At 41.4% G+C, this 60948-nt stretch overlaps 2 protein-coding genes across 2 annotated transcripts; one reads left to right on the top strand and one right to left on the bottom strand.

The window, feature by feature from the left end:
• Nucleotides 1–447: 447 nt before the first annotated feature.
• On the top strand, nucleotides 448–29670 carry Ankrd22 (ankyrin repeat domain 22). Its single transcript, XM_032895483.1, is given in 7 exon segments — nucleotides 448–672; nucleotides 12333–12524; nucleotides 23780–23887; nucleotides 24803–24880; nucleotides 26309–26407; nucleotides 29592–29618; nucleotides 29620–29670. Coding segments are annotated over 7 exon segments (576 nt in total). The 5' UTR covers nucleotides 448–651.
• Nucleotides 29671–31870: 2200 nt separating this feature from the next.
• On the bottom strand, nucleotides 31871–50594 carry LOC116893779 (lipase member M). Its single transcript, XM_032895482.1, has 9 exons — nucleotides 50435–50594; nucleotides 44649–44766; nucleotides 41999–42197; nucleotides 41057–41166; nucleotides 37782–37918; nucleotides 37506–37652; nucleotides 36086–36157; nucleotides 35128–35199; nucleotides 31871–32780 (listed from the first exon to the last, which is right to left on the bottom strand). Exons 1-9 carry the CDS (start codon nucleotides 50579–50581, stop codon nucleotides 32514–32516), a joined length of 1269 nt encoding a protein of 422 aa, XP_032751373.1. The 5' UTR covers nucleotides 50582–50594; the 3' UTR covers nucleotides 31871–32513.
• Between the last annotated feature and the right edge of the window lie 10354 nt (nucleotides 50595–60948).

The raw sequence follows: 60948 nt of genomic DNA, 5'->3' as shown, positions 1-60948 counted from the left end.
ACCATTATATATAATACTTCTTGAATTATCACATAGTACTGTATAGATGCGTGTAATTACCACATGTCAATTAAAATTAAAAACTATTAAGTAAAGTTTAATTTATTAGCTTATAGGGCTCCTTAAGTGTCTGAGGTGGGGGGAAGTATTGCTAGCAAGAACTTTTGAGGACTTTGAGGATTATTTACCTAACTAGACCCTGTGACTCTCACTGAGGAGTTGGTGGACGGTAATGGGCATTGAACGCTGGATTTCAATTAAGAAATTGTGTAAATGCGGTGTCCTGTTTTGAACTCTTCCTGCTGGCCTAAGAAGTTCCCCCTCCCACCTGCGCTTCCTTCTTTACTGGCTGCCTCCATGGGCAGAGCATTTGTGACTCAGAAACCGGTTCCCCTGGCTGTAACAATGATACAGCTCTGGGATCATTACCTGTAAGCCAATGCCTTAGCTTCACAGCCCTCTCTCTACGTGAGGTGTGTTGCTGTCACAGACTGCTGGGAAAGCACTCTTAGGTGTGGGAAGAGAGGGCTCGCCACCAGCTTGGACTTCCAGGGACCTTTCTTTCCAGGAAGAAATTTAATATTAATTAGAAACGGCTCTAGAAGATTCACTACTGCCTTGTAGAGAGGGCGTAAACGCAAGAAGGACCGGATGGGAATCCTATATTCTGAGGTATGTCATATTTCTGAACTTAGGAATCCAAAGTTGCTAAAAATTTCTCGTTTTTTTTTCCATGTATAATTGTCTATCCCTGTTACCATGGCTTATTTTCAATTCTGTTTAGTGTTCCTAGTGAGTATTAAGTCATGTGCTAGGATTTTTTTTTTTGTTTTGTTTTGGTTTGTTTTACTATCTTAACAAAAGTTAGACTGAAATACTAAGTTTTAGCTAGACCTAAGTTGAGCATGATGGGATTTATATTTTCTGACGTCCTAATTGCAGGGGTGATATGAACCTTGAAAAATGGAGTTGCAACTATATTGTGTCTCAGTGAAATCCATAAGGGCAAGAGACACTCACACCTAATTGGCTTTTCTAAAAAGCCAAACAATGGGCAGGCTTCTCACGGAACCCATGAATAGAGCAACACCTTGAAGCTGGGTATGTGAAAGGAAATTCACCTCTGGCAATTATTAATACGGGTTATCACCGTGTAGAAACGATGACTGGCGGTACAGTTCTGATATTTGGACTATTTCCTTTTGATAGCCAACAGGACATTTTTCTACATTGAAAGTAACTTACTACAGTCAAATACATTTTTCAATGTTTCAAAGGGTGATATTTGAATAAGAGTATCAGAGGCACAGTAATGTTGTTGTGGTAGTTCTTCTCCTTCTCCTTCTCCTTCTCCTTCTCCTTCTCCTTCTCCTTCTCCTTCTCCTTCTCCTTCTACTTCTCCTTCTTTTCTCCTTCTCCTTCTCCTTCTTCTTCTTCTCCTTCTTCTTCCTATTATTATTATTATTATTATTATTATTTCCTTCTCCTTCTCCTTCTTCTTCTTTTTCCTATTATTATTATTATTATTATTATTCATGACTTACTCCTTATCTGACACAATTAACTTGCTAACCGGCATTCCATTCTCTAAGCTCACGGAGCCTCATTGATTTTGGTCTGCTAGCATGAAAGGTAGTTCTTTGGCACCTACCTCAAGTGCACATGTGCGAGCATGAGTTTGTGCGTGTCTGCATAAGTGTGCATGTTTCTTTACTAAATGCTTTTCCTGCTTATTTCACCACCCTGGGAATATCTTGCTCTGGGATTTTGATCTCACCAAGAAGTCACGGACATACGAGGATGGCAAAACGTATAATGTATTAACATTCTACTCTAGTAAATTTTCTAAGTGTCAGGGAGAAAAGCTCATTCATAGTGAGGTTTCTGGGACACTCACTCCAGAGTTCTCACTCAGCTCATGTAGGGTCCACAAAACTGGTTTAGACAAGAATTCCAGCTATAACCTGTTCACCACCATCCTGAAAAGTCAGAATTCCTATTCAGGATGATGGGGTTTTTTTGAGACTTTTATGTGCATGGAGATGAGCCCAATCTTGCTTCAAGTGTAGATTAAAGATTGTGCATCGTGGCCCCCTAATTCTCTGTGCATGTCAATGGTCCTTTAAACAGTACTGTGATTAGCCTAGGTTGTGGGAATGGCTGCATTTTTTTGGGACTACCAGAGAGCCGAGCAGTGCAATTGCATGCCAGTTTGGTGTCGATTTGTCAAGCAGGGCAAGTTTAGGCTAGGTCAGACATGTTTATCTACTTCCCAGTAGAGCTGAGAATCGCTGCCAACGTGACATAAATGTTTAACTTTTCAGCTATGTCGAGGACAAAATAAGTTGGAGGTTTTTTCAAAATTTTTCTGTTGCAGTTTTTTTTGTTGTTGTTCTTGTTGTTGTTTTAAAGAAAGAAGTTCACTGCAAAGGGCACAGGACTGGGACATAACATATAGTAACATGAACCTTTCTATGAAATCTTAAAAGTACACCCGTATACACACACCACTAAAGGATCTCATAGGTAATTCCTCAAAGCTCAAGCTAGTATTGATCACAAATAGTGTGTGATAGGTTATTTCTCCACTGATGAAATGAGCCAAGTCAAGCCTGTTTAGATTATATTAAAAGCAGGTTTATTGGGAACTTGCCCCAAGGACTGAGACCAGGGGAGAGAGGACGCCTGCACAGAGAGAAGAGAAGGAGAAGAGACCGAAATGTCTGGATTACATAGGCAAGAGCCTTTGGGGGAAGGGCAACCCAGTCCCCGGGCTAAAGAGTTCAGGGAGGGGGGGTGCTGGGAGAGGGAACTGCATGCCAGGTAGGGACTGAAGGATGCTGGGAGAATCTGGGGGCCAGGTCTGCTTTGATATGTAAAATCTACACTTTAGTACCAGTCCTGGATCTGAAATCAAACATTATGGAGTATGGTTGAAACAAATAATGTTCCTGTGTTGTAAGGAGAGGCAGGTTCTAGGTCCTTCTATGTCATTTTCTCCAGTACTTTGCTTCAGGATTGGTAAGCTGAAGCCTGCAGCTGAATCACTGAGGAAATTTTAGTTACTGTGGAAATAGGGTGTTTTTTGTTTTGGGCAAATGATTTCTGAGCTTTCAGAATCTCCCTTTAATGTCAGGGGTGAGTTCTCCATTTGTTACCAGGTCTGGGGATGAAACTTGATTGAATAGTCTTCAGATAGTGAGAGTTTCAAAGCTGTAACACTGTTATTGCTTACTTCCGTTATGGCAGTTCTGCTCACCTTGAAGGGTTCCTCAACCCTTCTCTGCATCAATATCGCCTAGAGAATGCTGAGAAAACCACAATGCTTTACCAGATTCCCAAGTATTCTGAACTAGTGCATCAATAATAATGGGACCCAAGTATTCTGAACTAGTGCATCAATAATGGGACCCAAGTATTCTGAACTAGTGCATCAATAATAATGGGACCCAAGTATTCTGAACTAGTGCATCAATAATAATGGGACCCAAGTATTCTGAACTAGTGCATCAATAATAATGGAACCCAAGTATTCTGAACTAGTTCATCAATAATAATGGGACCCAAGTATTCTGAGCTAGTGCGTCAATAATGGGACCCAAGCAGGGGACAAAAACTCCACTTAACTATGGTTCATAATTGCTGAGTTTAAAACACTGACATGATCGTCACACATTATATTAATTTCTAAAACTCGGCCCCTTTTCCTATCCCTCACTGTGTGTCAAGAAGGGATTTTCACCAGATATTCTTGGTGCTCACCCCTACAGAAGTCTATAGTTAGGGAAGCAGCGCTCTAGTCAAGGAAACTTAACTATCTCCATTGGAAAAGGGCTTGGGAGCCATTTATGGTTCTTGGCACTTCTTGTGCTGTAGGAAACACTAAAGAGATTTCTGGGAAAGGATCCCTGGAATAAGATGCACCATCTGAAGGGCAGGATAACGAGGAGGTAACCTGAAAGCAGAAGGGACAGGTGGCCTGATCCGAAACACCAGCTCATGAGGAAGGGCTGAGTTTTACATGGGCGGCTCACACAGAGATTCTAGGGTGGGCGGGGGAGGGAAAGTCTTGGATACCTCCTCTCCTAGAAACTGAAGGGACCACCAGCTTTCTAGCATGATAAGTGTAATTTGGAAAAGGAAAGCATGGTGCTATGACAGATAGGATGCGGGCTGGGAAATGGTCCTCTAAGGTACAGTGGCCAGGGATCCTTCTTGTGGCTAACCCATGTCGCTGAAACCACCACCAAGACCAAGAATACAGAATATTCAAGAACAGCTGGAATGTTGAAAACAAAGAGAGTAGTAGTGGATGCGTTTAAGAGAGAAGCCAGCTCAGGTTTTGTGAGTTCTGTAGGTCAGATTTTCAGCCCTGCTTAGTGGGTAGTGCCATCCACAGACCCATGGATCTGGCTACCTCCCCTCCCTGCACTGAGATCTTAAGTGTGTACTATCGTCTGTCTCTAGGCTCTGTTTGTGTTCTTGATGTAGGTTGTGAAAATGAAATCTAAGCCTTCATGCTTGCAAGGCATCTGAGCCCATCTCTCCAGCCCCATCATCCGAAACCATTTTAATAGAAACAAAACAGAACAAGAGTCATGCCTATCAGATTGAAGTGTGCATACACCTTTAAAAAGGATAAATAAAATGTTATGAGCATTTAGAGCGGCACACACAGGGCAGATTGCAGCGGTTCAGTTCATGTCAGCTAAGCATGCATGTTCAAGTCAGGAAGATCAACAGCTGTCACAGGAAGGTTTTAATTCGTTGCAAACACATGACACCCAGGAAACTTGCATGACTTTAAACTGAAGTGTCAGGCTGTCACTGGGTGAGCAATGGGACCTAAGCTTGCACAAGGTCCCAGGGGGCCACACCACTATAATTCAACAAATCCTTCAGAGATCCGTTCATCCCTCAAATGAGAATATAGAAAAGTGAGTCAGACCAGAATAGCCTAAGCCCTTTGAAACTTACACAGAAAACATTCTTCCCTTAACTCTTCTTTAAATTAAATACAAAATAATTTGTGCCACAGGGAAACCTAAATGGGTTTCCACTTTAAATGTTCCAACAGAAAAAAATAAAAAAATTAAGAATGTCATTGTCTTGGAATAGTCTAATTATTGTCAGAGGGGATTCATGCCCGTTATAAATATTTTACCCCGTTATGCAAAATGATCTAATTTAAAAATCCTTGAAGCACTCAGTGAGAATTATTCTGGGTAGAATTTTGCAGTTTGCTCCAAGAAAGGCAAGGTGCAATACAGGCACAGTCTCCGGGTCTCAGTAGGGTTCCCGTTCTGTGCCTGTTAACGAATTAAAAGGCACAGAAAAACTCCGGTCCAACAGGTAGCCCCTGAGAAGTTTCGGCTATCACAAGCAGCCGCAACCAGAGTCAGAAGTTGAAGAAAGGTTTTTAGGGCAGGGTGAGGAATACAGTCACATGCAGCAGACACAGAAAAAGACCCTAGACAAAGGAGACCCGGATAGGGAAGCCAAAAGTCCAGTCTTTTCTCAATGTCTGTTTTGTTTTTTAAGTTTCTGAAGAGTTTTCCTCTCCTAAGAAAGGATCAGTCAGTTTAAAGATAGTTAATTGGCCCACAACTGTTGTGTAACAAGTCCTGATCCCAGCCTTGAATTTGTTGAGCCAGGCCACAGCAGGGGGTAGACAAAAGCCTACAAGGCTTTGCATGAAGCCCTCGGGTTTTCTCAGATAGGAGGGAGAGGAAGAAGTCAGCCATCTTGGAAGTTTGCTCATTTTATTACTTAGCTAATGGGGTGGGGCGGGTACCTATTGACCCGCCCACCATGGACTCTGTCTAACTCCTAGTCTCTTAGTACTTACAGCAGTGTTAATTTTACTAAGCCTCAAAGAAACACACGGAGCAGATTTTTTCCCACAGTTTAAAGTCGTCTTCACGGTTTCCTGGCCTTGTGCACCTTGCTCAGGCCCCTTTCCTACTAGACCACTTTTCTCTGGTCCGCTTTGCTGGCCTCTCTTTCAAGTCCACTCTTCTCCATCCTGCTAATTTACGCGTGAGCCATGGTAAACCACCACTTCCCCAGGTGACAGACAGGTTTCCCAACTTCTGCTCTGGGCCCCTTCACCCACCCCTTCTCCAACCATAGATTTGCTGAGGAGACTCCGGCACCGCCTCAGCCAGCTGTCTGTCATGACTGCCTCCACACTTGGTGATTAAAGCCATTTGGTGTTTTCATTCAGCCCAGACACTAGTCATTAGGGATGCACCAATCCCTCCACCCATGTTTCGGAGTCTCTTCTACCCTGTCCTCCACCCTACCCCCTAGTCATTAACCCCTTCATCTAGGTAAACATCAATGTTCTGTCTCTGCCAACCCATGACTACAAACCCATGTGCTTTATGACAAACATCTATTAAAACGAAGTGTAGTGACCAAAGGTGTTTTTGTTTTTTTTGTTCTTTTTTTTTTTATGGCTAAAAATTATTTCAGCCAATCTACAGTTCTTTCTACTGAATTTACCTGTCTCTTCTCCATACAGCCCTTCTAGGTCATCAGACTAACTCATTTTTGCCCTGTCCTGCTACTTCTGCACTCTCTTTCAGCAACCGTCTCCTGCCTCATAGCCATTCCTGTGCATGCTAATTGGATCCGTATGCCTCAGTAATTAGAAAAGTGGCTAGCACTAATTGAAGGTTTGGGATGACGCAGTCCCAAACAAACTGCTTCGTCCACACGGCCAGGTTTAATTCTTTCTACAGCATTATGAGAAGGAACAGTTAGTGGACGGAGGAGGAAACTCAGCAGAAGCATTTAGAGCGTTTAGATAAATTGTCCAAATAACACCTCGGCAAGGTAGGAGAGTGAAGACTGGAACACAGGAAGTTCGCACGTGAAGCTTGTATTCCTAATCACGTGAAAGCACCATTTCCCACCCAAAGGCGCAGAATCCTGGCCGGACCCTGTGTGTTATGCACTCCCTGGCTTTTACTGGCTGTTTTCCCTGCTAAGCTTACTCTAGCTTCCTCTCCCTGAGAGTTGTTCAAAGACAGTATACGGAGTGTTATGAAATAGGACGCAGCGTGGGGGTAATCGTTAGCGGGCCTAAGCTATGGTGTACCACTGGGAAATTAATACCATGTGACAGACCCGGTGTAAAAAGAGGTTTATTGGGGGAGGGGGGAGGAGTGAGGACTTGGGAAACTCTAGAGGCAGAAAGGCAAGAAGGGAAGCAGAGCCATGAGGGCAGAGAGAGTGGGGCAAGGAGGGGTAGGGAAGTGGGGAGGGGGAGGGAAGGAGAGGGGAGAGGTGAAAGGGAGGGGAGGGGAAGAGAGAGAGACAGATAGGAAGTTGGGCAGCCTAGAAGCTGTTCAATGTACACTAACACTGAGGCCCCTGTGTGTGTGTGCATCCTCTTGCCCTGTCCTATGAAAACTGTTAACTTCATGGTGGTTACGACATCTAAATCTTCCTTTTTTCTTGAAAACGTTTCTATTTTGCTGCTAGGTTATCTCTGGTTTCTAATACTGTTTTTTTTTTTTTTTTTTTTTTTTTTTTTTTTTTGTGGGGATGGGCGTTGACTTTGTGTACTCGGGCCGACCTCAGATTGATTACATTTATTTGTTATACAATCTAGTCAAGCTTCAAACTCTTGTTTCTCCTGTTTCTGAGTCCCGAGTGCTGGGATTATAGGCAGCTGCACCTGTGTTCAGCATTTTTGTTTTGGTACTGTAGATATTTCTAATTCTAGTTTTGGGAAAACATTTGAATATATAACCAAGAACTATCACATTGGCCGTGGGAGGAGGCTAATCAGAATCCTGAGTGTGTAAACTATAGCTTACTGTTGGTGGAAAGTCTTGCAGCCAGAGAAATACTTAAGACTGAAGTAATGGGAGAGAGGGAGGGACAGAGGGAGAGAGAGGGGGAGAGAGAGAGAGAGGGAGAGAGAGAGAGAGAGAGAGAGAGAGAGAGAGAGAGAGAGAGAGAGAGAGAGAGAGAGAGGCAGAGGCAGACTTATAGAGCCTGTTTGAGGATCCTAGGAATAGCTGAGATACCCAATAAGTGTTTATTCATTTTGGAATTCACTCATTAATTCTTTTGCTCATGAAGAACACGTTGAATGCCTACTCTGTCCCAAGCTGTGCTAAATGCTGTGATACAACAAGAAAGCATAGACAACAATAATCGGTCTCGTATTTTAAGTTCAGGCTAGTTGGAGAGGGGACCTCCAAGAACATTGAGGGTCTGTTTGTAGATGCTGTCACAATCGCAGATCAGGAATTCGTAATGTATTTGCTTACCCTTTGAAAAGGAAGAGGTCTGAGATTGAGCGTCAGTATCCCCCGAGGGCTCCATTGTCCCTCGTGCAGCCTCAGTGTGGGGAGGATGAGTTGGAGGCTGGATGGGTGACACAGAGAGACACGATTCAGTCGCGGGGAGAGAGTAATGAACTGGGGTGTGATTTCTGAGGGTGACAGAGAGTTGGTGCATACAGGGGGATTTTAGAGTTTTAGAGGTCCCTTTCCAGGTGGGATGACTCTAAGGTAAAGTGCCTTGAGGCCGCAGGATCTTTAATAATACAGAATAGCTTTTCTTTCTGCAAATGGATTCAGCTGTCTTCTTGTTCCTCTCTACTTTATCAGCACGTCTTTAACATTTATCTAACATAGCAAACTGCACACTTAAGAAATATAGTGGAATAATGTGACTTCTGTGCAATGTATAGTGACCAAATCAGGTTTCTATTAAATACTTATTTATGCTAGCAACCTCAGAGTCCCCATTTTCTATTTATTTATAAAATACATAACAAATTGCTTAAAACTGTAACCATTCTTCCATGCTGGTAGATGGCGCTTCTGCTTCCAGTGTGCTTTTCTGATGCTGAGCTGCCCCCTACTGGGAAGAGTATGAAATAGCAGGGAATTTATTGGGTTCCACTTCACTGAATGCGACTACATTATTATGTGCTATTTTTGAGCTCACTGAGGAGCTAACCCTGGACGTGGAGTTGCCCCTCCCATATTTCAGACAGAAGCCTGTTTGTCTCTAAGTGTCCTCCAAGATCACTTTCCAGGGACAGTTTGGCCTCAGTAGGCTCTGTCAATGAGAGAAAGAAGAACTCCAAAAAAAAAAAAAAAAGCACAAGGATGAAACATTGTGACCAGCAGGGGCTACTGTTGTTTATCTCATGGTGTTGGTGGGAGACAAGGTGAAACCGGAAGTTCAGCCATAGAGGCTCGCTTATGGGGAGAGCTCAGTTGGGACACCCTCCACCCCAACCCCCAAACCCCAAGCTGCTTACCTCAGTTTCCCCAGTTGCTTTCTGCTGGATGTTTACCAGCCTTCAATTTGATGATGTGACTTAGGTTTATTCTTTCAATCAGTCCACTTGAGCCATCCCAGATGTGAGTTCCGGACTTGATCTTTTGCTATCTACGTGACGCTTCTATCTGCTACTTGAGTATTTGTTCTTTCGTTCAATATATGCTTAATAAACTGACTCATTTGAAGCAAAACAATGGCTATTGTAGATATTTCTCTGAAGCATACAGAAGAGTAAGTTCTTAGTCACCGTTTGTACCTTGCCCCTGATAACTCTTATTAAAGAAAGCATTACATTGGTGGTCTGCTTACAGTTTCAGAGGGTCAGGCCATTATCATCATGGAGGGAGCATGGCAGTGTGCATGGCTCTGGGACAGTAGCTGAGAGCTAGCTACATCATGCCATGTAGGCAAGAAGCAAGAGAGAAAGTCTTGCAAAGCCCACTGCCAGTGACATACCTCTTCCAACAAGGCCACACTGTTGTGTTCAAATCCACTGGAAAAGACCAAAGACAGATTCAGTTCAAACTTAGAGCAAACGAATTTATTCTTATTGCTAGCAGGGCAGCACCCTTAGAACCAAAAAGCATGCTGTGCCAAAAGAGGCTAGCTGAGGGATTTATAGAGCTTGTAAAGTAATAGAAGACTATATTCCAGTCTCACAGCAATAAGCAAGTGGTTAAATAGCAAGTTTACACAAGCCGAAAGCAAACAGCTAAATGCCTCATGGCAGGAACTGGACTGTCTCATTTTATTCTTTTTCTCCTCCTCCTTCTTTCCTTCCTCCTTCTCTTCCTCCTCCTCACCCTCTTGGTTTTTCAAGACGGTGTTTCTCTGCTTATCCTCAGCAGTTTTGGAACTCACTCTGCAGACCAGGTTAGCCTGGAACTCAGAGATCTGCCTGCCTCTGCCTCCCAAGACCTGGAAAGAGAGGGACACACCATATGTTTTTATTTCACCTGAAGCCACTGTCATCTCATAGGCACTCCCGTGCCAAGGTCAACGGCCTTTAAGGGAAGCCATATTAAGGTCCTTTAGCAGTCACAGGTGATCTCTGTCATGAGTAAATTGTTATATACGTCTTGGTACTCTGAAGGCAGTGTCACTAATAGACCGAGATGGAGCAGCGGATAAGCACAGGGCCATTGAGTTAGGGCTGCTTGTCAGATTCCCACAATACCTCCTCAGAAGGGCTACACATCCTCATCCTTTCAAACAGTTCACCAACTGGTGACTAAGCGGGCAAATGGATGAATCTATGGGGGCCATTCTCATTCAGACCATCAAAGTGAGGGACACTACTATTTGTTTATTTACTTCTTTATTTCTGTGCATCCATGTACATTCATGTACATATGTGCGTGCCTGCGGGCTTGTGGGCATATATGCGTGCATGTGTGTATGTGTATGCATGTGCACGTGTGTGTGTGTGTGCATGTGTGTGTGTGCATGTGCGTGTGCATGTGTGTGTATCATATATCTGTGGTAGGAAATGAACCCAGTGCCTTGCATGCTTTCTGCATCAGTGCTAACACTGAGCTGCCCTTAGCCTTCAGCACTTTACTTTTCTAAAACAGAAACTCTGTGTTCCGGTTAAAGGAAGCCTAGGCGAGACTAAAGGTGAGATCAGGCCATATTTAAGCAATATTCCCCATGTCTACTGAGAAAGTCCCTAGTGACTCTCAAGAGAAGTGTCTCTTGGTCTTCCTATTTTTAGTTTTATTCAGTAAATTTTTTTTTAAAGAATCCAAGAAGAGGAATTTTGATCTTGAAAGTAGGAGCCAGGCATGCGATTTGGAGGGTTGAAATGGACTGGGTGTAATGGGGAGTTGTGAGGACTGTGGAAAACTGGGAACAACTGCCACTAACTGATAGTTATCTGGTGTTATAGGGACTATGGTCCAGCATTATGAAATCTATAGTAATTTAAAGAGAGTAAGAAGGTGAATTGTAAAATGGTTTAAAAATTTAACAAAAGAATATATGAAAGGAAAAGTATTATCTCAGGAGACACCAAGACCGAGTTTTAAACACAGAGCAGATTTACTAGATTCGGAGAGAAAAAAGGTCAGGGAATAAGGGCCAGAGCCAGGAGATAGAGGATGAGAGAAAAGGGGAAGGGAACAAGGGAGGTGGAAAACAGGTATTAGTCCCTGGGGGTCAAAGGATTGCCTCTGGATAGAGAGGAGACAGATGTGGTACATGGGCACATGTCAGTTTTTACAGGTAAAGGGGGAAACCCCATGTTAGGATGGGGTGTTTAGTTTTAACTGGGCATGCTAATTAGGTGAGCCCAAGGGAGCTTTTGATTGATGGACTTCCATACTTTGATAGCTGGAGCTCAGGAGGAGGAAGTGGCCAAATAGACCCTGGCGGCCAGCTTTAGGAATGTAACCCAATGGGTTTAGCAGTGCAGAGGGTTTGGGGAGAAGGACGGGGCCTGCCAGAGCCATGTCTGAGCATGGTCAAGCTTCCCAGAGTCCCTCAATGCAGCTTTGAGATGACCCGTTCCCGGTCACAGCAGACCCAGTTCTCTAGAAGCACAGAACAGAGAGAATGCATCTGTAACGTTTAAGGTGATTTTTTTTTATTAGATTCATCTACACCATTAGAGGCTGAAAAGTCCCACAAGGCAACTTGTAGGCTACAGAGCCTGAAAGACCAACGGACAACTAAGTTCAAGGAATTTGACACCAGCAAACAAAAGCAAAGAGAGGGAGTCAAAGATACAGCCCCAGATGAAACCAAGGCCTAGAAGTCCCCTGGAGGGGCACTGTAGTAATCTGTGTTTTTTATATTTGTGTGTGCATGCATGCATGTGAAGTAAGTGTGTGTGTGTGCATGTGTGTGTGTGTGTGATTATGTGTGCATGTGAGTGTGTTTGTGAGTGTGTGTATGTGCATGTGAGTGTGTGTGCATGTGTGTGTGCATGTATGTGTGTGTGAGTATGGGTGCATGGTGGTGTATGGGTGGTGGTTCATGCCTGTGTTTCAAGAACTGTTGTGCTTTTCTTGACTCAGCCCATCTGCCAGGCAGCCTACCAGAACGACTTGGGGCAAGTGTGGCAGTGGGTGAAAGAAAGCAACCATTACGTGGATATTCAAGATGGCTTCAATGGCGATACTCCTCTCATCTGTGCCTGCAGGCGGGGGCACCTGAGAATTGTCTCCTTCCTTTTAAGGAGAAATGCTGATGTCAACCTCAAAAACTTGGTGAGTTTGCTGTGGGATGATGGTCTAATGCAAATGCCATTGTTTCAATTGGAACAATTGGTCCTGTAACAACCTCCCCTTGCTCTGTTTGGTTGGTTACTTTGCTTTGTTTGTTTGTTTGTTTATTTATTTATTTATTCATCAGTTCATTTGTTTGTTTAACTTAATTTCTTTGTTCTTCTTTGGCAAACGTAAGATTATAAGAGAAATTACATAGCTCACTAGAGTTGCACATTTAACATCATACATGTTGTAAATGTATCTATGTGGATAAAATTTTTGGCTAAAGACGTATTCTAAGTTGGGCCTATAGAAATTGTTCCAAAGTGTAACTGTGAAGTTTCTCCTCAAATTCCCGGAACTGATGCTGCTTTTCCTTCTTACAGCATCTAACATAGACAATTCTTTTTTTGCCTGTTTTACTTTATATAATGCAATGGCATTTTGCTAGACTAAAAGCATAAAATTAACATTTCAACCAGTATGGGTGTTTGGTGATGACGTCATTGTCATTGTGCTTCTGAAGAAGAGGACAGTCCATGCTGTTGGCTGTAGGCAGCTTTGCCTTTTTCTGTTCTGCTTTCTCCAACCTGTCTTTTTTCTCTCTTTAGTATTACAGAAGTAATGGGGGAAAGAAAACCCAGTGTTTGCCACCATTTACATTTTAATTCTGTTGCTTTGATATAGGGTTGCATTTTTTTAATTTTTTTTTCACTGATGTGCGTTCATGTACTTGGTGCTGGGTTACATGAGAGTATTTTCACCCAAGTCTGTTGTATACTTTGAACATATTCCCCCTTACCTTCTTACCTTCTCCTTGTATATCCCATATACCTTCTAACCTTCTCCACATATACCCATATACTCCTTACCTTCTCCTTGTTTGCCTCATATATCTCCTCACATTCTCCTTGTACACCCCAGATACCTGTTTACCTTCTCCTTGCATATTGTATACCCCATATACCTCCTTACCTTCTCCACATATACTCATATATCTCCTTATCTTCTCCTTGTATACACCATATATCTCCTTACATTCTCCTTGTATACCCCATATACCTCCTTACCTTCTCCTTATATATCCCATGTACCTCCTTACCTTCTCATTGTATACCCCACATACCTCATTACTTTCTCATTATATACCCCACATACCTCCTTACCTTCTCCTTATATACCTCATATACCTTCTTACCGTCTTCTTGTATACCTCCTTTCCTTCTCCTTGTATTCTCCATGTACCTTCTTACCTTCTCCAATTTCTCCTCTCATATTAGTCTCCTTTGTTCCTCAAGACAGTTTTAATTCTAATTCCAACTCAAATATTTATACATGACTGTATGTATCTTTATAAAAATGACCCACAAAGGAGAGAAAAAGAGGTATTTCTCTGTGACTGACAGTTTACTTCACGTGACTCTCTCCACTTGCACCCATTTTCCTATGAATGATGTGATCTCATTTTCCTTTGTGCCTAAAACAGTCCACCATGAATGTATAACACACTTGGTTCATCCATTCCTCTGGTGATGAGCATTTCATTTGGTTTTATGACCTAGGCTTGGTGCAGTGTGCTGCAGTAACACGGCTGTGTGCCAGGGCCTTCCTGGAGTCAGAGTTGGCGAGGGGAGGGAGTGAGCCAGGTGGGATGGTCAGGGGACTCTTGCAGCTGACTTGCCAGCAGTCCAACCTTATCTGCTGCTCTGCCTGACTAGCAACCAGGTGCTTCTTTATTTACACAAGTTTCACAGAACAGAGACAGAATTACCCAAGTGGTGCAGAAGGTATGCCTGACTTTTCACTACATGTCCGGGGTTACAAGTTCAGTCACAATTAAAAAATACAAACAGAGCAGGTTTCTTAGCCCTATAACTACAATTTAAAGAATCTAAACAATGTCTCCTTCAAAGTAAATCCATCTAATGTATGACAACCTGCTTTTAGGCTGGTAGTATTTGCTGTTTGAAAGCACTTCAGACAAACAGAAAGTATCTGGGCCAGTGTTTTTATAAGTAGCAAATACTAATACCTAACTTCTATTACTATGTGTTTCATCATCTATGCTATAAAGTAGGAACAGTTTATTTTAGTCAATCAATCTTGTTTATTGAGTTCTAATTCCTTCAGGAGTGTACCTAGTATGACCCCTTGTCTTTAAACTACATTTTTAGAGACCTTTAAGCCTATAATAAAAAGAAACCTTGACTCTGTAACGTATTCTCCTGGCCAGTCAGTTTGTCAATTGTCTCAGTTTGCCTTGTATCTATTATACTATTTGAGTTTGCTCAGGGGCAGAAACCCCAAGAAGATTCCTAGAGTAATGGCCTCATCTAGCTTTGTGTCTATCTGTGCTTAATATCTCCAGGGCATAAGGACGACGTACAAATAATGGCCAGATAAAGTTAATTTTAGGGTGTTCCTAAGAGATTCTGACATATTTTTTTCCTCAGAAAAGACATAAAATGAGTCATAATGTAGAAAGTCCCCAGGAATGTAATACGCAGAGACCAAAACCCAAAAGTGAGAGATAGAAGGACAGTGGTCGCAGCAATCCGCTCTGCTTTGCTTTGGCGGTGTCAAGCATCTGTGCTCACTCGCTTCACGACTCTCGCCACTTCTAGTGGATGTGGCTGTGCCAGTTGTGTAAGCATCGTACCTGTGATGTGACTTGGAGCTCTTAGGTAAATCCCCAGAAGTGGCATTGCTGAACCATGTGGCAGATCTGCTTTCAGTGTTTTGAGGTGCATCAGCACCGACCTCACACCGTAGCTGGACTGGCTACATTCCCACAAGCACTGTGCTCGGATCCCTTTTGTTCATATCCTTGCTGCCTATGTTTGCTGTTACTTCTATTATCTGATGTTCGCCAAATGAGAAGATAAGATAAATAGATAAACAAACAAACAAAAACAAACAAACCAAAGGAAGCAAACAGAATGAGGGGAGGCTATGTCAGGACTAATAGGAGAGGAGAGAGGAGAGTGTAAGGAGGTGTGAGGAATACACCCCAAATGCATTTGTGTTTAGTGACTGCTGTTCTGACAGGGATAGAGCATTAACAGAATTTTAATCTGCATTTCTCTTATGGCAGTGACAACGTACTTTTTGTCTGTTTGTGGAACATTTACCATTTCTCTTTTGAGAGCAGTCTGTCTTTGTTGATTGAGTGGTTTGATTTCTGGTTGCTTAGCTTGGTTAACTCTTTCTGAATTCTAGATTCAATCTTCTTTCAGTTGTGGAGTTAGAAAAATGCGACTCCATTTCATTTTGCAGGCTGCATCTCCACTTGATCAACTATGTCATCTGCCATGAAGAAGCCTTTCTATTTCTGGTGGTTCCACTTGTCAGTTGTCATTAGTCCCTGAACAAACTTAATCCCACCTATTCAGAAACTCCTTGCCCGTGCCTAGATCTCGAAGTGTTTCCCCTACACACTTCCCACTATAGTTTCAGAGGATCACTACATGGAGGCTGTTGCATTAAGGTTTTTGTCCTCTTTAGACTTTATTTTTTTATAATGTGAAAGATAGGGATGTGGTTTTGTTCTACGTGTGGCCAACCATTTTTGTCAGAAGCATTTGTTGAAGAGGCTGTATTTGTTCCGATGTATATTTTTGGCATGTGTGACAATAACCAGGCATCTGTAGTTGTGGGATTTGTATCTGGGTCGTATTTTCTGTTCCACTGACTTACATGTTTGTAACAGTACCACGTATGCTGCTTTTGTTGCCATGGCTCTGTAGGATAACTTGAAATCAAGTTCAGTGATGCATACAGCAGTTGTCTTTTTCTTTTGCTCAGGATTGCTCTGGCTGCCTAAGCTTTTGTGCTTCTATTCCACACTTTATGATTTGTTTTCTATTTCTGTGAATAATGACAAAATTGAAAATTTTGATTGGGATTCCATCGTATCTGTAAATCACTTTTGGTCATATAGTAATAATTACAATAATATTTCTTCTACTCCATGACCATGAGGGGTCTTTCCATCTCTTAGCGTCTTTTTCAACTTCCCTTTCTGATGTTTTAAAGATTTTATTATTCAGACCTACAGGGAGAGGGTGAACGTGTATTGCTCATCTGGGGATGGCCATGCCACAGACATAAAGCCTCAGTCCAATAGAAAAGGCAAAGCTTTCCCAAATGAGGCTTGGAAGGAGGTTAAAGCCTTCCTCAAGTACAACAGTGAATACTGACAACGTGTGCAGAAAATGTCCACTATGTTTACAGACAGAACACTGCTCCTCTACAGAGATGACTCCTACCAAGATTTACTAATCCTGCTTCCTTGTTGTTCAGCTGTGTGCAATAACCCCTCTTCCATGCTCAACTGTATATAGTAAATGCATTGCCTTTTGGGGTGCTACAGCATCTTCATTTGAGAGCCAAAATCAAACCAGTTCTTCTGTACGTGTGTCTGTCCATCCTTCATTCCCTCACCACCCCAACTGGGTGAACCCTTGGGACCATGCAAAGCACGACAGAGGTCTCTCAATTCTTTTGCTAGGATTATCCATATATATTTCTTGTTTTATCAGTTCTTTCTATTATTCTTTTATTGCATTCATTAAAAAAAATAATAATAATATAATTTGTGTGTATTGTGTAATTTGTGTGTGTAGGGACCTATGTGTCAGGGATCATGGGCGGTTGGACGACAACTTCACTGAGTCACTTCTCCCTTTGTCTGAGATTTCATCTACTTCATTCTCATAGAAACTGTTATTGTGGGATTAGAAGCTTTTGAAAGATACCTCACTTGGGTTCTCCATGTTTCTTGTGTTTTTGAATTGAGACTTTTGCAGACTAAGTGAGGTTGCTTTGTAGATTTTTAAAAGATTCATCTTTACCCTTTTTACTGAAAGTGCTTGCAATGTCCAAGAGGTACATTGTCATAGGCCGAGTTGTCATTTTTCTAGGGTAGACTATGCCTCTAGCTCAGTAGGTAGGCCCTAAGTTTCAGGCACCAGAGTCAGTCCTTAGTCCACTCTGTGAGTATGATATTGTCTACAAACAAGGGGCACTTCACTGGGCCCAGTGTTATGCTTAGCTAAAAGGCTGAAAATCCATAGTCGGCCCATTATTGAAATACAGTAATAGTTAAAAATGCTTACTCCTTGGGCTCTAATAATTTCAGGAAGTAAAGAAACATGGACAATATTATGTGCACCAAGATGCTTCTCAATGTGGGTGTAAAGAGGAAGAAAATAAAAGAAAACAGTAGGCCTAGTGATTGATATTAGGAGGATGGGGAAGAGAGGTGTTACACTAAACAGAAGGGTACAATAATAGAGACAAGGGGTGAGTGGATGAGGACGCTGTGGGTAATGATAGGAAGGAAAGAAAAAGGCAAAGGGATCCCCTTAGAAAGCTTAGACTAAGAACAGCTCTCAGAAGGCTGAGGCAGAGAGTCCCCATTGGGTCAGACTGTGCTCTTTGGTGAAACCAATCAGAAGGGAAATAAAACAGAAGAAAAGAGAGAATTGATTTTCAAAATTAAAAGCCAGAAGAAAGAAGAAGAGAAGGAGGAGGAGGGGAGGAGGAGAGGAGGAGAAGAAAGAAGATGGAGGGGAAGAGAGGGAGGAGGAGGAGGAGGGAGGAGGGGGTAGGAAAGGTCGAGAGGGAATGAAAACAGAACAGAACAGGTCTAGTTATCTGATTGGCTAAATTGACATTGGACATTAAAAAGTGTGTGTGTATGAGGTTGGGGGGGAGAGAGGAGGGGAGGAGGGGAAGGGAGAGGGAGAGGGGATGGGTTCCAAGTGAGGTCATGTGCTTGCTTGTTGTTCCATGCTGGATTCTTATGCTTTCTTATTGAGCTTTTGGATCCAGTCATGCCCCTAAGTGTGACTTTGAGGGAGCTGGGACCATAAGTGGAAGGTCCTTCCTGGGTGCCATTGTGAGTGCTTTTCCATGCCCCCCCCCATCCTTCCTAATACCTCATGTGGTCTTGGAAGGCCTGTCTCTGTTTCCCTCAGACTTTGGCTCTAATCCTACCTTGATGAATGCTGCACCATTCGATGCTCTTTCTTTATTTCGGACTAGAAGGTCCAGTTCTGCTGGCCAGGTATCAGTGAAAGTTCTGCGACACTTGTGTTTCCGAGTTTATGAAGTGTCTGTAGCTGCCAAGCTGACATGTGCACAAGAGTCTTTCTAAGATAGCCTCTTGCTCTTGCTGTGTGCTTAGCAGAGATGCTTCTCCTACACCCCACCCCTCACTTTTGCTGATGCATCCAACTTTTGTCTCTTTTCTTTTCGTCCATCTTTATTCATTTATATTATTATTTATTATTATTATTATTATTATTATTATTATTATTTTTTACAGTCCAGTCCTTGTGCCCCCCTCCTGGTCTCTCCTCTGACTGTTCCTCATCCCATTCCTTTTCCCTGACCTTTAACATGTCTGTAACTGAAAGTACAGTATAGATTTTCTGCACATCTGTGTCTTACACTATGGCTCTGGTCCAGCAGCGCTCTGTTTTATTGCTTCTTGTTTTTATGAAAGAATTATGCCAGTCTCTCTCTGTGGGGTGGACTCTGGACTCCTATTCTGCTTATGTTTTTATTTAACTTTTCTATTGAAACAGATTTTTAGCCCCCATTCACCTATTTTGATAGCTGTTATCCAGAGTTCCCTGGTGCGTTCCCAAGAGACTCTGGTGGAGCACTCTCGAGTGCCATCCAGCATCTTGCAGTGTTCAGATACTGAGACTTCCTATTGTAATCTCTTGGTCTCTATAGTTACCTATAGACACCCTATAGTGTGCTTGGTGAGCCTGAGGATGTTATTAAGAAACCCGCTGGAGACAAAGAAGTTGGTCAGCCAGAGGCAAACAGACACACAAAGGATGGTTTAAGGAGGCACTAGCATTTGTCTTGGAGGCTTCAGAACCAAGAGACACCAGCATGATTGTGTCTTTCTAAACATTTCTGTGGCACCCTTTCTGACCTTCTAACATCTGCATTGTAGTCGAAGCAACATTTAAACTGTACCCAGTAAATACCCCAAACAACTTTTGCAGTTGCTACAAATGTTGTGTATCCACTCAGGTGCTTTCAAGGAGAAAAACAGTAAGTAGGGACTCACTTGCCTTTTTAAGGTCAGTTAAAGACCAGAAAACTATGAGCAACAGTGTATTATGGAAAGTTTAATCAGGGCTGGAGAGATCTGCCAGAGGTCCAAGGTTCAGTTCTATGGTGACTCAGACATCCTTAACGCCATGGGAATCTGGCGCCCTCTTCTGGCCTCCATGGGCATTCAACATGCAAGCAGTGTATTTGTCTGCATGCAGACAAAACACTCATACACATAAAATAAAAATGAATCGTATTTTTAAAAATCACTTCTAGATTTTCTTGCTTGTTCTTAATGTCTGCTTTAGGGTCTTCCATTGACCCCAGTACTTCAGAATCAAACCTAGGGCTTTGCACGGGCTGGCTAAATGTTCTGCCACTGAGCTGTGTTGAGCATGGATGAGTTCATATGCAAGTCATACTTGAGTTGAATCTAACAGAGACACTGACAGGACCTTCGTGAGTCACAACTGAGGAGGAAGGTATGGTGAGCAGCTCTGTCAGAAATCAGAGGCCTGAGTTCTGGAGCATGTTATAGGTGGCTGAGGAAGGGAGATATTTGACCGCTCTTGGGCTTTGCTTTGCAGAGATGAACCTCAACCGTCCTAGTAGGATGCTCTAATGGGAAAATAATCATGGAAAGGACCTTATTTATGCACTGTAGACGGGCAATGGGCATAGCAGAGGGATTGTGGGGTTACATATTGGCTTTCTATATATTTTTAAAGATGGTTTGATTCTTAAGTTTACTTTTTGCTGTTATTAGTTGTACATTAATAATGGGAGACAGTTTTTTTATATTTTAAAAATATATTTAAGAATTACTTGATAACAATTGGATGACAAGCCCTACTATTAACTCAGAAATATGTATCAAAACATTGGCCCAACGGGAAGCTAGTTGAAATAAAATTAAGACACAGCATACCATAATGTTTTTGTCTTATACTTGGCTAGAATTAACAAGAAAAGTCAAATGGGAAGGAAGTTTAAATTATCACCTCACTGTAGCATAATTTGGAAGCATGTGTCAAACATGTTCATATTGTCTATGTCAGGTAGACAATTTATAGAAACGTATGCAAAGTACAACTTTAGAATTGTTGACAAGGCTTTGTGAATAAGAGTATTTAAATCATATTATTTTTAGAAGTTAAGGTTTAAGGTCTTGAAGAGTCCACCTGGTAGATGTGCCTAAAGTTAGAAGAGTTTCATTCGATGAAAACAAACAGTCATTAAGAACCCATTCATAAAGATTTTGATGCAGTGGGAGATGTAAATATTCTAAACGTGCATGTTTAAACTGATGAAAGCCACACACAGTTTTGAATATACAACATTAAAATACTGAAGTCTAAATATTCAAATTCTACTTATGGTTATTTAATACAACAAAGCCAATAGAGTATAATGTTATTGATGAAGTCTGGGCTGCTCAGTAATGTAATTTTTTCTTCTTTTTTTCCCCCCATCTTTATTAACTTGAGTATTTCTTATTTACATTTCGATTGTTATTCCCCTTCCTGGTTTCCGGGCCAACATCCCCCTAACCCCTACTCCTCCCCTTCTATATAGGTGTTCCACTCCCCATCCTCCCCCCATTTCCACCCTCCCCCCCAACAATCACGTTCACTGGGGGTTCAGTCTTTGCAGGACCAAGGGCTTCCCCTTCCACTGGTGCCCTTACTAGGCTATTCATTGCTACATATGAGGTTGGAGCCCAGGGTCACTCCATGTATAGTCTTTGGGTAGTGGCTTAGTCCTGGAAGCTCTGGTTGGTTGGCATTGTTGTTCATATGGGGTCTCAAGCCCCTTTAAGCTCTTCCAGTTCTTTCTCTGATTCCTTCAACAGGTGTCCCGTTCTCAGTTCAGTGGTTTTCTGCTGGCATTCGCCTATGTATTTGCTGTATTCTGGCTATGTCTCTCAGGAGAGATCTACATCCGGTTCCTGTCAGCCTGCACTTCTTTGCTTCATCCATCTTATCTAATTGGGTGGCTGTATATGTATGGGCCACATGTGGGGCAGGCTCTGAATGGGTGTTCCTTCTGCCTCTGTTCTAAACTTCGCCTCCCTATTCCTTCCCAAGGGTATTCTTGTTCCCCTTTTAAAGAAGGAGTGAAGCATTCGCACTTTGTCATCCTTCTTGAGTTTCATGTGTTCTGTGCATCTAGGGTAATTCAAGCATCTGGGCTAATAGCCAATTATCAATGAGTGCATACAATGTGTGTTTTTCTGTGATTGGGTTACCTCACTCAGGATGATATTTTCCAGTTCCCTCCATTTTCCTATGAATTTCATAAAGTCATTGTTTTTGATAGCTGAGTAATATTCCATTGTGTAGATGTATTACATTTTCTGTATCCATTCCTCTCTTGAAGGGCATCTGAGTTCTTTCCAGCTTCTGGCTATTATAAATAAGGCTGCTATGAACATTGTGGAGCATGTGTCTTTGTTATATGTTGGGGCATCTTTTGGGTATATGCCCAAGAGAGGTATAGCTGGATCCTCAGGTAGTTCAATGTCCAATTTTCTGAGGAACCTCCAGACTGATTTCCAGAATGGTTGTACCAGTCTGCAATCCCACCAACAGTGGAGGAGTGTTCCTCTTTCTCCACATCCTCGCCAGCATCTGCTGTCACCTGAGTTTTTGATCTTAGCCATTCTCACTGGTGTGAGGTGAAATCTCAGGGTTGTTTTGATTTGCATTTCCCTTATGACTAAAGATGTTGAACATTTCTTTAGGTGTTTCTCAGTCATTCAGTATTCCTCAGCTGTGAATTCTTTGTTTGGCTCTGAACCCCAGTAATGTAGTTTTAAAGTCTACCATTGTGCTTGTAACTGTTTCCCAACATTTTTACAGAGAGGACAGGTACCTGGAGAGCAGTGCTTCCGCTCAGGGCTCACTCTCCTCTCTTCTTTCTTTCCCTACTAACCTGACTGGTATTCCAGTTAACACAGCAGCCTGTAGGCCTCATATTTATTTGTCGTGCTTCTGGCCTCCTCCAACTTTTAGAACCTGATGGTGCACCCTCCTCACGGTGCACATTATCACCAATGAATGCTGACATATTTAAGGAATTAAGTTTGTGTGCTGGGAACTGTGGGAGAATTGCCAAGTCATTAAAACAAAACACAAGACAGCTGAATTTCCATCACCAGTCATCAAGACAGTCGATGTCTATGTGCCTTCTTGTACTAACTTTATTCCTATGTTTATATCTCGTTCTATTATGCTATTTTTAATCTCAAAAACTAAAGCATAGGCAGCCACCTGGTGACGGTTTGTATGTGCATCTACGCTGTTGTGTATATCTGGGCCTTTCCAGTGTTTCCTTCACAGTCTGAAAAGTCAACATCCTGATAAACAAAACCCTGAGTGAAGTAAACAGAGGAGCATCTTAAAAGGAGGTACCTAGGCTGACTATGGATATGCAGTGTATGGTTTTGAATATGCAGTATAGTTCTACATTTAAACATTCTATATATGTTTATGGAAGAGGCCTGAGAGAACATGGCATTAAGTCATAATCTACTCTGTATTGCTTGGTAGTGAGTTCCTTAGAAATGAAAATAAATGCATGAGTTAAACCTTTGGGCGTGATATTCTAAAAACTATGGAATTTGAACTAACAAATCCTTTTCTTTTTTTAATTGGATATTTTTAATTTACATTTCAAAAATTATCCCCTTTCATCACCATCCATTTCCCCTCCACAAATCTCCTCCCGCTTCCCCCTCCCCCTTCTTCTATGAGGGTGTTCCCCCACCCATTCACCCACCTCTTCCCTCCTCCCAGAACTGACATTCCCTTATACTGGGAGATTGGCAGGACCATTGGTGCCCAACAAGGCCATCCTCTGCTATGTATGCAGCTGGAGCCATGGGTCTGTCCATGTATACTCTTTGGATGGTGGTTTAGTCCTTGGGAGCTCTGGTTGGTTGGTACTGTTGTTCTTATGAGGTTGCAAACCCCTTCAGCTTCTTCAATTCCTTCTCTAACTCCTCCATTGGGGACCCCGTTCTCATTTCAATGGTTGACTACGAGCATCTACCTCTGTATTTGTCATGCTCTGAGAGAGCCTTTCAGGAGACAGCTATATCAGGCTCCTGTCAGCATGTATTTCTTGGCATCCGCAATATTGTCTGGGTTAACAAACCCTTTTCTTAATTGCAGAAGGAGAGAACCTGCTTACACTATGCTGTGAAGAAGAGATTTACCTTCTTTGATTATCTGCTCATTATCCTTTTAATGCCTGTCTTGCTAATTGGATATTTCCTCATGGTGAGTACTGTTGTTAGGGCAAAGGCCAGATGTGTAGCAGAGCTGGGGAATTACTCAAATACTCCCAACCATGTGATGTGAAGAAATGGAAAGAAAATAGACCTTTAGTGCAGTTGTTTCTTGACTTACAGTGGAGTCCTATTTCAACAACCCTTGCATAAAGGAAAATGTTTTAGGTAGAAATGTGTTTACTTAACCCAGCCTATCAGTTGCCATGGCTTAGGCATGGCGCATCCTAGAGTAGATACTCAGTATTCTCCTCACACTGGAAACTGAAGTTCACCTCCATTGCCTGCAGCATATGAGTCTCAGAATCACTGGCTGGGGTTTTGTCTTGTGCCACAACTCTCTTAAGTTTCTGAATTTTAAAGACGAACCCCACCAGTGAGTTGGACTGAAAACCCTAACTCCCTCCCCCTAGAGGCTGACAGACACAGATGCTATTTTGGGAGGTTCTGACCTAAGAAACTGAATCTCTATTGCACTGGACTTTGGTAGGATAATTTTCTTGAATAAATAAGTAGTTAAATAGTGCAGGAATTCTGCTAAGTTGAAGGTCGAGCTTGGTTACTTTGTATGTTTTTTTTTTTTTTGTTGTTGTTTTGGTTTTTTTTGTTTGTTTGTTTTTGTTTTCTTCAAGTAGGGTGACTGTTTTATACTGATTTTCTTTTCATTTTTTCCCCATCCGGGCCCGACTGTGGCCAGTTCTACCTTTGAGAGATGACTGAAACAGTGTGTCCCTTCCCTATGGTAACCAGCTGAGCTACCTCTTTCCTGTAGCTACCAATTGGTTGACAGTAGTTATTCCCATTTACGCAAGCTCCAGTGTGAATTCCACCATGTGACTGGATCAGTCCCGAACAAGATGCACACGATGTTTGCAAAATAATTCCTTGTACTTGCTGTCTGTAACAGGTATCAAAGACAAAGCAGAATGAGGCTCTCGTACGGCTGCTCCTCAATGCTGGCGTGGATGTTAATGCTACCGACTGCGTATGTTTGTATTCTGATATAATATTTACATGTTATACCTGGGTAGTGCACTTGGTGATGAAGATGAATGCTTTGTCTTTCTACATGTTTGTGTATAATTTCCCTCTCCTTTTTTCTTACTGCCATCAGGTAACTTTGGCATTATGGGTATTCTTTTACTAAACCTGTGGGCATAAAGTATTCGTTGATTATACAAAAAAAAGTCAGAAGAATTTGCACTTGCCTGTAGTGATAAATTAAGGACAGTGATGTCAAAATACTATCCTTAGTGGTTTGGCAGCTGGAATTAGCTAGAATGCCTGTGTGTACATTTAATCTCGTTACTTTCTAGTTAGGTGAGCTTGAAACATTATAAACCTATCTGACTCGGTGCTCTCACCCATCAAATAGGAGATTAAAACTAAAGATTGTGCTAAAGATTGAACTCAAAGCATAATATATGCTAGTAAATAGTATACTCCATTATTTAATTATTTAGTTATTCATTATTTATTTTAATTTAACGAAGCAACATTCTGTTAAGTTACTCAGCCTGGCCCTGACTTGTGACCCTTCAGCTTCAGCTCCCGGAGTATCTGGGATTACATTCCTGCCCCAAGTGCCTGGCTGTAAATTGGAAATTAGTACTGACTTTATAGGACAGGTTCCTGCAAAGTCTTCAGGAGTGATTAGAATGTACTTACTGCTCACTGGATGTTAGTAACAGTCATGATTTTACCTATGAGAAGAGAGCAGTCTCTTTTATAAATAGAATAAGTAGATAAGGTCAAAGTTCAGAGAAAATCCCCAGTAGTGGTGGGAGTCATAGTAATTGAATCATCACCACCTCCCTCCTCCCCATAAGGAAGTGGAAGGTTATGTTTTTGCTTTTACCTTACACTCCAGATTTACTTCTTCTGCTAATGCTCTCCGGGTAGTCTGCAATTTTATTATTCTGTTTTTATAATTTTCTCATATTTCTTGGCAAAGTTTAGGTTTCTAATATTTTAGCAAAAGGGGCAAGTTGAAATTGGATTTCAAAAGAATTGCACTTCTATTTTTGATGCCTAATTATTCTGCATGCATTCCCATTGCTCTGTGTGGAACGACTAACTTCTTCTTGTTTTTCTTGATTACATTATTTAATGTTATATTTGATTAGGGCTTAAATGATGATGTGTTTGATATCGTTTAAAAAGTTGCACATTTTGGTTTAGAATGGAAAACGAGAAAGGGGAAAATATGAATGAGTTACTGGGTATTTCGCATACATAGTGAGGAAGAGAAGAACTTATTCACAGTACAAGAAACACAGCGGCTCATAAGTGGCTTGCAGATCGGCTCTGGTTGGTTGTCCACAGTGGGATGTGAGTGGTTGCTACAGGCCTGGGTGCTGAGGTCTGTGCACAGCTGGCAGATGAGCTACAAGGTTGGTCCTCTGTGTTTCAGTACGGCTACACCGCCCTGCACTACGCTTGCCAGATGAAAAACCAGACTCTCATCCCTCTGCTCCTGGCAGCCCGTGCAGACCCCACGATAAAGAACAAGGTAAGAGCTGGGGATCTCTGGTCCACCCTCTAGCAAGTTTTTCTTTCCTTTTCTTTTTTAAAAAATTTAAATTATCTTTAACTTCTTAATTTTTTACTTTCTTCTATTTATTTTTTATTGGATATTTTATGTATTTACATTTCAAATGCTATCCCCTTTCCTCTCTCTCCCATTTCCCTTCCCTCCTTCCCCTGCTTTGATAGGATGCCCCCACTCCCACCTCAACACTCTGGCATTCCCTACACTGGAGAATGGAGCCTTCACAGGACCAAGGGCTTCTCCTCCTATTGATACCAGACAATGCCATCCTCTGCTACATATGTGGCTGGAGCCATGGGCCTCTCCATGTGTACTCTTTGGTTGGTGGTTTAGTCACTGGGAGCTCTGGGGGTAGTCATCAGGTTGGTTGATATTGTTGTTCTTCCTATGGGGTTGCAAACCCCTTCACCTCCTTTAGTCCTTTCTCTAACTCCTCCATTGGGGTCCCCTTGTTCAGTCCAATGGTTAGCCTCAAATATCCTCATCTGTACCAGTAAGGCTCTGGCAGAGTCTCTCAGGAGACATCTATATAAAGCTCCTATCAGCAAGCACTTCTTGGCATCAGCAATAGTGACTGGGTTTGGTGGCTGCATACAAGATGGATCCCCAGGTGGGGCAGTCTCTGGTTCACCTTTCTTTCAGTCCCTGCTCCCCTCTTTGTCCCTATATTTGTTCTCATGAGTATTTTGTTCCTCCTTCTAAGAAGGACAGATGCATTTACATTTTGGTCTTCCTTCTTCTTGAGCTTAATATGGTCTGTGAATTGTATCTTGGCTATTCTGATCTTTTGGGCTAATATCAACTTATCAGTGAGTGCATACTATGTGTGTTCTTTTGTGACTGGGTTACCACATTCAAGATGATATTTTCTAGTTCTATCCATTTACCTAAGAATTTCATGTAGTTATTGTTTTTAATACATGAGTAGTATTCTACTGTATAGATGTACCACATTTTCTGTATTCATTGCTCTGTTGTAGGATATCTGGGTTCTTTCCAGCTTCTGGCTATTATAAATAAGGCTGCTATGAACATAGTGGAGCATGTGTCCTTGTTATATGTTGGAGCATCTTTTGGGTGTATGCCAAGGAGTGGTATAACTGGGTCCTCAGGTAGTGGAATGTCCAATTTTCTGTGGACCTGCCAGACTGATTTCCATAGTAGTTGTACCAGCTTGCAATCCCACCGACAATGGAGGAGTGTTCCTGTTTCTCCACATCCTCACCAGCATCTGCTGTCACCTGAGTTTTTTATCTTAGCCATTCTGATTGATATGAGGTGGAATCTCAGGGTGGTTTTGACTTGTATTTCCCTGATGACTAAGGACGTTGAACATTTCTTTAGGTGCTTCTCAGCCATTTGGTATTCCTCAGTTGAGAATTCTTTGTTTAGCTCTGTACCCCATTTTTAAAATAGGATTATTTTGATCTCTGCTAACTTCTTGAGTTCTTTGTATATATTAGATATTAGCCCTCTATTGGATGTAGGATTGGTAAAGATCTTTTCCCAATCTGTTGGTTGATGTTTTGTTCTATTGTTTTCGTCATGAAATAGCTTGTTTTCTCCATCTGTGGTAATTGAGAGTTTTGCTGGGTTTCATAGCCTGAGCTGGCATTTGGGTTCTCTTAGGGTCTGTATGACATCTGTCCAGGATCTTCTGGCTTTCATAGTCTCTGTTGAGAAGTCTGGTATAATTCTGATAGGTCTACCTTTATATGTTACTTTCCCTTTTTCCCTTACTGCTTTTAATATTCTTTCTTTGTTTTGTGCATTTGTTGTTTTCACTATTATGTGACAATAGGAATTTCTTTTCTGGTCCAATCTGTTTGGAGATCTGTGGGCTTCTTGTATGTTCATGGGCATCTCTTTCTTTAGGTTTGGGAAGTTTTCCACTATAATTTTGCTGAAGATATTTACTGGCTCTTTAAGTTTGGAATCTTCACTCTCTTCTATACCTATTATTCTTAGGTTTGGTCTTCTCATTGTATCCGGGATTTCCTGGATGTTTTGGGTTAGGGACATTTTGCTCTTTGCATTTTTATTGACTATTGTATCAATGTTTTCTATCGTATCTTCTGCCCCTAAGAATTTCTCTTCAATCTCTTGTATTCTGTTGGTGATGCTTGTATCTATGTCTCCTGATCTCTTTCCTAGGTTTTCTGTCTCCAGGGTTGTCTCCCTTTGTGATTTCTTTATTGTTTCTATTTCTGTTTTGAGATCCTGGATGGTTTTGTTCAATTCCTTTACCTGTTTGGTTGTGTTTTCCTACAATTCTTTAAGGGATTTTTGTGTTTCCTCTTTAACGGATTCTACTTGTTTACCTGTGTTGTCCTGTATTTCTGTAAGGGAGTTATTTATGCCCTTCTTAAACTCCTTTATCATCATGATGAGGTGTGATTTTAAATCCAAATCTTGCTTTTCTGGTGTGTTGGGATATCTAGTACTTGCTGTAGTGTGAGAACTGGGTTCTGATGATGCCAAGTAGTCTTGGTTTCTGTTGCCTAGGTTCCTGTGCTTGTCTCTTGCTATCTGGTTATCACTGGTGTTCGTTGGTCTTGGTGTCTCTGACTGGAGCTTGTCAGTCCTGTGGGCCTGGGGGCCTGTGATCTTAAGGAGAGAGTACTTCTGGGAGACCAGCTCTCTCTGGGTAGGTTTTGGGTCTGGAGGGCTGTGGGACAGCCTTAGCTCTGGGCACAGGTGGAGACTGGAAGGCTAGCAAGTTTTTCTTATTTGGGACTTTTTTTTTGAAGGAAGTTTATTGTCTCTCATGCAAATCAAGATAAAATTAATTGTTCCTATTAAGGAAGGATCTCACTACTTTTATTTTTGAATTTTAAAACTATTTATATTTTTCAATTTTGGGATTAAACACAGCATGTTCAATATGCTGGGCAAGTGCTCTGGAGTTGCACTCCCCTTTTGTTTTTTACATTTTGAGGCAGGGTCTCTTTTAATTGCCCAGGTAGGCCTCATGATTGCTTTCCAGGTTCCATGTTTTTTTAAACATTTTTAGTGTTTTTTTTTAGAATAGATGGCCTTTTAAAGCTTCCACAAAATCTGAGAGTGAGCGATCTGTCTAAAGCAATGCCTACTCTTCACAGACATTGGTCTTTCTTGGAAGTAAATGATTTCTTTTCTTCTGCAGCATGGTGAGAGTTCACTGGATATCGCTACAGAGACTAAAATTTAACCAGATCGCATTAATGCTAAGGAAAGGCTCGTAGTCCTGTGATTTCTCATGTGGCGACAGAGTCACAGCTGAAGGACCAGATGTTGTCCATTTCATGGATTATTACTCTATGGGCACTCAAGCCGGACAAACACTGGACTTAGGATGGTTTTCACAGTGGACGTCACCATGGCCTTGATTCCTCCAAAGGACTCATTACGTGCACTGGAATCTCTGTTGTCAAAACTGATTTTTAAAGAATTTATTGTCCAGTGTGTTCTAAAAACAAGTCAGAGCCACCTGAGGTCACAGTCTCTCTTTGTAGTGGTGTCATCCTGCTAAAGACTTTGTCCTATATCCTGCCTTGGGACATAAATGGCTCATTTCAGGCCCATTACGTACTAAGCCCAAGAATCGAAGCATGTGCACGTGTACAACATGACTTGCATGTGTGGGGAGTTAGAGATTCCAGAGTAAATATTCTTTTGATGGAAAATCTACAATAAAAACATATGTTGGTTGTCAATGGTGAGTTTGACTAAGCCTTAGAAATTGGCACATGTCCCACAGAAGAACTGGTTTTTGCCATTGTTTCCCTGTGTGCGGGTGTGGGGGGAGGGCAAGGGAAGGGAGGGGCTAAACCTGTATATCCGAATGTGTTTCACTAGCACACATAACTGCCTTTTCAGTTTGTTAGTTATATAAACATTAAAGATGTTTGTTCAAAACCCTTATAAGCCTGGAACTGTAGTGCTTGCTATACACAAAAGTCTGGAGTCACCCCCAACACTAAAAATAAAGAATCTTTTTGTGAACACAAGCTAGTTGCTGTTTATTTATTTTTCTGTTTGTGACACTGAGAATTCAACTTGGGCCTCACTCACACAAAGTGTGGGGTCTACCTCTAAGCTACACTGTCAGCCCTGGATTTGTTTAGTTTTATTGACAAAATTTATAGGATCATAACTTACTTGGATAGAGGTCTTGCTTCTTTATAGAAACAGAGAAGAATATGGATCATGCTTTTAAATGGGGTTATGAATACAGTCTGACTTCTTTTGGAAATGACACTGAGTGGAATTAAGTCTACCTCCTCGGTGAATTTTGAAAAATTTGGATGATGCAGGCACAGATGCCCACTTGGACTAAGCTACACTACACACTGCAGCCAAGCAGTTAAGGATGAAAGATTTACTATTCTTGCACACAGAAAGGTTATAAACACAATGTTATTCTGCACTGTGCAAAATTTACCCTTGTATTATTCAAATGCTGATTTCTTTATCCCATTGTCTGGTTTTAATTCAAAACATAGCATAATGCTTATGTTAAGAATCTCTGGTCTCAAGTCTGTGTAGACAATACTCACCGTTTACTCTCTGCCTTGTGAATAAAAGTCAATAATATAGGCAACAGAGAGGAGAGGGCAGGACTTCTGCCAGTCAGGGGAGGAGTGAGAGAGAGAGGAAGAGGAATTCACCATGAGAAAAGGGGCCAGAGAGATATCAAGGAAGAACACTCCTGAAGCCCAGAGAGCCAGGCCAATACAAAATTATGAGTATCTCAGGGATTCTGGCTTGGAGGTAGCCAGATTACATAAGAGGATAATGCCTAGTTATTGTCCTTTAAATTGAAAATAAATCTTGGTCTGTCTGTGATGTTATTGGAGAAGTAGCTAGGATGAAGAAAAACAGCTGATGTACTAATTTACTGATACATTTATAATAATAATCATTTTTTTTAACAAAAGGTTTGACAAAAATCAAATCTGGACATGTTTACTAAGCTATATACAGACCCTAAGGGTACACGTAGGGTCCTGAAGTTCCTAACTATTACCAAGTAATTTACTTAAGATTTGGTAACATTGGACTAACTTTCCAGGTAACTCTGGGGAAAAAAGATGAACTTCACAGTCTAATGTATGTTTAACAAACAACCGTGTGTTCTCAACTGGGACTCCAACAGGCTCAGTAGAGCTTTGATTTGTCTTCAGAGCCCAATGCCAACTAATACTCATAACTAACAACTGTCAGCTTTGAAACTGTGTGAAAATTAAAGTTTTCCAAGGTCCCAAATCCAGATTTATGAAAGAGTTGCGAGGTTATCTGAGAGTGATTCTGCTTTGATTAAAGAATAAAATACATGGCAATTTATTTCATTCTACCCACGACATTATAAGTTTTTCATTGTAGCTTTCATTTGGAGGAGCTGGTCTAACGCCTGATGAAAATCTCAGTGCTGACACACAAACATGGTATGTGAAATACATAATTAATTTATTGGAAAACTCATAAATATACTACAAAATAATCTTCTTTGAGATCCAGCTCTAACACTTGATCCTGTTTTAAGATTGTTTAGTTAGATTCCACCTACACAGTAATTTCATTTTTCTCTTGATACCCAAACAGCCCAGCTTCCTGAAGCAGTGTCTTGTCTCTATAGCAACAAGACAGCAAGGTCCACTTCATTTTATTCAAGTCAACAATCCAAAGATTTACAATTTTGATCTCTGCCCCAATTATTTCCTTTAATGCTCTAAAAATTGACTTTCAAAAACAAAAGTTACTTTGTAAATTTTGAATGATGTAATAATGACTGCTGGTAAATAAAAACTACATTGCACCGTGCCAGAAGATACGAATCACAGAAAACCTGTGTTCACCAACTTAGTTTAACCCAGTGGAAAAAGTGTAAGTATCAGCTTTAGTGTCAAATGGAGAATTGTGAAGCTTTCATTTGGACCCGCAGGTCTTCTGACATCCGTGTATCTCCTCTGTCCTTCTAACCGATACAGCAGGTTTCCAAGTCTGGATATTCCTTTGAGCATCCATCCTCCCATGGCCCTGCCCATTCTGCATGAAGTCGTGCTAAGACTTGCTAACATCAGGAGCGTCACAATTTGACCCTGCAGGTTCCCTGGGGAAGACTGGTTTCCTGCTTCATCAGATGTATAATTTCATTGTACACACGGTGAGGGGCATCCAGCCCCCAGATGAAATCCACATGCGCCCACTCAGGAATGTTCTTGTGGTAGATGAGGTTGGTGACTTCAGAAAGCAACGTTTTCACGTCATCTGGATTTGAAAGCCAATCTTGCCCTCCAGTCCACATGGCTGTTGGGACCATCATATCTCGAACTTTGTACCTTATAGGAGTTGGCTAGGTAAAAAGAATAGTTTGAACTCCACATAATACTTTTATATTCAAATTTACAGCTTCTCTTTTAAGTAGACATAATGTGCTGAAAGCTTTGTAGGCATTAGTCATGTAGAACTCTGTTAAGAGTTTATATTGCAGGCCATACTTTAAGGAAAACTTAACATGGTTCAACATTAGTTTCTTTACTGAGAAATAGAGATAATATCTCTAAAACCTTACTACATTGTTCAAGAAGGCATATAAATTAGGGTATGCATGTTCATGTACATGTGTATGTTTGTGTGCTTGCACACATGCTTGGACAGGGACGTATTGACAGGAATTTAACTTATGCATGCTGAATAGATGTTCTATGTGCTCTACTGAGTCCCTATCTTGCATTTTAGACATTGGATAATGTCATTTTTTTGTATTAAACATTTTATACACAAATATCCTCTTACAATAATTTTCTTGATAGTTACAGTTTACGAGACACCCCACAGAAAAGACGGGAAGCTATTATGATGGTCTGTGTATCCCCCGCATACACAGTGCACGTTCAGCTTCCCTGAACTTCACAAACTGGAAAAAACTACAAATCATCCTCAGGCACTCAGCTACCCTAAACTAAGGGGAGAATAAAGTTAGATACCTGTCCCAAATCCAAACCATCCAAAGAAGTCTTTTCCTAGGAGACTTCTCTTGCCCAGGCAATGCTGCTGGATTTCCCTGGCAGTCTGATATCATTCAACACTTAGAAATTTCCATAGAACCAGGGAGGCCAGTTTCTTAGCATAAAACCAACCACAAGTCACAGCTTCAACCCTAGATATCTTGTCTTCCTGGCTCCAGAAACACTCAAGAGGCTGCCTAATTTAGATGCAGAGCCAAGACACTCTATGATGTAACACTTGCCCTTTCTCATCTTCTGGGTGAAAAGACTGAGCTAAAGGTCCCACCCAGCTCCAGCTGACAGCATTAAATGACATCATCCCACACATTTGTTTTCTCTTCTCTTCCTTGCCATTTTCTCACACCTAGTCTGCATCCATCACATTCTCTAGAACTCAACCCACAAACCCTTACCAATAAAAAACATCTTAGATCCTCATATGTTTTCGCTAAAGGCATGGTTTTGAAAACAGTCAAGGGTGATCTCAAAAGAGTTAGTTAGATAATGTGACTGAGTTTCATATCTAAGGAGAACCACGCAGTTCCAACATTTTATATCTAGATGGATTACTGTACTGACTGTTAAGTATAATGTGATACCTCAAAGAAAGATTGGGCAGTGCATATTCCCCCCCACACACTTTGCATTATATGAGTAATCTCTATATCTACTTTCATGGCAACCGGAAATCTTCAGTGGAAGTTTTATACTCAAAAAGGCATACATACTCAGTTCTGTTTCTTTACCTGTCTATCTCACACTCCCAGTGATGTAATAACATTTGCATGGGATTCTCTTTGGATTTTAGCTTGAAATTCATATTTATTAAAAGTATGACCAGAGAGAATTTGTGTGTGTGTGGTGGTTTACATGTGCACATGTGTATACAGGTCCATATGCTATGAGGCAGTCTGGGCATGGAGAGAGGCCAAAGGAGGACATGGAACAACTTGTCTCTCATTGTTTGTCCTGTTCTCCTGTGACAGGGTTCTAATTGAATCTGGAGTCCATGGTTTTTCTGGCTAAACTGGCTGGACAGTAAGCCCCAACAATCTTTCTGTCTCCCACACCCAATCCCCAGCACTGAGGTTAGAGACAAGCTTGGCCATGCCTGGCTTGTTACGTAAGTGCTAGGGCAACTCAGGTCCTCATGTTTGCACAGCAAGTTCTCTTACCTGTGGGACATCTCCCTAGTCTTAAAGGCATCTTAAGGATTATATGATACAATGATTTCTATTTTAGAAAGAGTACATCCTGAATCATGGCAGCCTACCCACAATCCCACAGGTTTGAGGTGCAGAGTCATGAAGAACGGGACTCCCCATCGATTGTTTCTGACTCTTTTTTTCTGTGTCTTACCACCACAGCATCTCTGTGTGCATGTTTGTTTTGTTCCTAAAAGAATCCCTTTAGTATGCACTCAAAACCAGCAAAACCCCATCTTGCCTGCAGGAATCCCTGGGGCCTTACCACTGGGGCAGACTCAGAGAAACAGACCTCCCATGCCTTGCAGGAATGAAGAGTCTGCTGGCTAAGCTCTATTCTTTCCCAATTTCAGATGCAGTTAAAGTTGAACCGTCATCTTTTCTGCTTGGGTGTCTGTAATTGATTCCTATCTCTGGAGTCTGTTGTCACCCTTTTCCAAAGGCCGGTGGATTTTTAGCAGGTGGTGAAGTAAGTTGACGCTGTTACCTGATTGCTTTTCTCCCGATTTTTGGTCTCACTTCCCCAGTCAAAGGCACGAAGTTCCCCGGAATTTACTGCCTAGAAGAGAGAAAACAAGGTATCTGAAGCGAGAGACGCAGTATCCAAATGCTCAGCTCATCTTCAGTTGTGAAGCAGAGCCCAGCACAGAGCAAAGTTCTTTGGGTTATTCTCCTGCTGCACACTGGGGGTCCTGTGAGAAATCTGCGAGCCTGGATCTGGCTCTTTTAGCAAGAAGTGTGGCGTACAGCAGAGCGTTACCATTGCCATTTACTGCAGGAAGTGCCTCTCTGCTGTATCATTGTGGGTGGGCGTTTGGTACAATTCCAGACACAGTGTCCAGAATTTTCCTCTTGAACCTCTCTGCCTGTTTTTCCCTGCAACCCCTACCCCCTCTCACACACACACACACACACACACACACACACACACACACACACACACACACACACACACACACACACACACACACACACACTCACACACACACACTCACACACACCCACATAAACACACTCACACACTCAAACAAACACACTCCTCCTCTCTCACACAATTCTCTACTGAGACTGCTAAGCTTGACTCCTGTAAAGATTCCTTTCTGTACTTTGGCCCCACCTCTACATTCTCAATCCGGCTTGACCATAATACTCAAAAACCAGAAAAGGACAATTGGAAGCATACATTCCTTCACCCGTCTTTGGAACTTTGACTCTAAACAGAGAAGTATCTTACCTGAATCATCCTACTTTCAAGATGCAGCAAAGACAGGCTTAAGGCCCCTTCTGCCCTCGCCTCCTCCCTCTGGAATGTTAAACTAAGCCCATATTCAAATATCACTGGCCAGATTTTAACACAGGACAAACAGAAACCACCAGGTTTCATGACTATTACAGTCAAAATGCGCAAGGACCCTTATCTGGGGCTGCAAGCTGGGCATTCTCACCTGGCTCCAATGGAGAATATTCTGCACAGATGTTCCAGCAGGTGTATGGGCAACATACACATTTGCTCGGCTCTGTAACAAAGCACAAGGATTTATGTGACCAGATGTCAGTCTTGACAAAAACCAGACCTCAATGGTGTCAGACTAAGTAATGGCAAATCATTAAATTAGCAGCCATAATCTTAAACAGAAAAGGATATGTACACGGCAATCAACTATCACTGCCTTCTTATGAAACAACATTGTTCATTTGAGATTAGGTTCTCGTTAAGAAGAAATCACTAGTTTCAACCCTAACACTGCAAACAACAGATAGAACAATAATAAATATTTAATATTTATTAAATATCTCTATACTAGAAATATTTAGGGCAAGGACTCCAATACTGGTCCTAGCTCTATTATTTAATCTTTGGGCGAATCTGGACAAGTTAATTAACCCTCAAATTCAGTATGCCAATCTATATAATGGAGAAATTAATAATGCTTGTCTAATGGGTTTGCTGTCTGAAACAGTTTATTCTGGTACAGTATAGATGTCTGTTAAATGGTGGCTATAAATTAATTTTTTTATTTTCCTTTAAAAAGAAAGAAATTTTAGGAATGAAAGACATTCCTCTGGTCAGTGAGAATGGTCCAAGCAGGCAGCCCTCTGTGGTCAGCCCTCATTGACTTCCTGCCTGAAAACCCATGCCTTGACCAAAGTCTCCCTCATTATCATCTCTGTAGGGTTCGTCTACCTTCACAAATTCTAGAGCAGTGATTCTCAACCTTCCTAATACTGTGACCCTTTAATACAGTTCCTCATGTTGTGGTGATGCCAATATCTGACATGTGACCCTTGTTGGGTCACGACCCACAGGTTGAGAACCACCAAGTAGAGTGTCAACTTCAGTTTGCTTTGAAGTTGTTTCCCTCCCCCACTTTTTATCCACCAAGTCCAATTTTATTCCTTCTCTAGGAATTATCTCTAGCCATGGCATCTTGCACACTAATCTTCAACCCATACATATGAGGAAACTCACCCTCCGATGCCACCAGGGGCAGTACCCCAAACGAGCTGACCTACCCATTTCCATCAAAAGGAACATCAAGTACAAATCAAAAGTTCCCTCATGGAGCACAGAGATGGACCATTGTTGATTGACTTTCATTTTTCTTGTTATTTTTCCCCATGTTTTTTTCTCCCTGTAGGTTTCCAACCTCACCTATCATCTGTCAAGTTAGGATCTAGCGATGCTTTTCCATTAACCTTGCCTTATCCTCTCCTGTAACTTGCCCCATGTTTTCTTACAATTGGGAAATCACACACCGCATGTTGCACATCGTTTCTCTAAACCCTTGGCTGGTGTCAGCTGGTTTTCAATTGCTGAGACCAAGATCTCCCCAGCTTTGCTTAGGAAACGTCGTTCCCACTCACCATGTTCATGTTGTTCGTGTTAAAACCTCCCAGGAGTAAGATGATGTTACTGCAGATTTGGTCGAGAATCATCTGGCCACAAAGGTAAATAAAAAGCTGTCTGAAAAACCTAGTCTGGTATAAAAATTCTTGTCTGCCAAACAATCCCTGTAAGGAGAAGAGATAAAATACTGTCCATGACGCCCAGGGAGGGAGTGGCTTCCCTTTAAAGCATTGTTACAAGAAAGTGGTCAGAAAGACTTTCCTGTAGATGGAGGCATCTGGGGTGTCACGTACCTTGATCATCATATCTGGCAGCAGCAGAAACTTGGTACCAGGACTTTTTGCATGTTTAACAGTGGCTATAGGGGCTAAGGCAAAATACATTTTGATCTTATGAGCTAGCTCTGGCATGGTGGAGAATGCAATAAAGCCTGTAAGAGAGAAAAATTCATCACTGTGGGGACGGAATAGCTCAGAACTTAAGAAATGCGTGTTTTACTTCTGTCAAAATTCCTTTATAATTATGTGTGATTAGATCTTAACCAGTGCAGTAGTAGGCTTCAGGGATGGTGTGTGTGTGTGTGTGTGTGTGTGTGTGTGTGTGGGGTGTTGGGGGCAGTGGGTGATTAATGCAAAAATGTCTGTGTTTTCTATGTCACCTCTTATACTTGTTTTCAAGTAGGAAGTTCTCACTGAGTTAAATTGTTCAGCTCTTACACCTGGAGTACAGAGAACAGTTTTCCCACATAGTCTTGTTTAGTGAAGAAGATCTCTGTTGAACCCATGGGAGAGAAAAGCTGTCCCATGAAGCCAGGACAGATCTTACATTTGAAATCAGGCATTTTCGCACATTCTCTGTTTAGGTCAATCTCTCCAGTTTGAGGATACAAAAACCAAAACTCATGACCTCTGTTCCATTCTCAGGAAGTGAATGGGTATAAGAGAAGACAGAGTCCTTCTATACAGTTCTCTGCATCTGACTGGGTTTGCTAGCCGTACGCAAAGGCAAACACACAAGAAACTTGTTATCATCTCTTGTTCTCTCAGCTTTACGTGAGTACAAGAGGATGGGAATACACACACCTGTCCTCACCAGATTAACTCTGACCAGGTTAGAACTCTCCTCCAATGTTAAGATCCGAGAACCATAAATCACCTCTCCCTGGAAGATTGCTCTTCATGAAAAGCAAGTTCAGGGTTTTGATTTTAATAGCCCATGGTTTACCATTAGCCTAACCTTTGATTTCTTGCTCATACATTCCTCTGAAAACAGCATCCTGCCCTGTCATCAGCATCTTTACCTTGATGTTAAGATGAGCAAATTGAGTATAGAAAAATCATTTTAAAGGGATCTCTGGATTGTAGAGTTATGAAACACTGTAACTCTTCTATCTGTGGTTTGATGAGAGCTAGCAACACTGCAGCCCACTGCTGTTATCAAATATTAAGGAAAATGTAAAACCCAGACTTCTCTCCACCTCTGGAGTATCACTGAGAAATGAGCACACTGCCTTCGGGCTCTCAGTTCTGGCAGCCTTTAGAAATTTTGATTCCCACTATGACATTACACATGATGTGAGCAATAATTCTCAGTGATTGTTGGAAACTTTTTTTAGGACCCTAGCTAGTTTTATGAAGATAACCCAAGAAGCCCTAATAAACCACACAATTCCCAATAGATAACTGACTGTGCTATGATTGATACAGACAAAGAGAGAGAGATGGACAAACAAAAATAGCCAGTTTACTGTGCTCACTGTTCTACGGAGTCAGGTTAATTTTGTGTACAAATTATGTTATCTGCTTGAGAAAAGTTGCTGTCTAGAGTTTGGCTATACCTAGTGTAATCTTTGACACTCTGTATGATGTATCTCCCAGGGTCGACTATATTTTAGGGGAAACACTGACAATTTGATATGCATGAACTCTCCTTCAAAATGTTGTACTTGGCACGTGCAATAGATTTTCTCATTATCTTGTCTTCTCCTTGAATCTCTCTAGGCATATTAAGTCCTTTATTCCTTTCATAGAGGGAGACAGAGCCTAAACCTGAGAAATTTCACACAGAGGTAAATTGCCACTGTCCTCATGGGAAACAAGCAACAGCTAATAAAAAGATAAGCTTGGTGACACTGTTTAATGACCAGTGAGAGTGTTGGCAGGAGCAAACCACCTGGAGTGAGTCCCTGTGACCAGAGGGACTGCATCATCTGCTGGTACCATGGTATACAGTTGAATTAAGGAAGCAGCAAGCATCCTATGAGTTAACCCAGTGACGACTGAAGATTATGACAGCTTAAAGTAGTATGGTAGCTTCAGTAGTGTGGTAGCAGGCTCAAAGGCATCCATGTCCCTTCTTAGAAAGGTTTGACTTCCTTATCCCCAGTGGTTGTGGAGATGGAAGTAAGACTCTTAGGGGGAATGTACATGTAGAATTCCTATGCATTGAGTTTCCCTCATGCAACACTGGTTATTAGACATGTGCATGTGCAGTTACTGGCTTCTTAATTCCCTGGTCTTTCAATATATCATACTTCATTCATCTGTAAAATGGAGATATAGCTTTTTTCCAAATATTCTTCTTCAGCAATAAAGCAAAATGATGTAGTTAGTAAGTATGCATCTAAGGTAGTTATTATGAAAGCAAAAAACAATATGAAGACAGAACTGAATCTGTTTAACTTCATCTTTCTAATGAGTATAGACCCTTCTCTGGTAGCTGGACAAGCTACCCTTACTAAAATGTGCAGTTTTTTCCTAAGAAAACTGTATTCCTGCTCTCAACTCAGGATTTAGCTTCAAAACACAGGTTAAAGAGACCTGACTAGACTCAGAGACCCTCATTCTGTCACACAGACCATTCTTTCTCCCAATTCAAGACTAGGAACAAACCCTATTGGTTTAGGTCTGATATGAGGCCTGAATAGCCCCATTCCCATCTCTCCATATAAGTGATCTTGTCCTGAGTTGCTGTCATCTAAGTCTCTTGAAGATTCACTCAAAGCAGGAAGTAATCACCAGACGCTGGTAAAGAGAGAAACTTGGGTTCACAGCACCAATTCTGCTTGTCATTCAGTGATAGCACTCTGTGTCTTTCTTAATCCCCACTGTGAGGCCAACTGTGAACCCAAGGCTTCATTCACTGAACACATTCATCGAGTGCGTAATATGGACTAGAAAGTTCTATAACAGCTGTACTTTAGACAAAATACCTGACTTCACAGAGCTAACATGCATGGTTGTATCATGTAGTCCAATCAGTTAGAGTGCCCATAAGGGGGACTTATGATCTCCATTTTGCAGATGCAGAAACTGAGACCAGTGTGATGAAGGTTTCGCTTTTGGGGTATCATCTAAAGAATAGCAGAGATGGTGTTTTGATCCACTCCTCTCATCTTTCTACCACATCCCAGGTCTCCTTCAGTTCAACCTTTGTTCCCAGAAGCTTTTAGAGTCACTGAAGGGGAGAAGGCCAGGCGACATGAGTAATTGTCTGAGTTCAGCCATAGCTTGAGTCACAGGCTCACGGCTCGTTCTGTGTATACCAACCTTCTTTCCTGTGAACCTACCCATGGTGGTGCCCTGGGAATAGCCAACATAATAGATCTCTTTCTGGCCCGTTTTCTGTAAGATAAAGTTTATCACAGCTGGAAGGTCAAACCTAGCCATTTCATCATAACTACAAAGGGAAAAGACAAAGTTATTCAACAATGATAATGCAAACGGAACACAGTCAGACTCCCCCAGGATCTGCCAACGATTCCCCACCCCCCACACACACCAGAATCAGCTCTGTTAACGTGTCACTGTGTTTCTCACAACCCTCAAGATGGATTTGTTTCAAGCCCGTGGGACTCTATGGGGGCACAGGCTGTTAGAAATGTCTATTCTGTCTGGACGCTGTCATATAGTAATGACTATTGAGCAGTTTTGAACATACAAGCCACCTCCTACTGTGAGGCATGTTCTGCCCTGTAATGAAAACAGCTCAAAGGAATGCAGATTTCTTTGTGGGAGGAATGCTGGAATGGTAGCAAAACTCTTATCTGACCAAATGCATAAAGAACTGGTTGACCACCAGTGGTAAGTAAGGACATTAGGAACTTGAGTAAGGCTATGAGAATTACGACTTAAGGTGATGATACACAACAATTGGTAAATCCCTATTTAATGAACTTGGTCTCATGTCCTGGGGGTGTCAGTCTTGTTGCTGTATATGAGGGAGTTAATTCTAGAAAATCACATGGAAATGACTGGACTCCTTTCCTACTCCAGTCTCAATCACCTGACACCAGGCACTGTTCTCAACCTACAAGCTAGACCTTGGGAGAACCAGTCTTCCTCTACTCACCCATAGCAGCACAGGATAATAAAAAAAAAATACTGGGGAATATTGAGTCGGGACATTGCCGACATAACTTCATGAGTAATTCAGATACCACGTCACAATTCTTTACCCAGTGGTTCTAGGCACATCTGTGTCCACCTCCGCCCTCACAGTGTTCTTGTACCTGAAAGCCCAGAACTCATCTTGGTCTATGGAGAGGGTCTTATGCTTCCGGGACCAGGTGTTTCCTCGGCTGTTTCCCATCCACACATCAAAGCCAGCATCAGCCAGAATAAAACCCAGGCTGTTGTTGGGCAGGTTGGAAATCCAGTTGCTAGCATCCCCAAGAAGGCCATGCTGCAGTAGCACCACTGGCCTGGATCCTGCAAACAAGAGAAAATTCCAACTGGTGGTGCATTCTCTGTCTTCTTGCTTCCTCTATATATAAGGGCTTGCATTCCAGAGAAATCTACATGCAAACCCCTCTTTTTGCTGCTTGTCAGTTTGATTATCTTAGTTAGTTATTTAATGTTTTTGTGTTTTAATTTCCTCAACAACAGAAAATAAGCCTTTTTTATGAACAAATAAAATATACCATAAGGAACAAATACACACTGCATGTTAAAGGTAAAAAAAAAAAAAAAAAAAGCACCAGAATGCGATTCCCATCATTGTTTTGAGGAACTGTTAGTATTAAACTGTTTGTATTACATCTTCAGAAAATATTAGAACTCTTTCAGAAGAAGGTATCTTATAATGATGAACATACACATACACATGTGCATATATAAAAAAAATAGCCTCATGACAAAGACTCTACATGTAAAACTGACCCACACTTCAGGGAAATGTGTTGATCAGAATAAAGTTATAAGCTGGGTGTGGTGGCACATACCTATAACACCAGAACTGAGGGGGTTAATTTGGAAGATCATGAGTTTGAGGCCAGCCAGGGCTACACAGCAAGACATGGTCAAAATTCAAATAAATAAGTAATGGTAATAAATGACAGCCCACTAGGTAGTAAGGGAAATTGTAAGAATACCATCATGGAGGAGCTGTATTGCACATCGATTGGACTAAAAGGCTTTTTAAAATGTCAACACTCACACCGTGTGACCAGTCAGCAGCCTGTGAGTACAAACTTTTGACCCTGGTGTCCTCCACACTGAGTAATCAGCACAGTCACTTGACAAGAAGAAGGACACCTTGCCTAAGCCTGTAGGATTTGTGCAACTTAACAAAGACTCTGTTCCCAGGGTACTCGTTTATGTGCACATTTTGTTGTTTCATCTCGCAGACAAATGTATTAATCCCAAAACAATTCTCAAGGAAGCGCTTGCTGTTGCATACACACGAATGAAAAGGGAGAAGCCCTTGCTCTCATTCAGGCTCCGCTCTGGTGGAGGAGGAAAAGAGAGTAAACTCTCATGAAACCATGTCTTCAAGCATAGTAAGGGGAAACAGGAGATGTGGTCCCAGGTGCTAATAGGTGGCGCGAGGCTGCATTCTGACTAGGGTAGTTGGGGAAGAAAAAGAGTCTTGCAAAACTGCAAAGAAGAAGGAAGTTAAGTTCCAAGGCCCTGCCATGGAAGTGGAGTAGACATGCAGCAGGTATAGCTGGGCAGCCTGGGATAAACACATTCATCTTGAAAAGGCTCCAGGTGTGCCTATTGAGATAAACAGAATTCTGAAATATTTACCCCACAGACCAGTAACATTTGTCCAGTGTTAGGTAAGAACACAGCCTACATTGTGATAAATGTCCTGAGTTGAGTGTCACAAACTACCAAGTGTTAGCATGGACTCTTTGGTCTAGTTACATAGCTGTGGGTGGCAGAGTGATAAAGAAACTTACATGAACCCGAGGAAATGACGCACTTGTCATTATAGCTGGCTTACAGAAAGGACGCAGGGAGTTATATTTTGGTACACGTGACAGACCATGTAGTTGCTGTTATACATGCAGAGCCAAAAAACAAAGAACAACAACAACAACAACAAACACACACACACACACACACACACACACACAGAGCCCAGTGGAAACATATGTGCATACTTTGTTGACTAGGATAAATATTTAAAAAACAGTGTTGGCCTATATAAAACCTCATATAAAAGTGAAATTAAGCAAATGCCATAACAACACATTGAAAATTTAAATGTGTGCAACCTAGAGCCTGGTTTTTGGTCTTCAGTGGATAATGAGGCAACATCATAAATATTTAAGGCGATCTTTGGATGAGGCACATGTGATGCGGTGTTGACGATCAGGTCCTTTATAGGAGAATTCACGAAGAACGAAAGCTCCAATGTGGTATTTTCAAGGGATCATCAGGGAAGGTTCTAGAATATTTATGTAGGAGGGGTTTGGGAATGGATTAAGTGCCAGAATGCATGAAAATGGATGTTTTTCTGGAAGGTTTTGTTTTGTTTGTGGTAGTTCTGTTTTGTTTGTGGTATTTCTGTTCTGTTTTGTTTTGTTTTGTTTGTAGTGATGGTGATTGAACCGAGATCCCCAAAAATGCTTGCTATGTGTTCTTCCCCTGTGCTCCCTCTGCAGATCAAATGTACTTTGGAAACATAGGTCTGAGATAGTTGATCACTGTGGGTATGAATAGAATATAATATGGTAATGGGGATAAGGACTATTTGGAAACTGACACTATCTTTTCCCCTAACCAAGGCATCTCGGTCTGTCCCAGAAAGCAAACTTAATCCTACTTATCAAGAAAGTCTGGGCTGGTGCTCACTTTGACAACACATATGCTAAAAAAAAATCTGGGCTGCAAGAAGATTATCATGTTGAGGTGACACTGAGTAAACCATACCTTCCTTCTTCAATTGTGTCTGTCCCCGAGGGATTCTGTTCACAGAAAGGATGTACCCATCTTCTGTTGCAACTTCATACTCCTCACTGGGATAACCCTTGTGTTTGATGATTTCGCTCTATGGAAAAACAAACAAAACCTCAACATTAATTTAGACATCAGGTCTACATGGCTATAGTCCCAACAATTCAAGGGTAATAGTAGCTTCTTGCAAAAAGGTCCTTATCTTTCCCTAACTGGTACTACTTTAGTCAAACCAGCCAATCTTCCTTGGATTTAAATTTGATTAATTTTTATATTTTGCAGTATTGGTGAGCAAACCTGGGGCCTCGCAAGACAGACAGATGCTCTGCCACTAAACTATACCCAATTTCTCTCACTGCTTTTTATTCTTCTTATGGAGACTGAACTGGAACCCAGTTTTCAGAATTGGGAGACAATTCTGTCAACCCTACCCAGGCACTTGCTAGGAAGGCAGAGCATGGAAGTAACCTACTGTATTAGGAACTCTGAGGGTAGATCCCAGCAATTTGTGTTTCGGGTCTTCACAGAATTCTGACCCCTGAAAAACGCTGAGCTAGAACACAGTCTCCAAAGCCTGGATGTGCCTCAGAGATATCCAGGATCAGTGGATGTATAGATTTTTGGGCTCAAGTCAAGAAACCAGGCCATTGTACTGTAGTAACTGTTCTGGGGTGACTTGGGATTTCCTCTGCCCCACAGTCCTTGAGTGAGGTAACACAGACCCAAAAGGACATGCATGGTATGTTCTCACTAATAAGTGGATATTAGTAAAAAAAAAAAAGGGTACAGAATATCCAAGATATAGCCCACAGAACTCAAAAAAGGTCAACAAGCTGAAGGGCCCAAGCGAGGACACCTCAGACCCAGTTGGGAGGGAGAAGAAAGCAACCACAAGCAAAGAGGGTAGGAGGGACAGGGGAGGGAAAGGGGATAGGGGTTGGGGAAGAGGGGAACATGATCTGGTATTGGGTGGGGGAAAGGACTGAAGCCATGAGGGCCAGCATAAAGAATGGAAACAGGCAACCTCTGGAGGAAGGAAGTTGGGAGGACCCCCCAGAATGTACCAGAGACCTGGGAAGTGAGAGAACCTCAGGACTCAAATTGGGGACCCTAGATGAGATTTCCTACAGTGGGGAAAGGGAACTTATTGAAGTTCCACTGAAAGGAAAAAGTTTAAAATTGCCCCCTAGACAAAACTTGAAGCCAAAAGAAAGAAAAATAGTTGGGCCCTGGAACTGCCTGTTCCAGAAACTAGCTGATCACAGAAAGAGTAATTGCACCAGCTGGTTCAGCCACTCTGTTCCAGGAACTAGCTAACCATAACAGCAGCTGACCATAATAGCAGGAACTGGTTAACCATAAAGTTAGACTAAAATCTTAAAGAACAATCATGAGAAACAGGAGGTTCTTCCTTGTGATTCGGTATGGTTTTTCCTTTAAATACCCCTTCTCTCAACGATTTGAGGTTGAACTCTCCCCTGTGTCAGATACGAGTCTCGACCCCAGTGCACTGGTTTCTGTCATCTCTATCAATAAACCGCTTGTTGATTGCATCAAGACTGGTCTCTCGTGAGTTCTTGGGGGGTTGAGTCATCCCAAGACTTGAGTGAGGGTCTCCCTGCTCTGGGGGGTCTTTTACCACTTCCAGCAGAAAGACGGGGCATCAAGTAAGGGATGGGGTTGCTATCCCACATTCAAAGCTCTGACCCATAATTCTTCCTGTCTGAAAGAAATGCAGGGATGGAAATGGAGAAGAGCCTGAGGAAAAGAAGGTCCAGCAACAGGCCCAAAGGGGGTTCAGTTCAAGGGGAGGCCCCAAGACCTGACACCATTACTGAGGCTATAGGGCATTCACAAAATGGGACCTATCATGACTGCTCTCCAAAAGACCCAACAAGCAGCTGAAAGAGTCAGATGCACATATGTGCATCCAACAAATGAACAGAAGCTGCTGACCCCTAGGTTGAATTAGGGAAAAGCTGAAGGAAGCTGAGGAGAAGGGCAACCCTGTAGCAGGACCAGCAGTCTCAACTAACCTGGACCCTCTAAGAAGAAAGGCCAAAGTCTCAATCAGAGCTTTAATCCAACACACACATTTTTCTCTATGCTATTGAAAACCTTAGCTACTGCTCTTTATTCCTCTGCTAGATTGTTCTGGATAGGATAAGGTAAGGGATGTGCATAGAACATTAATTACAGTGCCTAACACCAACAGTGGGTACTCAGTAGGCATTATATATAATTAAAACCCAATAAGTACACAATTAAAACTCAACTAACCAAATATTATAGTATTAATGTGTGTGTTCACATGCACATGCATGCACATAGCACCATTACATAGTTAATTTACATTGTTTTGATCATTCATCAAATATACTTAGAGGATTTATCAAGACACATAACTGGATTCTATCCTCAAAGTTTTGGCAGGTCTAGGTTGGACCCAGAGCACTGATGTTTCTAAAAACTTTTCAGATGTTGTTGAAGCTGCTTGTTCTGGAGAGACTATCCCCCAAAATCACCACTGGGGACAGTTTGAAGAGCTAAGATACGTACAGGAAATGTTAGAGTCCTTCTATGAAGATTTCTGTGATTTGTCATCAAGGGGTTAGGTGTAAATAATGGTTTAAGGGTGGGAAGGAAGGAAGGAAGGAAGGAAGGAAGGAAGGAAGGAAGGAAGGAAGGAAGGAAGGGAAGGAGCTCTGAGAAGGGAGAGACCCATGAACAGGATTAGTTAGGAAAAAATTTATGGAGGGTGCAAAATTTGAGCTCATCTACAACTGAACAAGAACTACCTGTGAGAGAACACAGGAGGTAGAAGTTAGGGACATAGGTATCTCAGAAAATGATTATATGTCACTGATATTAACAGATAGTTAGCAGGCTATATTTGGCAAGAGAGCTTACACACAGGATAATATTAAGAAACAAATTCGACTAAGTAAAAATACAGCTCTAACATATTCTAACGAGTAAATTATTTTTATAATCATTTATTTTTCTTTGTGTTTTGAATCAAGGTCTCTTTTTCTATGTAGCCCTGGATGTCCCGGAACTTGCTATGTAGACTAGGCTAATCTTGAATTCACAGAAATATATCTGCTTCTGCGTTTTGAATGCTGGGACTAAATGCATGTGTCACCATGTCTGGCTACATAATTAAATATACCACTGTGTATATGCATATATGCATATATGTGTATAATAACACAAATACACACATGCACACACATATGTACTTTTTTAGTTAGAGCTTTACTGCAGCATCCAAACTGGGCTTGAGCTTGGAATGCTTTGGCCATCCTAAGTGTAATTAAAAATTCTAGCCATATTTAATATTTACCTTTCAACCTAATTATCTATCTTAAAATATTTTACCTGGAGGAAAAAAAATCAGTTATGTGCGTTATAACAATAATTTAAGAAGGATTAGCCCAGAAGTGTTGGCACACACTTTAATCCCAGCTCTTGAGAGGCAGAAGCAGGTTATCTCTATGAGTTTGAGGCCAGCCTCATCTACAGAAGGAGTTCTAGGGCAGCCAAGGGACCCTGCCTTGAAATAAAAGGTTTTCCCTTTGTTATTTGTTCAGTTTTAGGAACACCTGTGTGTATGTGACCTATATGACATATAGTGACTACATGGTGTATGCCACCATACCTAGCTACGAGGGTTCTTGATATACATCTTGCATATAAATCATGCTTCAGAGTATTATCTGCTCCCTAGAGGATCTCACCTGGGACAAATACGCACACCAAAAAGTAGAATGTGATACAGAAATTTGAACAATGTTCTTGAAAGTTGTTTAAACCATTGGGGGCATTCTTTTTGATATGTCTTGTTAGTAGAAAATATTAAAAAATAGGAAATTGTGTATGATGCTTCTTCGCCTTCTCTTAGAAAACAGAAACCTTCATAGGTTCAGAAGAAAGTGTCAGGACATGATAAAGCTGTTGGAGATAAGCTCAGGGTGCTAATGTATTAATAAGAAGTATTGGCACCTGAGGTTCTTAGGTCTCCTACAAGGGCTACATACTGTTCTCATAATAAAGGCACTAACCTCTAATAGGCAACTGAACAGTTTTCATCTTGAACGTGACATGCTCTCAGCTGCCCCACTTCCTCACCATGCTGACCTCTTTGCCAGCTACCCTCTTCCTGACTCCTATTTACTCTTCTTAGTTCAGGCAACAAAATATTTTCCTAGATTCTGGATTAGTGTCCCCCGTTTTAATGTTTTTCTTGCCTTTGACCTTAGTCGTCTCATCAGTAATTGGCTGTTTGTCTTTTGTGCTGGGTAACCAGCTTTTGATTTTTTTGAGATTTCTCTGTGGCCATGGTGAATAGCATGATGTTAGGTACCTGCCGTGATGGAGTCCAGCACCCTCCTGAAATCCCGGCAGCCTGGAGGTGCTGGGCAGGGGCAGTGTTTGGTCTAGGAAAGCAATCTTTGTCATAGGAACTCCATGCACCCTAAAACTTGAGAAACTTTTGTGGAACATTCAGGACTCCTGAGGCTCTGCAATAGTGTACTGGAAGGACAAGCAACAGCTAAACATTGAACAGGTCCAAGAAGCCTCTGCACACTGTAGATATTTGCACTCTGTAGACTCAGAACGCTTCCACAGCCTGTAAGTCTTAAAGGCTAGGCCAGCCATCAGAGTGATGAAGGAAGCCTGACAGAACTATGGAGATTCATAAAAAAAAAACAAACTTTTTTAAAGGCTGTTGGTTTTAGAAACTATGCAAAAAATACTAGAAGAAAGAGTTAATATAAAATGGGTCTTTGGTCTCAAAAACCCGTTTCCTCTTTTGATGGAAATATTAGGTGAGGCTGCCAAATGTCCAACATAATCATGTCACTCATTTGGAAGTCAGCTCTCCACCCTGTCATCGGGTAGGGTTTAAGGCACAGCGGCTATAATTACAGGCATGTGTTTAGGTGGACCTGAGTTTAAATTGTAGGTCTCAAAGCATAGCAGTGGGACTTGTTTAACCTGTTTAAATGCTTCTTTAATCTCAGTGCCTTGATTTGAAGAGTATAGATAATCATACCTCCAGGATGGAGCAATGGAAAGGAAATTGTATCTCTACCGCTTTTTTTTTTTTTTTAAATCACATTGCCTTCTATGGAATAAATGGTACTATACGGTGGTCATGAACTAAAACTTAATTTGAGGTTGGAGAGTAAACACAAAAATTCTCCCGAAGACTTGTGAAGAGAGGTGTCATCCTTTGTATATCTTTCTTACATGACTTCTCTAGCACGAACAGACCTATCATTGCTATTTGACAGTTAGCATCCAGAGCAAGACAAGAGCAGGAGGTACTAGAATATATGCTCTCACAGCAAGAGCTCAGGGCTGATACTTTTATCAAAGGGAACAAAGCAAGAAGATTAAAAAAGATGAAATGAAAGTCATTAGGGTCTAAGACAGGTCCCAACGGTTTCAATTATTTCCTCGTTTATTGGGAGGCTCTGAAGGTTCAAGAAAGAGTTAAGCTGTTCTTGAAGCCTAAAGAGATTAAGTCATCCACCCCACATCACTGAATTTGATTGGAAAGACCCCACCCCCACACCCAGTCTCTAAGAAAGTTTAGCTTTCTTCCAGTCTATTGTTTGTCCCATACTGTTCTAACATGTTCTAGCATGGAGCATTTCAGGATATAAAAATGACACAGCACGCAGCTACTTCACAAATGCAAAGGCTAACACAGCCCCCTTCACTTCCCCCAAACATGGAAAACCCCAACTTACAACATTCATGAACGCTTCTGGGTCCGCAGCTTTCGTTGGCATGTGTCCCGAGTTCACATTTCTTTGGAGCAAATACGCTACCAGAATCAGAAGCCATATCTCCACTCTGTGTGAAACACTCCATGCTCTTGACAAGATTTCTGACATGGTCCAACATCTACATTAGCTTTGTTGCTAAGGAGGCAACAACTACATCTAGAGTCAGAAGAAGGACCTGCAGGTTTAAAACATCTTTTGTGTGTTTTTTCCAGTGGCAAAAGAAAATATCTGAAGTAGATTAAGCAGGTTTACATCCAGGAATGAGAGCACATGGTGTAGGCTGTGAGCATTGCTCAGAATGTCACAATGCTGCCCGGCTCCTCCTGCTCCTCCCTCATTCATCTTGTAAACACCAATCCTTCCACATCTAGGTGTGTCCAACTTTCTTTGTTGCAATGGGAGTTTCATGCATGTTTAATATGGCCCACAAACTCCTGTTCACCATCACCGTGTAGGGGCCAGAAGGAAGGAGCACAGCCCCCTTAGCCTTAGTCCTTATATTTCTTTGACTAAACAGCAAGAGGTGGCACCTACAGAATTCACTGAAGGTTTCCATAGTTACACTCGACGACTTCCATCATCACTGACTCTCCCGTGGCTGGAGATCAAATGCAGTGTTAATTACTTTTATGTGAAATGTCAAAAGTTTTAAGAAAATTTCCCATTTTTAGTGCTGGAAAAAAATATATATATAGTTGTAAAAACGCAATCGAGGCTTAGCCTGTTTCTCTAGCTCAATCCATACATATTATACATACCAAAATTTTTAAATTTGGTTCGTAGTTAATAGTTAATTGCTAACTGTGATACCTAGTAATTAAATCACCAGAAGTAACCCAAATAATGAGTGGTAGCCTAGTTGGTTTTATGAACTAATTGTCCCAGTTCAGCAGACAGTGAGGCAATATGAATGGCTCTTTGACCACTCTCTTGTTGTTAACCGGCAAGAAGGCAGATTCATTATTTTAAGTAAAGGTAGTGCTTCCAAGTTAATAGAAAAAAAGATACCAAGGCAATTTTTCTACTGCTACATCAACTCACCAGTGCTAACAGCAGCTACACCCACTTGCAGAGCGTGTGGTGGCTGAAGAAGCCAAATCAAAGCTGGAAAGATGAGTCCCTGGGAATGTGTCTTCCTGGATGACTCAGTCATTACCATCCCTGCTGGCTGTGTAGGTGTGAAGAGGCAAGCCTGTGTCTTTATCTGGACCTGGCTAAGCATTCATTCACAATATTATTGATTGCTACGTGTTACAGAAGAGAGATTTGACCCAGTTAGGAAAAGCAAGAAGGAAGGACTCTCTCCCCAAAGCCCTTTGTGGAACGCAGGGAGACCGAGCTTACTCTAAAGTTATGCAAAATGAGGTCTCGGATCACCTCTCACTGAAGACAGTTTCGAATTTTAATAGACTGTATTACCCAACTGGGGGTGGTGGTGGTCTGGGAGTAGTTTTCCTTTTCATTTCAGAATTACATGATCATGTCAGCATTAATGTGTTAGACTGTGGCAAGGCAAGCGGTAAAACTTAGATATTGGGACTAGGGAGGGGAGGGGAATGCCTCAGTGGTTAAGAGTACATATTGTTCTTATAGAGGGCCTAAGCTACCAGTATCCAGGTCCAGTGGCTACTCCACTTCCAGGAGATCTGACATCTTTTGGGCTCAGCGAGCACCTGTACTCATGTGTGTATACCAATGATCACATGCTTGCACACACACACACACACACACACACACACACACACACACACGCACGCACACACTATTAAACGTAAAACACATCTTTAAAAGTGGATACTTTTTTCACTTTATATTATTTTACTTTTTAGTTTCATGTGCATTGGTGTTTTGTCTGTGGTGTGAGGGTTTCAGAGCCTCTGGAACTAGAGTTACAGAAAGTTGTAGGCTGTTATCTGGTTGCTGGGAACTGAACCTTGGTTACTGTGGAAGATCAGCCAGGCTCTTAATGGCTGAGCTATCCCTCCAGCCCAAAAGCAGATATCTTAACCCTCCACTTAATATTACAGCCACATGGAAAGCCCTCTTAATGTTTCCTTCCTCACTCAAGCTGTGTGACCTGCTTTTTCATTGCTGCGAAGAAATTGAACCTGGGGTCCATGTGTGTTAGGCAGCATAAGCCATTTATTTCTTCAGTTCTAGATTTAAAATCTGGAATAATTCTCAATGAATTTAGTACTTATTGTGTTTAAATGGGCAAGCTACCCGTTTACTTCAATATGTTCAGCTAAGCCAATTCCTTCTTTTGATGAATATGTTTCTAAAATTCTGTAGAGAATTTTAGGTGGTACTAACCTGATTGAAAAACTGTAACCCTCTGTTTTATTAGTGAGTCTACGAAATGTCTTCTAACCACCATCCTGTTTATTTAAGTTCGTGCTAGAGGGCTTTTGTGTTAGTGTTCAATTGACTTTTTGTAATGTGATTCAGCAATTACAAGTCACCTTGAAACTAGTCCGGAGTTTGACGTGGAAAGAATTTGAATGACACATGGTCAGTGTTCTTGTATCACCTGAATAAGAATGACTTTAGGATCAAATGACTAAGATGTTTGTGTTGATTCAAACTCACAACCTTTTAACATGGGACACTTCATAGGCGACTCTGGGGGCATTCAGGCAAATGGGCACAGCCTTCCTGTCTCCTGTTTTGTCAGACATACTTGCACAGGCATGGCTCCCAAAGAGACTCCATTCTCTTCTCAGCTGTATCAACTAGCATGCCATGGTTCTTCATAGACTTTGTTCTAGTGATGAAGTATTAGAAACCATTTCACACACCAGGAAGCAGGCAGCTTAACCTCTGCCTCCTAGTATTATCTTGGAGTCACTTCAATACCTAGCACCTTAGTTTAGCTTTTTCTTCAGAGGCCAGCTTTTAAAAAACACTATTATTTAAATACTGTTGAGCATATAGTAATTAAGACAGGTTATGAAGTCATATAACAAATGTCATTGCTTACTACTTATGTGGCTTTGGGACATGTTCCTATAATCCCTGAGCCTCAGTGTCCAAATTTGCAAGATGTGTCAGCTAGGGCTGCAGTGATGGGTACATCAGACAGCAGTGCAGAGCCTGATACAGAACCATTGTTTTGCTTCATGAAGGTTTTAAGACTTGTGTCACCAGGTGGTTGCTTTCTCACTGTCTATTTCAATGTTTCTAAGATAAAACAGTATTTCTCTACCTGCTTGGAACACTAGCACAGCTCTGATGAAGAGAATAGCAATCACATTTTCCCCATGCATCGATTAAATTGTGATTTCTGTCCCCCCACCCCACCAGACCTGTTTCTTAGGTTTGGTGATCTTGTTCAGACTACTGGTCGACCTTTCATAGCCAAACAAAGAACATCTGACAGTGAGACAGGTTCTCGTGTGGACTGGGTTGACCTTGAACTACTGATTTTCTTTTCTCAACTTCTGCAGCACTGTAATTAGAGCTTACTCTTCCTACTTTTTTCCTTAAAAGAACCTATAGTGGGGAGATACAGATGGTGAGTCACCTTCCCAAATTTATTTATAGACTAAAGTCATAATATTTTAGAAGTAAAGCCACAGGTTTCAGAAGCTGTTTCCTTCAGCATCCTCCTTTATTTCTTTATTTATATATAATATGAAATTATGTAATTTAGGAGAAGTCACGAGACTGGCTACATATATGTATATGTATATATACATATATATATATGATTTTGCTTTTATTTTCATGAAATTACAGTCTGACTATGATTTTTTAATATATTTTAATTTTGTCTTTGAGTTCCTAGCCTTTTTCATCTTAATGTTTCAAAGAATGATCAACTTGAATCTTTCCTTTATCGTGGCTATCAGTCCCCTCATTGCAACACGTTAGTTAATACATTTGCCTTTTCTTTTCAAACTTTGGCGTATGCTGCATATCTATTTCATAAGAGTTTTATTATAGATGTTTTATAGTTAAGTGATTTGAAGTTCTCCCTTCTAGGGTTCTCTGTTTCAGTCACACTTATCTTTTTCATCTGTAGGTTGAGTTATATTCTTGATTTTTTAAAACGTTTTGATGGAATTTTTAAATCTGATTCTAGACCAATTGAGATTTGTTTTTCAATACAGAATATTATTGAATCTAAATTTTATTTTTCTAACTGGGCATTAATTTTAAAGAGATCACATTCTAAGCTTTTACTGATTTCTCTGGGATGGAAGTCACTTGGGTGTCCCCATCTTCTGTACCAGAGATAGGCAGTTCTGGAGAGAGATATCTCAGTTCCTTGAGCAGTGTTTCTCAACTGGAGCTGTTTGCTATCCAGAAGGAGGATGTTTAGCAAGGTCTGTAAAATTTTGGCTGCATTGCTAAGGGAGTGTTGCTGGCATCTAGTGGTAGAGAACAGAGATGCCACTAAACACCTTAAAATACACAGCAAGTATGTCCACCCTCACCGCCATATGTCAATTTTGTCAAACAAGTTAAGAAATCACAGAGACATGACATTCTGTGTATAAAGATCTACAAAGAACATACAATCTTACTTAAAAATTATACTTAAAGATTTTTCAGTTAATGTTCTGTCGTCGGTAGTGATTTTTGTTGATAAATCTTCCTAAAATTGTCATTGGGATCTACTGTTCATTTTCCAGGTAAGAAAAATATTGAACTTTTTTTTTTTATTTTTGGCCATGGTTTGTGCCCGTAGATGTCAGAAAAGTTCATACTTGACAAATTCTCATAAGGGAACCTAAGAAATCAGATCATATAAACTAGGTTTTTGGGTCATCAAATGGAAGGTGCTATTTGTTATCCAATGTCACTTACCTACAGGAGAATGCTTCACACATGACCTGAACACACACACACACACACACACACACACACACACACACACACACACACACACACACACTATCAAACTGCAAGCAAAAATTCAATCAAGAATTTTTTAACTTCAAGAACCTTAGAGTAATGCTTGTCCTGTTACCTTGTAAAACTGAAGTTGTTTGAAGATTTTAATTGTGTAAAAATTACTGTGACCCATAACAGACTGGAGCAGTGGCTCGGTGATTAGGTTAGCTTGCTGTTCTCACAGAGCCCATGTTGGGCAGCTCACAAATACTTCTTACTCTAGCTTCTCGGGACCTGAAACTGGCTTCTCTTTGCAACCTCTTCTCACATGCTCAACCCACGCCACAAGTTGAAAATAAAATAAACGTTAAAAAAATAAGAGCTGTGACTACAACTACTTATGTGCAGATGGTGTCATATCAGACAAAGTGGAACATTAATATCTATGCCCAGTGATTTACAACAGCATGTTGTCATTTGTAACCCCACCTCCAATTCTGGGGATCACTAAAATGGGCTCATTTCCATCACTATAGTTCCTAATGTGCAGCTGTTATGCATTTGAATATCATATAGTACATTTATGTATACTAGCTGCTTTCAACTCATTTGTCCTATGCATGCTGGAAGAGGTGAAATAATTTTATCTGAAAAAGTTGCTTTGTAAAATGTTTAGCATGGGAAATGTGTTTTCTATAATCCTCTTCTCTGATATATTTAAGTGCTTTAATAAGTTAGAAAACATTGGTTTCTTTGTGGCACTTTGCTCTTTTGGACATTTTTGAGGCAGGGAATCAAATGTTTGGGAATTATTTTACTCCTGGAGTCATGGGAGGAGCACCAGCCTCAGGTGGCGTCCAAAGTTACTACCTAGAAGCACTCTGAGAGCAGGGCACCACAAACTCTTATGAAGTGGGCCAAGTGCTGGGGGCGTTGGGGGATTGTTTTCTTTTTTTTTTTTTCTTTTTTTTTTTTTTTTTTTTTTTTTTTTTTTGGAGCTGGAAACTGAACCCAGGGCCTTGTGCTTGCTGGGCAAGCGCTCTACCACTGAGCTAAATCCCCAATGGAGGGGAGGGATTGTTAAAGTGCCAGGCACGGTAATCTTCCTGGCTGGCAGAAGAAGAGCCTGTTGTTCAGCTCTGCCTTCATCATGCTCTGATTTTGCAAGAGATAAACTTAAAGGACTGAGTAATGCTGGGGGCTGGTAAAGACCTGGAAGACAGTTCGTTTATTTTACAGGTGAGGAGCCTTGGGCAAAGAAAAGGGAAATCATTTGCCCAAATATTTTAGATGAGCTTCAGCTTCCAAAAAACTGAGGTGAGCAAAGGGGAGGAGGGAAAGAAAGAGGAGAAGGAGGGATAGGAAGCAAGTAGAGGCTCTTTCGTCTCAGTAGGGTTCAGAGACTCCTAAATGAAGCCCAATTTCTCACACCGAGAGCCCTAAGCAATGTGTGTATCTTCAGAGAATGCCCCTTCTTCTGTGTGCTCTGCCTTTTGTGCTGATGCCCTGGTGTGCCCATTTCTAGAACACATCGGCAGGTTGCCTACCTCACCCTGCCACTAGCCTCACAAACAGCATTCCTGGAATCTCTTTCCACAGGGTTTTGTCCTGGGTGCTTTACTGTCTGGGATATGGCTGATAGGTTTTTACACACAATGCAGCAAATTCTTAATCACATTAACATACCAGGCAAAATAAAACAAACCATACAACCCCCTCCCCCATGAACTTTAATAGAAATAAATCAGTGATCTCGAAGATTGGAAGGAGAAAGCAAGTTTCTCCTTTCCCTCTCAATGCTCTTTCAACCTTCTGGTGATAGCAAAGGAGGGATAGTGCAACTGGGACCAGAAAGAAGAGCAGATGCTACATGTTACTAGATCTGTCTCTCTGTCTCTCTGTCTGTCTCTTTTCTTCTGTTCTTCCCATCCCTTCCTCCCTTTCTCCCTTCCTCCTTCTCTTTCTCTCTTTCTTTCTCTCTTTTTTTCTTTTTTTCTTTCTTTCTTTCTTTCTTTCTTTCCTTCCTTCCTTTCTTTCTTTCTTTCTTTCTTTCTTTCTTTCTTTCTTTCTTTCTTTCTTTCTTTCTTTCTTTCTCACTTTCTTGTGTGCACGTGCAGACAAGACCAGGTCAACTTTGGTATCATTCCTCAGGAGTCATTTACCCCCCAGATGTTCCTCCCCCTTCTCTCTCCTCTTATCCTGCCTCTTCTTCTTCCTCTTTCTCTTTCCCCTCCTCATTTTTTCTTCTTGATCACAGGATCTCTCTTTGGCCTGGAACGTACTGGTTTGGGTGACCAGCATGTCCCATAGATTTCACCTGTCCCAATATCTCCCAGGATTATAATCACTGGAATTTTATGAGGATGCCAGGTCTCAAACTCACATCTTCGTAGTTATACAGCAAGTACTTTACCAACTGAATTATTGCTTTAACCTCAGCACTGGGTTTCTTTAAAAGGAAACCAAATGGCCATTATGAGGATACGTACAGGAGCATGTGTATGTTTGGTATGGAATGTTAATACTGACTGAGGCCTAAAGCCACAGAATTCTCCATCAAAGAAACTGCCTGGAAGAGACAGCAGAGGACAGTGAGATTTAATAAACCTGGGTTCAAATGTCTTCCTCTAGCTCTGGCTCCTTGGAAAATATTAATTTTCAGTATGCTTACCCATAAACTGGTAATAACAACAACTTTACAGCATGATTGTAAAATATGTGTATGGGTTGTATTGCATAGTTACTGTCTCACAGAAGCTGGCTACTACGTTACCATTCGTTGTTATTATTATCATTAGGAGAAACGTCAGCTTGTGGGCTTGGGGGTAAAAAGGACTAAAGGCAAAGCTGCTTCCTCACAAGTCTACCTTATATTTCAGATCAGCTGTGATGAAATGCCTGGTCAGGTGACCCCAGCAGCAGAACGTGGTCTGAAGTAGTTGTATTTGCGAATCTAGGTATTAAACTGTCGGGTCTATCAAGCATCTAATTTCTCCACTTTGAAAAATCCATGTGGACGGCTAAGGCTGGCTTCTCAGATCACTTGTACGTGTTGATGAAATCACCCAGTCCAGTGCTGGCTGTGTTCCAGCACAGCTTTCTGAAAAGGCAAAGGATTTCGAAGAGACCTGATGTATTTTGCTGTGCCGAGAACTGTCTACCCAATACAGCTTTCTCAACCCAGAACATTTTGATGGTAGAATTCCTTGAGTGGATGTAAACGTCCCTAGAAGAAAGGCTCATCACTCTTGAAGCCCCTTAAGGAATTTTTGCCACCTCAAAAGCCCGATTCCTTCCTTCTTCTCCCTCTGATGCACAGTCAGTCCGAGATGAAGATGGGCAGACTTTCCTACTTATCTCACATCGTAAAAGTTAAACATAGTTTTTCTTGTTCTCCAAAACAGGCAACCATTTCTTTACTGCATCGTCCACTTATATATGCAATTCATTTATATTAAAAATATCCACTGCAATATAGTTTTATAACAGTGATGGGTAATTTGGGGATATGCTCCCCAAATTTCCATATTTGTAGTCAAGAAACATATTTTTTAGAAGCCATTATGATTAGCAGAAAACTTTCAAAGGAAAACGAGAAACTGAGAAAACCCTTCCGAATAGCCAAATTGAATGAAATGGTTACACCGTACAATCTAGGAGCAGGAAGCTGTACAGGCTCAACCTACCTTGATACTGAGTCCCTCTGCTCCTGAAGGCCTGGCTCAGGAATGGCGTTGTCTAGAGAGGAAGGAGAGAAAAAGAGGAAGCCAGACATTGGGTGTGCAGAGCTTCCTTTAAATCATCCATACCGTAGCTTCACTCCCTCAAGCTGAAATGCCTATCCACGTGCTTTGATTTATGATGGGTACCATTATTTGTGGCTGCCAAGAAGGCTCACTCAGCAGTGTTTAATTTTCATGTGTAGGGTGTTCACCATTGAGACTACACAGGATTTTAGCTGATATCTAAATTCGTTACTCAGCTCTCAATGCCTGAGATAATCAACTTTCAAAAAGGAAAAAGCTCTGTTTTCAGAAGTTCCAGCCATTGATTGACCTCACGGCTTCTGAAACTATTGTGTAATATAATATCATGGTAGGGATGTGTAAAGGATTCTCTTACCTCGTGTGTCTGGGGAACAGAGAGGAAGGTGCTATCTATCTATCTAGTGTGTCCTTCAGAGGCACAGCTCCTGTGACTTAACTTCCTACCACCAGGTTCCACTCTTAAAGGATCTTCCCCAATACTGCCACATGGTGGTAGCTAAGCCTTTAACATAGGGACATTCAGAATGTCAATGGACATTCAGGATCTAAACTGGAACAATGGGCATGGTATTAGACAGCACCAAATCACATGGCCTAACAATTCTCTGCAGTTGTAGTATCTTCTTCCTATTATAACAAATTACCACAAGTGAGACTTCAATTTGCATACAACTACATGGTGGAGGTGGTGATTCCAAGATCAACATGTCAGAGGAGTGCGGTGGCTTTAAGGGAGAAGCTACTTTCTCCCCCTTTCCAGTTTCCTCTCCTAGGAACCAGCTTTCTTTGCCTGGCTCCTAGCCCACAAATCCAACTCCTCATTCCATTGTAACTTTCAGTTTCTGACTCTGATGTTCTTGTCGCCATCTCCTAAGGTTCCTGTGATTTATAGTGTGCCAATGTAACCTCAAACCCCAACCCAACCCAACCCAATCCAATCCAACCCAACCCAACCCAACCCAACATAACCAAAATAGGGTGAGCCCACCACCTCAAGACCCCTAACTATTAAAAAGGTACCTTTCATTTAATATTTTACATGTTAACACAATATGCACCTTCATATATGATGTGCATATACATTTGTGATTGAACATTCACCAAAGAAAGGTACAGAGATTCAAAGGAAATGATGTAGAAGGGTATTTCAAAACTGAAAGAGGCAGAAATTCCATTCGTAACACTCTGATGTCATTTACCAGGATAATTAGAGAAGGTGTTTGTTATAGGGTTCTCTACACAGTTTTGTAGGTTTGAATTGTTTTATGGTAATAAAAAGGTCATTGCATGGAGGAGAAAGGGAATGAATAAGATGAAATACACAGGAAAGGTGAGAACGCACACTAACAAGCTAACAATCACATGACTGCATAGCAGCACGTCAGCATCACCGGAATCATGTGACCACCAAACCATAGAGAGAACACAATGACAGAGGAAATGGCAGGCTCAGAAGACTAAGTAGGGAACTGATTTTCCTTGACCGTATTAGACCCAAGGACAGAAACAGAAAGCAGACACACAGATAGTCAAACGCTTGACACAATGCCTGACCATACAGATTACGTCTGAGGAAGCATGGAAGCAAGGTGGAAGGTGATATCCAGATCCAGAGGAATTAAATTAATTAACCTTTAGTCAAAAGACAGTTTTCTTATTACCAAGTTATGAAAATAATTTTTATATGGTATTTTAAAGTGCTGATTTAATATTCAAATTGAGACTTAAAATTTAAATTTTTTGTGTATGGCACGAGATGAAGAACATATACAACCTTTAATAACAGAGAAATCCAATGTCCGCAGCAGCATTTCATGGGCGGAGCACTGACCTCTTCTCTGAACCACAGGACACATTTAACTTTTGTCA

Source organism: Rattus rattus, chromosome 2, assembly GCF_011064425.1.
Source record: "Rattus rattus isolate New Zealand chromosome 2, Rrattus_CSIRO_v1, whole genome shotgun sequence".
Taxonomy (NCBI): domain Eukaryota; kingdom Metazoa; phylum Chordata; class Mammalia; order Rodentia; family Muridae; genus Rattus; species Rattus rattus.
The sequence above is the reverse complement of the archived record's forward strand: the minus strand, read 5'-3'. Positions and strand labels throughout refer to the sequence as shown.

Excerpts from the sequence above, each read along its gene's own strand:
- LOC116893779 (XM_032895482.1), bottom strand. The coding sequence starts at position 50,581 with ATGTCAGAAATCTTGTCAAGAGCATGGAGTGTTTCACACAGAGTGGAG. Across the intron at positions 41,167-41,998 it reads GATGAGTTCTGGGCTTTCAG|TTATGATGAAATGGCTAGGT; the intron begins GTACAAGAACAC and ends TTCCCTTTGTAG. Across the intron at positions 35,200-36,085 it reads ATATTCTCCATTGGAGCCAG|GCAGTAAATTCCGGGGAACT; the intron begins GTGAGAATGCCC and ends TCTCTCTTCTAG.